Raw genomic sequence first — 72,089 nt, 5'->3', positions numbered from 1 at the left:
ATACAACAAAGTAAATACCTCAAACCCTATAAAAATATGTGCACTGATGTGAAAAAAATGTGCTTGAAAAAGAAAGAAAAAGAATAACTTCCAACCAGTCCTTTTAGATCAGTCCATGAATAGTAGACAATTGGTGCTTTATGGGGATCTCCGGCTGCTCTCAAAATGGATAAACCACATCCAAAGGAAATCTAAAAGAAAAAAGAGGAGAGATCGCACACCCCATAGCATAATAGAGTACATTTAATTGTAAAAAGGAAGGGAGGGGAAGGGGGGGGGAAGAAATACAATCACAAGATAAAAAACAATTCGAGCAATTTGTGATAATATCACCACCATCCGGCTTGTCTGCAACAGAAGTCCACAGATCGAGGCTCCCCCAGGGCTGTGGAACTGCTACCAGGAAACCGGAGATGTCACAACTGGAAAGGTTGATCTATTAGGTCCCAGAGATTGCCTCCAACACTTCAATGGCCGCAATACTGACTCGCGCTCAAGGCGGCCTCCTCGTGCGCATGCGTGGAGTCGTAATGACGTGATGACGCGTTGATGTTCCCTGATGCGTTTCGTCACCAGACGGCGACTTTCTCAAAGGCCATTGAAGTGTTGGAGGCAATCTCTGGGACCTAATAGATCAACCTTTCCAGTTGTGACATCTCCGGTTTCCTGGTAGCAGTTCCACAGCCCTGGGGGAGCCTCGATCTGTGGACTTCTGTTGCAGACAAGCCGGAGGGTGGTGATATTATCACAAATTGCTCGAATTGTTTTTTATCTTGTGATTGTATTTATTCCCCCCCCCCTTCCCCACCCTTCCTTTTTACAATTAAATGTACTCTATTATGCTATGGGGTGTGCGATCTCTCCTCTTTTTTATCATATATATATATGTGTGTGTGTGTGTGTGTGTGTGTATATATAAATATATAGGTGTGTGTGTATATACAGTGTTCGACAATCCTATACATTTACACGCCCGGGCCGGGTGGATTTAACCTCCGGGCGAATAAATATTGGCTCAAGCAGCACACATGTTTGTTTTTTTAAATTTCCCTGCTCGCGCTGAAATTTCCCTGCTCGCGCTGAAATTTCCCTGCTCGCGCTGAAATTTCCCTGCTCGCGCTGAAATTTCCCTGCTCGCGCTGAAATTTCCCTGCTCGTGCTGAAATTTCCCTGCTCGCGCTGAAAAAAATAAAAATAAAACTCCCCCTACCTGACTGCTGATTGGCGTGCGCTCCGAGGCTTTGTGGGCGCGCAGCCAGGCTCTATATGAGCCAGCCCCCAACGAGCGGCCATTCTTTTTTTTTTTTTTTCTTCCATGGAGGAGACAGTAAGTATAATCTGTGCCTTACCCCCTGTACCCGGCGCTCCCGCTGCCCGCAGTTATGGAGGTGGTAGTGGGGGTGTTCTCCTGTCCCCGGCGCTCCCCCGATCACAGTCCCTCCGGTTCCCGCTTCCCCCCGGTGGGCAGGAGATGGGAGCGGGGATGTCCCTCCGCTTCCCTCTGAACCCCCCCCATGTGCCCGGTGCTCCTGCTGCCTGCATGGAGGTGTAGTGGGGGGTTTCTTCCCCCCACCGCTGTCCCCGGCTGTCTGCTCGGGAGGAGGGGGGGAGCAGTGGTGATGCTGGTCACGGCCTTTCCTCTGTTACGACCCCCCCCTCATCTGTGTAGAGTGAGAGTGAGAGAGTGTGTGTGTGTGTATATGGGGGTGTGTGTGTGTATATGGGAGTGTGTGTGTGTATATGGGAGTGTGTGTGTGTGTATATGGGAGTGTGTGTGTGTATATGGGAGGGTGTGTGTGTGTATATGGGAGGGTGTGTGTGTGTGTATATGGGAGGGTGTGTGGGTGTGTGTGTGTGTGTATATGGGAGTGTGTGTGTATGTGGGAGTGTGTGTGTGTATATGGGAGTGTGTGTGTATATGGGAGTGTGTGTGTGTGTGTGTGCGTATATGGGAGTGTGTGTGTGTGTGTGTGTGTGTATATGGGAATGTGTGTGTATATGGGAATGTGTGTGTATATGGGAATGTGTGTGTGTGTGTGTGTGTGTGTGTGTGTGTGTGTGTGTGTATATATGGGTGTGTGTATATGGGTGTGTGTGTGTGTATATGGGTGTGTGTGTGTATATGGGTGTGTGTGTATATGGGTGTGTGTGTGTGTGGGTGTATGTGTGTGTGTGTGTGTGTATATGGGTGTGTGTGTGTGTGTGTATATGGGGGTGTGTGTGTGTGTATATATGTGTGTGTGTGTATATATATATATGTGTGTGTGTGTGTGTGTGTGTGTGTATATATGGGTGTGTATGTGTATATGGGGGGGTGTGTGTGTGTGTGTGTGTGTGTGTGTGTGTGTGTGTGTGTGTGTGTGTATATGGGTGTGTGTGTGTGTGTGTGTGTGTGTGTGTGTATATGTGTGTGTGTGTGTGTGTGTGACACCAGAGGTACCCACCAATCAGTCACCCTCCCCCCCCACCTAGTCAGTCAAAGTCACCCAGTCAGTCACCATCTCCCCACCCAGTTCTCCCCATCAGTCAGTCCCCCCCTATCTCCTCTCTCTCTCCTCTCTCTGTCTCTCCCCTCCCTATCTCTCTCCCCTCTCTGTCTCTCTCCCCTCCCTGTCTCTCTCCCCTCCCTGTCTCTCTCCTCTACACTCTCACTGTCTCTCTCCTCTACACTATCCCTGTCTCTCTCCTCTACATTCTCCCTGTCTCTCTCCTCTACACTCTCCCTGTCTCTCTCCTCTACACTTTCCCTGTCTCTCTCCTCTACACTCTCCCTGTCTCTCTCCTCTACACTTTCTCTGTCTCTCTCCCCTACACTCTCTCTGTCTCTCTCCCCTACACTCTCTCTGTTTCTCTCCCCTACACTCTCTCTGTCTCTCTCCCCTACACTCTCTCTGTCTCTCTCCCCTACACTCTCTCTGTCTCTCTCCCCTACACTCTCTCTGTCTCTCTCCCCTACACTCTCTCTGTCTCTCTCTCCCACACTCTCTCTGTCTCTCTCCCCCACACTCTCTCAGTCTCTCTCCCCCACACTCTCTCTGTCTCTCTCCCCCACACTCTGTCTGTCTCTCTCCCCCACACTCTGTCTGTCTCTCACTCTAGATCTGAATATCTTATTTACCCTGTATATCTTAACTGTCCTATACTACACCGAAATAACCTATACTGCTTTCTTCCAGATCTGACTCAAGCTTCACACAGGAAACATCGGAACCCCCTCTAACCCAGAAGACAGGTAGGGAACACCTCCCCTCCAATGTATAAGATTGCTGGAATGAAGGTACCTGGACATTGAGGGACTGCGGATCAGGTAAGATCCCAGGCGGGATTGCTGCTTTAGATATTGTGAAGCGGGGACGTCAAGACACTGGTTAAGGGGTTCAGGAAACTAGTCATTCACCTGTGGCTTTTATTTCTAGATCACACACAAACACACACACACCACACCACACCACACCACACCACACCACACCCACACACACACACACACACACATTGTAGTATAATGTAATACAATTAATACATTTATGTCAAAAATGAATGTTGTTCTGACTAGGAATTTATTAAATGTATTTTATTTATATATTTTATTTTAAAGTGGGGTTGGGGACGGGACTAGGGGTGGGATTGGGGGTGGGACTAGGTGGCGAGTAGATTTTTTGGTTGGGCGAGTAGATTTTTGGGTGATTTGTCGAACACTGTGTATATATATATTCTTGCACTTTGCCTTTTTTTCCACTATATTTATTAGGGCACTTCTGGTTTCTATCCAGTTGTAACTGTACTGTAGCTCATATATATAGCTACAGATATAATGTTGCAGCGACTACACTACACACACACACACACATATATATATATTGCTTCTTAAGATTAACCCTTTAGGCACTGCATACATGTCATCCCATGCTGTTGGCTACAGTGTTGTTTTATTTCCTCCTCTCTCTGCAGAGGAAGAAATAGATAACACACAGTATAACACTGGTAGTGTAGGACCTGCTGAGAGAAGACACAGTATAACACTGGTAGTGTAGGACCTGCTGAGAGAAGACACAGTATAACACTGGTAGTGTAGGACCTGCTGAGAGAAGACACAGTATAACACTGGTAGTGTAGGACCTGCTGAGAGAAGACACAGTATAACACTGGTAGTGTAGGACCTGCTTAGAGAAGACACAGTATAACACTGGTAGTGTAGGACCTGCTGAGAGAAGACACAGTATAACACTGGTAGTGTAGGACCTGCTGAGAGAAGACACAGTATAACACTGGTAGTGTAGGACCTGCTGAGAAAAGACGCAAAGAAAGCTCCCCGATCCCTGCTCCAAATCAGCTAAGCATTGCAACAAAGTGTCACCCACAAGCACCCCACTTGCTGTGTCCTGATTTTCCTTGTGTAATTCTGCTAACCTTCTCTTGTCTCCTAGTATCCTCAACCTCGGCTTTGTACATGGACTCACACCTTCTCTATTCCTCGACCTCGGCTACGCACATCGACTATTCTACATCTCCAACCCTAGACCATGGTGAATATCAACACTATTCTACTTCTCCTATCCAGAACCGGCTACACGACTACGGATCTGCACACGCAGTCTTGCGGTTTGATGTATTCTAAATCCCCACCTCAGCCTCGTGATTCTGTCCTTTATGGAGACCACCCGTTACAGTATGCTCAGCCCCACAAACATGGACCCCGCTGAGGTCAGTCGAGTTTTGAACCTGCACGCTAACATGTTTTAAAACAGAAAAATATCTGGAACAAAATACAAACATATGGAGCAACTCCAAGTGGTGGTTCAATCCACCACAGATCAGGAACAGCGTATCTTAGTTAATTCTGTTTCCCCAGCTGCCCCAGAACCTATTCCTATAACCGCAGTTTCAGAACAGTAACTTCCCACTCCTAATCGCTATGGTGGTGATCTTGGCTGTCGTGGGTTTCTTAACCACTTCTTTATACAATTTGAAATGACTCCATCTCGTTTTGTATCACGGCAATCTAAGGTGGTAGATATTGTATCTTTGTTGATCTATGACATTTTGGCGTGAGCTTCACCCATCTGGGAACAAGCCAGCGACTTACCACAATTCAGCATGGAGTTCTGCAGAGCATTCGACACATCCAAATGCAAGGTAACAGCTTCTTTCTCTCTTCTACATATATCCCAAGGTAGCCGTTCAGTGGCCCTGTACATGGTCACATTTTAGACGATAGCCACTGAGACCAGATGGAATGATGAGGCACTGGTAGCAGTATTCAGGCAAGGTCTTGTCAAAAATCTTAAATATGAACTCACCACGCTGGAACGTCCCACTGAGTTAGAAGAGCTCATTGCCTTATGTATTCGGATGGATCAGAGATTACAGGAGAGAAAACCTGAAAAAACTCAGCATAACCAAAGTATGCAGTCTCTTCATAATCATTCCGCAGCTCCCGTTACTTATCCGCCTCCGGGACCTGAAGAAGCCATGCAGCTCAGAAACAATAAGATTTCGGTCAGTGAGAAACAACGCAGACGCAATTCTGGACTCTGTATTGCGGAACCGCTGTACACCAGGTACTTGTCTGTCCAATAAATCGGGAAACGCAAAAACTCAGTGAGAACCGGGAGAATTACACTGGGAACATTATTTTCTTCTCTCCTTACAATGCCTACCAAGGTGTTAATACCCATCATATTAACCAGAGAAATCTTCAAAGCCAGTACATGGGCCTTTCTTGATTCCGGGTCAGGTGGGAACTTCATCGATCAAGGATTCACAGAAAAAAATAACATTCTTCGGGTACTTAGGAAATTTCCAGTAGGGTTAGAAGCTGTTGACGGCGGCCCTTACAGCCTGCGTTTATCTCTCATGAAACAGTTCTATTGTATTTACAGACGGGGAAAGATCACACTGAAATGGTCCAACTGGATGTCGTTCACTCACTTGCAGTCGACTTCATTCATGAACTGCCATGGCTCCAGTTAAATAATCCGCTTGTAGATTGGACAGAATCTCAACTCTTCCAATGGAGTCCTTACTGTTTAAAGAACTATTCTATTCCTTCCCAAAAGCTACCGGGATTTCAGTACCAGAACAGGTAAATACTAACTTACCCGAAATCTATTCAAAATTTCAGGATGTATTTGACAAGGTCCAGTCCGAGGAACTACTAAACCATCAGTCGTTCGACTGTCCCATTGATCTGCTTCCTGGTTCGGTGCCACCTCGAGGATGCTCCTACCTGCTTTCACCTCTGAAGAACAGGGCCATGAAAGAATACATCCAAGATAACTTGCAAAAGTGATTTATCCGTAAGTCGTCCTCTGCTGCAGGTGTGGGTTTTTTTCTTCGTAAAAAAGAAGGATGGATCATTTAGACCAGGGGTGCGGGAGATTTGTCTGGGGAGGCGCGGGCGGTTGCAGAGGTCCCACGCTCTTCCCCCGGGCATTTAAATTAAATTCCGGGGGATCGCATGAGCCCTCTGCAACAATAAAACTTACCGGGATTCAGACGCTGTGACGCGTCTCCATGGCAGGGTCATGTGACGTGACGTCACAGGCGTCAAATGATGTTGTGGGTCACGTGACCCCGGAGAGTCATTTGATGCAGCTGCCAAGTAGGAGGGGTGGCGCGTGTTCCGGAGCAGGCAGAGAGGAGGGCGCAGCAGGAAATGTTTGCGATCCTCTGACTTAGACCATACATCGACTACTGAAGACTTAAAAAGATTACGATAAAGAACCGGGGGCTTACATTTTTACTAAATTGGATTTACGAGGAGCTTACAATTTAGTCAGAATTCAGCAGGGAGATGAGTGGAAACAGCCTTTAACACCTGTGATGAACAATATGAATATCTCGTTATGCTGTTTGGAGTTTGTAATACCCCCACAGTGTTTCAGGACTTTGTGAATTAAGCGTTTCCCACTGGTGGGTTATATTTATTTGTATAAACATTGTATTTACACCCTAAACATCAGCCCCTCGCAGAGATTTCCTCAACAAATATGTCATTGTATACCTGGATGACATACTTATATTCTCCAAATCTGTACAGGAAAATTCTGGCTTTGTAATGCAAAGACTACGGGAGAATCAGTTATTCGCGAGATTGGAAAAATGTCAATTTCATCAGACCAGTACTTAATTTCTAGGATACAACAGCTCCGCTACTGAACTTGTTATGGATCCAGTCAAAATAAAAGCTGTTCTGGAATGGTCTTGCTCCATTAGTCTGAAATCTGTACAACAGTTTTTAGGGTTTGCTAATTATTACCGTAAATTCATTCAAAATTTCTCGGCCGTCTTAGCTCCTATTACAACATTGATGCAGAAAGGAGCTGATCCATCACAATGCTCTACAGAAACTATTCAGAATGGCTTAAAACGGCCTTTGTTTCAGGTCCCGTTCTGGTGCATTATGATCTTGGATTATTATTCACCCTTGTGGTGGATGCTTCGGATGTTGGGACAGGTGCAGTATTATCCCAAAGAAAGAATTCTAAAACCAAATTACAACCATGTGCTTTCTTCTCTATAAAAATTCTCATCAGCCAAACAAAACTACAACGTAGGCAACCAAGAACTTTTGGCCATCAAAATGGCATTAGAGGAGTGGAAATTTTTTCTTGATGGTACCGAAGACCCGGTTACCATCCTCCACAGACCACAAAAACCAATCTTGTCATTTAGGGTCACAACAAGCGCGGTCGTCATTATTTTTTTCTTGGTTTAATTTTGTTATTACTTATATACCAGGTTCCAAGAACGTGAAGGTGGACACCCTTTCTCGCCAATTCCTGGTAGAGGACATGGCCATAGACTGAGAGGAAACCATACTTCCTCCATCTCATATAATCTCCGCTGCAACGTTCGATTCCTTTAATGACATCTTGCAAGGTCAGTCAAATATTCCAGAAGGTCTCAAGGTTCCGGAGGGATACCTATTCACTGCACAAGCATATCGAAGGAAGGTACTGAATTGGGGTCACAGCTCTTAAGGCTCTGGACATCCAGGCATAAGAAGAACTATCAATCTTCTGGAACTTACTTTTTGGTGGCCAGGGATGCGAAAGGAGGTAACAAAATAGTCACAGCATGTTCAATATGTGCTCAAAATAAAATTCCTGGAATTGACCTACAGGGTTTTAGCAACCACTCCCGGCCATGGACTCACATATCTATAGATTTCATTGTGAAGATACCAGTATTCAAAGGTATGAACACTATCCTGGTGGTTGTGGATCGTTTTTCGAAACAAGCACATTTCCTTCCCCTTAAGGGATTACCTAATGCCATCAAATTGTCTGAGATATTCATTAAAGAAATACTTTGACTTCATGGAGTTTCCCAAGTTATTGTATCAGATCGGAGTTCAAAATGTATCTAAAAAGTCTAGCGGGCCTTTTGTCAGCAATTGGGAGTATCTCTTCACTTATCTTTCGCTTACCAACCCCAGCCGAATGGACAGATGGGCAGACGAATCAGTCACTGGAATAATTAATCCGATGTTTCATTTCAGACCCTCAGGACAACTGGACAGAGCTCTTGCCTTGGACTGAATTCTCACACTATAATCTGTGAAGCGAGTCAGCACAGGAGTCACCATTCATGGCTTTCACCCTTCACCACGACCCAGATCCGGAGTTCCAGCAGTGGATAGCAGGATTCAACAACTGCAGGAGTTATGGGAAAGAATTTGTGACAATCTCCAATGCAGAAAATACAGGCAGACCGGCATTGACGTGAAATACCAGCGTACAACCCAGGTGAAAAGGTATGGCTGTCCACAAAAAAGTATTAGATTAAAAGCACCCACGGTAAAACCGGCACCGAGATACATTGGTCCCTTTACCATCACAGAGAGGCTCAATCTGATGGTCTACCGGTGACATCTTCCAGCATCCATGAGGATACCATCAGTATTTCACACTTCTTCTCAAACCATTTGTACAGGATTCTTTGTCTCCTCCTACAGTGTCCCCTCTTGAACCTGTCCTAGCAGAAGGACAACAGGAATTTGAGGTTCAGAGTGGCCTGGATTCCAGGGTGACCAGAGAGAAGCTCCAGTATCTGGTCCACTGGAGGGGTTTCAGCCCTGAAGAGTGTTCCTGGATCTCCAGAGATCAACTACATGCCCCTAGATGGTTCCAGGCCTTCCACCGTAGATATCCCTCCAAACTTTCCTTGAAGCATCTGGAGGTCGCTTCTGAAGGGACGGGGGGAGGTACTGTGAGGATTGGGTTAAAGCCTCGCCTCTGTGAGGTGTCTCATGACCCCTGGTGATGCACCTCACACTGACAGGATCATGCACAGGTGCCATCCAATTGTTGTCAGGTGAAGGACTCAATCACTAGTTGACACTGACAGCAGGATAACTACTTCATCTATTTCACGTGCGCTGCTTACTCCACTCCATGACAATCGAGTGGGCTGATGGCAATCAGCATTTACAGCCATGTAACTCAGCGTGGATTGGATCTTTAATCAAGAGGCAATCATTACATTCAGCCTTGTGCCTTTCATCTGATTGGCTAACTGTCCTTAATATGCTCACCAATCCCTGCTCCAAATCGGCTGAGCATAGTAGTCCTTAACCTGCGACAAAGTGCTACCCACAAGCACCATGCTTGCCGTGTCCTGCTTTGCGCAATTCTTCTAACCTTGTCTCCTAGTTGTCACGCCTGTATGCCCGCAGACCTGGCTAGACCCCTGTACTGAGGTGGGAACGGTATGATACCACACACCCACAGCAGAGGGAGCAAGCCCGGAGTGTGGTATGGCATTGCTGGGCCTGTTGGAAGAGTTGTTAGTTATACTTGCAACGCTTGGGAATGTCCGTAGGAGTAGTCATGTCCATGTGCCAATGTCCAGGAGTCCAGAGGTTAGAATCGTCAGAGTATAAGCCAGGTCCTAGGAAGCCAGAGGTAAGCGAAGTAGTATGCGTAGCAGGGTTCAAGGGATACCAGAGAGCAGAGTAGTCCAGGACAAGCAGGGGTCAAAGCCAGGGAAATCCAAGATAACACAGGAGCAGGAAACAGGAACACAGAGGGAGCACAGCATAGGTCAGGTACACACAGGGAAACAGGAACTATGCAGAGCGAGGAAGAAGTGGACAGACAGGGGTTATAAAGGAGGGCATACCAATAGGAGAGAGGGGAGGAGTAGAGAGAGAAGTGGGAGACGACAGGGATAGGACAGGGTGAGAAGAGGAGGAGACAGAAGGGGCAGTCAGGGGAGTGGCCTGGAGGGCTTGGGAGGCGGAGACATGGGGAACAGGATAAGAAGAGCATGTGCGCACGCCCTCTGTGCGCTGGGTGTGCCCATGCACAGGCTGTAACACAGGGAGGGACCGCACGGAGCAAGGGAAAGACGCAGGAGGAGCATGAAGCCCAGGAAAGGGGAACGCGCGCGTGACCTGCGACCGCGAGACGGCATGCAGAGGCAGGGAGGAGAGAGCAGGTGGATCAGGAAGACCAGCGCAGGAGCGTGTGTGCGTGCCCATCGTGGGCTGAGGGAGCGCATGCACCGGTCGCGTCAACAGATGCGCGGAACGCCACGCCGCGGGCACCATGGAGGGTGGAGGCAACGGGATGGATGCCACCACGGGGGAAGGGAATGTGGGCACCGCGGGAGAGAGGGAGCGGGGAGGATCAGAGGAGGGACTCAGGGACCGCGTGGGTATGCGAGACCTGCGGGGAACGCGCTGCAGCAAGGGAAGAGAGGTGGAAGGCAAAGGAGAGGAGTGGGAAGGAGTAGAAGGGGCAACAGGAGATGGGAGAGAGGGACAAGGAGGGGAAGGAATCTCCTGAGTCGTCACACTAGTATCGTCGACCTCGGCTTGTACCTGGACTTTCACCTTCTCTTATCCACTGTCACGCCTGTATGCCCGCAGACCTGGCAAGACCCCAATACTGAGGTGGGAACAGTATTACCACACACCCACAGCAGTGGGGGCAAGCCTGGAGTGTGGTATGGCGTTGCTGGGCCTGTTTGGAAAATAGTTAATATACTTGCAATGTCTTGGTGGTATCGTGGGCTGAGGGAGCGCATGCACCGGTCGCGTCACCAGGTGCGTGGAACGCCACGTCGTGGGCACCATGGAGGGTGGAGGCAACGGGATGGATGCCACCACGGGGGAAGGTAATGCGGGCACCGCGGGAGAGAGGGAGCGGGGAGGATCAGAGGAGGGACTCAGGGACCGCGTGGGTATGCGAGACCTGCGGGGAACGCGCTGCAGCAAGGGAAGAGAGGTGGAAGGCAAAGGAGAGGAGTGGGAAGGAGTAGAAGGGGCAACAGGAGATGGGAGAGAGGGACAAGGAGGGGAAGGAATCTCCTGAGTCGTCACACTAGTATCGTCGACCTCGGCTTGTACCTGGACTTTCACCTTCTCTTATCCACTGTCACGCCTGTATGCCCGCAGACCTGGCAAGACCCCAATACTGAGGTGGGAACAGTATTACCACACACCCACAGCAGTGGGGGCAAGCCTGGAGTGTGGTATGGCGTTGCTGGGCCTGTTTGGAAAATAGTTAATATACTTGCAATGTTTTGGTGGTATAACGTCCAGGGATGCAGAAAGCAGAGTAGTCAAGTTCGTAAGCCAAGTCCAAGGGTTCCAGAGGTCAGCAGAGTAGTGTTCGTAGCAAGGTTCAAGGGTAACAGAGAGCAGGGTAGTCCAGGACGAGCAGGGGTCAAAACCAGGGGAATCCAAAGATAAGCAGGAGCAGGTACAGGCTGGAACACAGAGAGAGCAAAGCATAGGACTGCACTCACAGGGAAAACAGGAACTATGCAGAGCAATGATAGAGAGGACAGACAGGGATTATAAAGGAGGGAACACCAATGGGAGAGAGAGGAGGAGCAGAGAGAGAAGTGGGAGACAACAGGTATAGGTCAGGAGGAGAGGAGGAGGAGAGAGGGATCAGACAGAGAGATTGCTTGCAGGGCATGGGAGGAGGAGTCAAGAGATTGAAAGGCCTTAGAAGAGGAGCGTGTGCGCGCGCCCTCTGTAAACTGAGAGTGCGCGCGCACAGGCTGCGTCACGAGATGCGCGGAGTGCCGTGCCGCGGGCACACCAGCAGAAGGGAACAGAGGGGACCACCACCGGAGGTGAGGGAATGGAAGCGGGCCCAGAGGAGGCCTGGGAGTGGGGAGCGTCGCCGCAGGGGCTCGGGGATCGCGCGGGTGCGTGAGACCTGCGGGGCGCGCGCTGAGGCAAAGGGACGGCATCAGGGTTTGTCGGAGTGGGACAGGAGTGGGTAAGCGAAGGGAGGTTGGCAGGGGAAGGGACAGAGAGGGTGAAAGAAGGGGAAGGAATCCCCTGAACCGTCACATCCACAACCTCGGCTCCGTACCTGGACTCCCACCTTCTCTATACCTTGACATCGGCTATGCACATCGACTATTGTCATCTCCAACCCTAGACCATGGCGAGTATAAACACTATCCTACTTTTCCTATCCTGACCTGACTACATGACTACAGATCTGCACACCGGATGCAGTCTCGCGCCTGCGGGTTGGTGTATTCTAAATCCCCACCTCAGCCTCGCAGTTCTGTCCTGTTTGTGGCGAGCACCCATAACATCCAGGGTTGAAATGTTTTGGCCAAAGGATTGAACTGAATAAGCTGCAGAACAACCAATAGAGAAAAAACAGATAGCAATGAACTAAATAATTTGTCATATTGGATGTAGGATTGGGACTTCTTTGTCTACTGTTGTAAACTTCCAGTTACTATCCAGTAACATGTCTGGATGGCGCTATACATATAAAGATATTCGTACCTACATATGTGAAATATGCATTGTATATAAAGGCTTCATACATATGATGATTTGGTAAATGGTGCTTCACAAATGTGTGCTCTTATTTATAAGTACAATATATTTAGAGTATTTTCCCAATGTCCATAATGACCTATGAATAACAGGAATCACCCTAGGGAGATTTGGTGACCTAGTGGTGCCCACCTGGCTGCCACAGAGGTTGGTCCCTTGGTAAGATATTACCTACCCATAGGGTTGACAAATGAGATAGCAAACACTGAAAATGTTAAATACAGAGTGGCTGATGCCCTTTACCTGACAGTGAAATCCAGACAGGACAAACTCTCCCAGCATGCAATCCTCAATGGTATGTTGAAGGAAAGGAGCACAGCATCCGCATCAGTAGAGCAAAAATAGATAGGGCAATTCCACATTCAATAAAATTGTGTTTATCTTGATACCTTCATAAAGTCCTATTGGACGAAATGCGTTGGTGCGTTTCCTACGCTTCCACTGCTTAGATCAGGGGAATCCACTGTTTCACTGAGCCACTGATTGAACAACCTGTGTTGAAACAGGGATATCCATAAAAGCCGGCCTGTTGACGTCTCTTGAGGACTGTGTTTGGAGACCCCTGGCTTAGATAATTGTGCAATAAACACAATTTTATTGAATCTGGAGTTGCCCTATCTATTTTTGCTCTACTGATGCAGATGCTGTGCTCCTTTCCTTCAATATATTCATACATATGATGCATTATTAATTTTAAAATAAATTTTAATGCATTGATAAATACTCGTTTAATAAAATTTTAATTAAAACAGAATGTTTGTTTTAGTTATAACATGTGTTCGTAAATATAAAATATGCATGTACTATTATGTGTTTACTGTGAAAATTATACATTTTGTTAACCTATGTAATGCACCAAAAATACAAACTTTATAGTCAAAGGTGTCTAGGACAATTGGCCGTGGCCGTTTCACATAAATGGCATTTGGCTGTCAGGAGAGTTCACCGCCACAAGTAATCTAATCCCTAACACTAAAAAGCATATACCATAATACCCGTGATGGAACAGCCGTGACCAATGGTCCCTTTCCATGCCAAAGGCCACTTGTTCACAATAACAAATGTTGATCTTGTCCACAAGCATCTCTTAGACTGTGATTATACAGAAAAACGCAGGTGGCGTCACAAGGTGCGACACCGCGCGGCTCAAAAACAAAAGACATAAATCCAATTACAGTCGCGGTGTGCGGGCTGCCTGGAGCTGCAAGGCGGACGACTGCAGAGGATACAGAGGATTTTATTATTGGCCGGCGACGGCGCGTCACGTGAGCGGTTCAACCAATGAGGGCGAACCGCTCACAGCCACACCTCTAAGCCTCCTCTGCCCTCTCTCCCCAGTATAATCAAGATGCCGCTTGGCGGCATCGCAGGGTGACATCACAGAATAGCGCTGCCACCATGCAGCTCTTGGTATAATCGAGGCCTTAGGGTCAGCATCTACCCTGGAATAAATGATTTAAACAGGAGACATTGTGACAAGATTAAGCCTGGTTTTAAAGTGGCAAATCACAAATAAGAAAGTTATTTTTATATATACTTATCCAAATCAGGGTGGCCCGACAGAGGAAAACTACATAACAAGGGGTCCTAAGAATGTGGTATATCGGAAAGGTCCTCCGGTACTAAACCTTACAACAATGTTTTGGCCCACAACTCCCACATCTCACAAATGTATATCTTTGGAGGTTACCATCTCTGGGACCTACAGTATGGTTCTTGTAGTATTTTCTGATGATCAAATTTGAGCAAGAACTTATTGTCCATACTAATGTTATTATCGGAGTCAAGCTCTAGTTGTGTTATTAATGTGCCTACATCATAAAACTGATTTACTGATAATCACTTTAATGGAAAATATCACTTTGTCATTCTTTTATAGGCAAGGTATGCTCAACTTACCACAAAAAGACAAGAAGAACACAGTGTTTGTGTCTAACAAAATGGCTTATCGCTTATAGATGTAACGGTGTTTCCCCCACCCAATCGCAGATAGAGTCCATTACAGGGTGTATGGTGCATATACCTGCTGGCAACAGGAGGGCTGAGTTGTCCGCCGATGGTAGTGGGGATACAGGAACAGGCTTCTGGGGTTCATATTTACTTAGCAGTGCAGCGCCTCCATTTGCCGTAGGCTCCAGGAAGTGAAGGTGCTTTTCCACGGTAGAACTTATTACCTTTCCCCCCAGTAAGGTCACGCACCAGGCAGGAGGTATATTGCAAAACAGGAACAGGTTTATTACTACACTCTGCAGTAACAGTTACTCAGCAGTCTTCTGCCGGATACAGTCTGTCAGAATTCACTGGATGATGGTCCCTGGACCGCCACTACGGGCTAAGGGCACTTTCAGCCGTCCTAGCTCTTCCCCACCTCCCTAGCGGAGGCAGAGGTAAGGTACACACTCACTCTCCCCCAAGGGGAAGAGGAATAGAGTAGGCCCAATATGCAGCCTCTCCAATGTGTGACCTGCCTTCCTCAAGTGGGGGAAGGAACAACAGAAGGTGGGCAATGTCTACCCTTAAGTACAGCCAGAAGGCGGACACACCGTTGTCCCAGCTACAACAGGATGTACCACCCCATGCTGTCACTCAAGTGCAGTACCAATGGTGAGGCGGAAAACCCCATACCTACTACTGGCAACCTGATAGTACCAGGGTTTACTGCCAGCCCAAGGGCAGAATAGTTGTCAGGGATAACCCTGCTACATAGAGATAAAAGTTTCATGCAGGAAGAGATTTATTTAGCGTGCCTCAGACCAAAATGAAAAAAATAACAAGCATGGTAATGTTTCCACAACACAGACACAATACAGACACAATACAAACACTGATCTCTTGTTTTCATACTGTAGTTTGTAACCTTCATTCCACCCCAAAATCGAAATTGAACTAAATATATGATATAAAGAAATGGCCAACTACAATTCTCCCCCTAATTCTTTCCAATAAGTATCAAAATATACTGACCTTCTGTACAGCAAAAACAATTTTAGTTTAAAGATTGCCACTGTATACAGGAGGCGAATATGTCATTTCCTATAATCCCCTGCTTCTCACCCTCTCTTTTTATTGACATTCCATTACAAGTTCTTTTTTGCATTGTTATTCTTCCTGCATGTTACAGGATTATGTTTAACATTCACCCTGGAAGAATAATATATACTAGAGGCTAAAGAAAAACCTGAATATTGAGATCTGATTAATCCCCTCCCCCCCCCACTCATGCTGACTTCATGAGTGACGGGAGTGGAGGTGACACAGTAATCTGTGTGCAGCCAATACTGGTGCAGGCCCTGTGCCACCCCTTCTGAATCTTAGGAAGGAAGTGTCCAAATTGTAGCTTGAAGTTCAGCCCCTTAGGGGTGAGACCTTCAGTTTGACCTTCCCCTCCATGGGGTGAGGAGTTCCATTGGGTGAGATGATGACATCATCTCCTGCCCGATAGGAGTCCACTGCGACCTTGCTGGAGGAGGAACCCGGCGGAGCCCTGTTTTCCATGCCACGGGGTGAGGCACTTCCGGTGCAACTGGAAATGATGTCACTGCCGGTGCCAAGCATGGGCTTGCCTGGGACCCTCACAAGCTTGGCCCTTGCCGATAACATCACAAAGATGGCCACTGTATCGGATGCAGAACCTCCGTTTCTTCCCACTGCAGAGAGTGCCGGACTGTGCTCTTCTGCCCCTGTTCCACTACAGACCCCGACTCGCAGAAGGAGTCATCGTGGATCTTTTCACAAGATTCCTGTACTATCTCTAGAGTTCGTGGCCGACCTACCGGTACGTTCACTGGACTGGTCATGGAAAATACTAGGCCCAACTCACCAGCCCCAGTTGTCCCTGCCCGTCACCAGTACTGTCACCAGCCCCTCCACCTAGCCCAACACCATCTGCTGGGAGTAAGGGGAAAGCCAATCCTGTGCAATACCTACGGGGTCTTCCTGGGCCCATACCCTTAGTTCCTAACCCCAGTATCTCTGCCCCTGATGCTGTTACTTTTGTGCTTACCAAGTTTCCTTGTGAAAATTATCTCCGGGTATGTCCACGGACTTGAGGGACTGGGACTTTGAAGTGAAGGATGGGTGTCATCTGGTTCTGAGGGTGAAATACCTTATTCTAGCCGCATTCCTGTGAATAGGTCTCCCCGGTCTTTAAGTCAGTTAGGGAATCATCCCTATCCCAGAGATCTGCTACTTCTGATGTGTCCTCCCACTGGACGAGGTCCAGTAGTCAACATGAGTGCAGGGAACCCCTTAATTGGTGGGACCTAATGTTCATGGGTTATGCCCCTAGTCTAAATACAACGAGACTGCTACTGGTAAATGGTTCTATTGTGGATCACTGGTCAGCTGTCCCAGGAAGAAATAGCAGAGGCCCTTCGCAAAAGAATGGGTAAGATACATTTGGGAGTGAGAATCCCAAAGGGCCCCTCCATATTCTACCAGGAGGTTGAGCTCAGTGAACCTCAGTTCTGGGTATTACCTGGTCAGGGACATGGCCATAAATTTCAAAGGTTAAGTAGAGCTGACCGAGCTATTTTCCATAGATAGCGCCAATCTCATGGATACACCTTTCCGTATGTACGTGAATCCATAATGGACGAGATAGATCAACACGTCACGAGTGGTTGAAGTTAGCAGTCATCAAGAATCTTAAGACCAAAACGAGTGAGGACAGATTTATTAAGGATGACAGGGTATGTTCTGTAATGGAGGAATGGCTCGTGGCCACATGTATTTTCAAAGACAGAGCAGAGGTTAGACAGTGTCCTTGTCCTCCTAAGGTGTATTATATCTGGACCAAGTTGTTCGATGCGTGGGGGGTCAAGAAGCCCGACCCTAAACATTATACGTGACGGTTCCCTGTTTCTTCCCGTTGGAAGGATAGTTAAGTAATTATCACTGCTGTAATTCAGTGGATGATGTGGGAATTGTCTGTATAACTGTGCAAAGGTTATGTTATTCATCTGCGGTAACCTGTTATGTTTTGCAGGCTTCAGGTTACTGGATGGTGCCCAAATTGGATTCCAGTGGGGACATAGGATATTTCACCTAAAGGGAGAGTATAGCCATGGCTGGTCCAGCTATCTTTCTGCCCCTCCTGTCACGTAAGTCCCAGTAGATACAGGCAGTGACAGACTATCCTATGGGGTTTACCCACCCTCCTCATGCTGACTTAATGATTGGCAGGAGTGGAGGTGACGCAGGAATCTGTGCAGACCCTGTGCCACCCCTTCTGAATCTTAGGAAGGAAGTGTCCAAATTGTAGCTTGAAGTTCAGCCCCTTAGGGGTGAGACCTTCAGTTTGACCTTCCCCTCGTGGGGTGAGGAAGTACGACTCCAACTCCTCTTGGAGCTGGGGAGGGAAGCAAGATCCATGCAGAAGCACATGGCCTCAATTATTAACTGCTGGCCAAGCACCATCCAGGGGCCTGAAACCCTTCTCCACAAAAAGGCAACGCCGTTATACCATCATGCAGTGGCTGTTATAATGAAGACCTCATTTATATACTCCTCACTGAGTTGCGGTCTATTAGCCAGGGGTATTGGAGCAATAAGAACTGTCATGGTAGGGACTGTCTGCAGCTTCGCTGTAGCCTACTATGTCTGGAGTTTCTGTACCACTCTGAAGAGAACATAAGGATCACTGTATGCCTGTCCTGGTCCCCACCCCATCGCGGACTCTCAGCTCTCCTATACCCTCGCAGGTATGCACAGACCATGTCATCAGTAGTAGCAACAACATGTTTCCAGAGAGGGGGGAAACAGGGCTACACATGTAATAACATATGTCATACAGGGTCAGTTTAACCATTAGGCAAACTAGACAGCCGCCTAGTGTGCCAGAATTTGGGTGACGGACGATGTCTAGTTTGCTTAATGCAGTTTCCTAACTCGGTGGGGGATTTCCCCAAAAAGGGAGAGAGCAGGGCTGTTGCTAGGGGGCTCGTAAGTTTCCTCCATCCTGATTTTCTGATGTTCAGTAATACAGCCACTCAGGAGCAGCTGTCAGGAGCCTGGGGTGTGGCCAATCAAAGCAAGCAGCAGCATGGAACGGAGAGGTGTGTTCCCTATGGGTGTTTGTTCTGTCCTGGTGTGTGTACTGTATGTGTGTGTGTGTGTGTAAGTTAGTACCTGGAAATTACCCAGTACCCGGCATACCCAGCCTTATTTTAATTACCTAAAAATTCCTGGACCCGGCCCAGGGCGCTGCAACCCGGTGCCAGGTATAAGAGAGAGAGGGATTGTCAGTGGGGGAGAAAAAGAGGTTCAGTGGGGGAAAAGAGAGTGTGTTGTCAGTATGAGGAGAGTGTTAGTGGGGGCAGGGAGAGTGTCAGAGAGGGGGATAGTCCGTACAAATGTTTGAAAATTTTAAATATACCCGATAGATTTTATTCCGTTAGAAAAAAATTCAGAAAGTTAATTGGTTTGGGTGGGAGGGAGGCACTCAAAACTGAAGGTTCACCTAGGCCTAGGGTGCCAAATACCCTTGCACCAGCCATGATGTCAAAGAAGAATCAACCTCTACATCACCAAAAGCCATTTGCTGGGAATCAGCAGCATCAGGCTGATATTTTGTTCTGTCTTGATTCCTGTTGATTATTCATATTTGTGGGTTAGGACAGGGGCTTTTGTTTTTGTTTTTTGTACTTTGTCTTTCGTTTTTCCCCAGAAAGTCACGTGCTGTCCTGCTGTAAGCACAAAGACTGACTGTACTCATTTACACAAAAAATACTGCTTATTATACTGGATCTTGAAGGCTCTAGTAGATACAGTGTTTAGTTTTCAACCACCCATGAAGGTTAAAGAGATGTATTCAGTGAGGCTAGATATTGTTAAAGGTGATTGTAAAATGCTTTTGTGTGAAGCCAGGCTTTTAACTATTGTATCTCTTGCAAAGGGACATGGCACCATGTTACCCAACGCCAAGCTTTTCAGCTCTTGCTTTCTTTGTGGTTGTTGTCACATTTGGACTCTTGCCCTCCGCTCCCATTTTTAAAGTGCTACTGTATATCTTATCCTCAGACAAACAAAAGTAAAGTAAAGTAGAAGTGGTTGTCCCGGGAGACCAGGACTCTACCACAGGATCGGGCAACAGACACGACACCGAAGTCAAATAAAAGGATATTTATTCTGGCGGGAGCCAGCAGACCCAACACAATATTACAACAGAGCTATACTCACAATCCTGGATCCCTACAGGGGGAATCCTAGTTGGACTAGGTTCCCGGCCTCACTGCAATGACTTCCCTCGTACAACTTCAACTCCTGTGGGCGTCGGAGTCTGAAGGTATCGCTGGATGCAAGTCACAAAGCAGCACTTTCAAATCTCCCGCGACAGAAGAGCACACAGGCTCTTTCAGGTCGCTCCAGCACAACCGCAGAGAGCCCCGCTTAGCTAATTCACCCGCTAGAGCAACGAACCACACCGGTGCTGAAATCGATTGCAACTCTTATAGGTTACCCATCTCCATAGACAAACATGGAGAACGAGCCAGCGACCAATCACAACACAGATGTTTCCAAATTAGTTTCAAGCACTTGATCACTTTGGATCAGTCTCGGGTTTTAAAATCAACCAATCTGTCACTTGCTCTCAATATCAATTTGGCTAAAGATATGGCCAAACTCCTCAGCCTCAATTGTGACTTCTGCTGGCAAACCTGCTCCCTTCCTTACCTCATAATTAATACCCCTTTTTTAATATACTGTATAAAGCTAAATATTTAAAATTAATTTGGACTTAAAAAGGACCTGGAAGCTTGGAATAAATACTGCATATCGTGGATCGGCAGATTATATTGGTTAAAATTAACCTTCTCCCCCGTATCATGTACCTTTTCAGGACTCTTCCTATTATGATACCAAGAAAATATTAGGGTGGTGGGACAGACGTCCCATGATCAATACAGTGGTTCTCTGCCGGCCTTCAGAGCTGGGCGGGTTAGCCCTTCCCAATCTATTGAAATATTACCAGACCTCCCAGCTGGGTCAACTTATTTTGTGGAACTCCAAACTTGGATCCCAAGGGTGGGTTGAAGTAAAAAATGTTGAATGTTTACTGGCCCAGATCAACTTGCTCCTCTGGCTAAACAAATTCAAATAGGCCATTGGGGATTCTGTGCTCAAGCACGCTCTATCCCTTTGGGGTTTCCTCAAATTCAAATATAACCTCTCAACCATGAATTCTGGTATGATTCCGCTCTTTAGCAATCCTGATTTGGAGCCAGGAGAAGCGAGCTTGGCTTTCCTGACTTGGAAATCGGTTGGCAACACCTTTATCAGAAATATGTTAGCTATAGCAAAATTATGCAATTCAAGGCAAAAGAGCAAAAAGATGCCCTCTTCTGAACTTTTTAGGGATATCCAGTTTAAGCATGTTGTTATGTCAGTCCCCTCAAACACGATCCCCTTGACAATTACTTCCTTTGAGTCACTGTTCAATTCCCATTATCTGGATAAAGGTCTAATGTTCATGGAATATTGCATGTTATTGTGTGTTGACTGACAACAATTTGCTTATACTGTACGTTGGAAATGGGAGCAGGAACTAGGACAGTGTCTGGATGATGAGGATTGGGCTGATATCTGAAAGGCCGCAGCCAGGGGTTGATCTGCACAGTTATTAAGGAGAATGCCTAGAAATGATTATTCCATCGGTACCTAACTCTGATCCGATTGCATGCCATTGATAGTTCCCACTCGTCTGCGTGTTTCAGAGGATGGGGCAAAGACGTGTCCTTCTCCCACGTTAGGTGGGTCTGTCCACGGCTTCTACCTTTTATGGAGGCAAATGTTCTAATTTATAAACAGTATACTGGGCACCTCTCCCATCCCAAACCCTTGGGTCGCTCTGTTGGGAAGGCCTGCGCCTGATCTCTCCAAATATTCCTTTCAATTGGTATCTCACATGCTCTGTGCCACTAGGTATGGTATAGCGGCCTTCTGGAAGAAACAATCTATCTCAGACCAAAATATTATTAAAACGCAGGATCTGGCATGTGTTGGTTATGAAACACACAACAGTGTTCTTTCAAGAGAAATGTTATACGTTCACCCTGGTTTGAAAGAGATACATAGTTTGTCTCTGAGGGTCATCAGGGTGGGGGTACTGCCCTTTTTTATATATTCCCTCTGTAAGGGCACAACTGTGGTTTTTATTGACCATAAATATATTTTTGTGACATACTTCACCATGGCAATTTGCGCTTCTGTTTTGTTTTATAGATAACATCCGAGGCGGTGGAGATTCTTTTTGAAGCTGCATCTTCCTTGCAGTTTTTTGGTTTTTATACAGTATACGCTATACTTTTTTATAAATTTATTTTGACATTTTTTCTTTCTCATTTTTAATATATATGTATCTTTCCGTTTGTATTCTTTCATTCCCCCTTTCTCCTCCCCCCTACCCCTCCCCCTTATCACTTCTCCTTTCTAAGTAACCTAGCACTCGAAGACTATATGTGGACTTTATTAGCACTTTATGCTTTAGGATTTTATACATTGTGTTTGGTAGGTTACTACACGCACTGGATTGCTCTTAGATACACTTCATTGTACAGTATAGAGCTTAGTTAATTTGTATTATAATTTAATTCACTCTTGTTTACACTAGACTTACAGTACACTAATTGTTTATCACTTGAGCTGAAATTTGATTAGAAGCATATTTCATACAGTATATGCACCAATAGAGCGCTCAATTTTCACAACCCCTTTTTCATATACACACAAGCTGAGCAAATACAAAAACAGCTCTGAAATCAGGTAAACATATTGGGTAATAGTAACAAATACATTGTATATACAAATTCCTATCCAAAACAGCCATTTATATTTCAAATGTCACAAATTTCCTTCAAATAGAAGTTCTTTGATGAGATCTGGATGAAGCGAAGGGTTTGTACAGGTTCTTTCCAGCAATCTGTACTCAGGGCAGGAATTCCCTAGTTTCTCTTGCAAGCTGCTGCATGAACTATTGACTTTTTTTGTCTGCACTTTAACCGCCCAGAATTGTATGCGAGCATCGCATTGAATAACATAGCACCATGGCTGGCCAGACCTGCCTCATACTTCTTTTTGCTTTACCTGTCGTTCTTCTTCAACAAGACGAAAAGGGTAAGAAAAGTGTCAATCTAATTTCCAGCAGTGGTATGTGTGTCTATGTAGTTTTTTGTGTGTTTGTGGCGGAGCTGGAGTATTAAGCGAATGGGTAAAACAGGCTGTCTCAAATTTACACTCACAAATGTTGCTATATTACTGTCGGGCTGCTTTTTGTTTCAGAAATTGCTTATTCACACAAGGTTAAATTGCTTTCAAAGTGCATTTGATTTAGGATTCATGTGACCAGTGCAGGGTGGCTTATTACAGGTACCATTAAGAACATTTAGACATTAAAAAGAAGTTTCATTTTCTGACACCATATATGGAAACATACATTTTTACCAGGCAATAGCTGATCACAATCGCAATCAAAAAATGAATGTTATTATAAGCAAATGAAGCCGGCGTTTATCAAAATGTTACCATAGATTTGCTCCAGTGTAAATCATTTTGATCTTATTGTTTCATTGTGGGTAATATAGCCAGAGATTGCCTAAAGCTTTGTGTTCTTTTTAAGTTACTTGAACTCATGGTCCAGTTCACATTTCACAGCAATTAACATCCCAAATCAGTGATAAGGTTATGCGCTCTTTCTGCCCCATGAGTAGCATTAATATAATGCATTGGTTCTGTTTCTTACTAAGAAGATCATTCTAATACAGAAAACGTGGTGAACACACGGTAACAAGCTCCACTGAATTGCCATAATCTACCGATCATTACAAACCTGCATGTGGCTTTTTGCTATGTGCTGTCTCCAGTCTTTAACCCCTTTCTGCCTGAGGACTTGCCATACATGGATATGCACGCTCACTTTGCGCCCTCACTTTGCACACTCACTTTCTTTTGGATGTCTGACTTTCCGACACAAGAAGACTGTGTGTGTTTTCCAAATGAAGGTAATTTAGCTGAGGGTTAGAGGTGTGCTAAATTTTCGCTGACGCCTGCAATGTACAGTAGGAGAAATTTACCAGTATTTATTTTTTTACCAAAGAAACTATTTTGCCAATTTTTTTCGCCTAACATTAAACGTCAATTTGCAGGTCACGTGACCCAAAACTCGGGTGACCAGTTATATACTGTGATTTTCTCAAAATTCAAGGAAAAAGTACTGAAAAGACAAGCACACTTGAAGTCACTGGCACATCTTTGCATAGGAGCTATAAGCTATTCTTGGGAGGGAGGTTAATGGTAGACTATCGGCATCTGGGGAGTCGTGTGTTTTATGCGTACGAGATTGAACATGAGAACACTAATAATTCCCCGCTTTGATTTGCAGTGTTTTTAAAGCCTGAGAACGCGCACAACGTTTTGTGGCGGATCAAGCGCGCAAACTCACCGTTTGAAGAATTCAAGAAAGGAAACCTAGAAAGGGAATGTGTTGAGGAACGCTGCTCGTACGAAGAAGCTCGGGAGGTCTTTGAGAATGAAGACGATACTGTAAGAAAGGATAAACGTAACAAGTAATACAGGTTTTTTTTAGCATTTCGTCAGTTGTAAGAGAACTGTGAACCGATTTTCTTAAAAAAAACCTACAGAGGTAGCCAACATTATTTCACATATGGTCATGCGAAAAGGCTCTAAATTGTGCAATTTGGCAACTCATGGTCGCATTATATTGAATTGCAAACGGTTCGATAATGCGTTAAAATTCGCACCAGCGGAAATCGGTTCTCGTGCAATAACATTGGCTGCAACTGTAGCTTATGTACCATGTAAATTCATCTTACAACAGATCAAAATGTTTCTGGTATGTTTGGTCAGATTTACCCCTTCATTGCGAAAGGGGCCTGCTACACGACTGTGACTCCGTGTGAGTATCTCGGGAATCTGAATACACTTTGTTGGCGTTGTCCTCTAAGTTTGGTCAATTGTAGTCAGCTGGGACGTACAGACCCAGTAATTTTGTTGAACTGTGTCTATATCCGAGTGTATGTATGAAGCAGTGTGTCTACGCTGTAGCATGTGCGTCTCAATAAATGCGCATTTTCTTTGTGTAATTTGTGCTATATATATGAAGAGTATTGATACTGTTGTACAATGTGGCACATTGCCCTGACGATTCATATTGTTGCACTATAATTGTGAGAAAAACACTTTCCTTCTCCACTTTTTTCCATTCAATATGTGCATCATACAATCTACACACTGACAAGTAATTAGCTAAGTTGCCGATCGATCCGTTCTCCTGTTATCAATCGGCGAAGATTCGGCTCAGGGGTTACCTAAATGGCTGTGAGTGCAGCAGAAAAGGACCCAAGATGCAAAGTTCTGTGGGGAAGATTATGTGCCCAGGCAGTCACTAGGTACAATTGGTTCACTGCTATAAAGAGGGCAGGCCTCAAAAAGCAGTCCTGGAGCTTGTTTCGGAAGAGGAAAGGGATGTGACTTTGTAAATGGTTGCTACAGAAACACAAAATACTGTTTACATTATGATACATTAAAAATATCTTTAATTTTTTTTTTTTAAATGCTACAAGTATTTTCTTATAGTACAGTACATAACTGATTTATTAAAAAAAAAACACATAGTATATTGCTGGAACTGCAGCTTTAAGGTGACGGAGGAAAACAACACCTTACCCAAAAGTAACTCAATCCACACATTTCTTCATAGATACCATTTGCCTACCTGTGCCAATGTGCAAATGTATCTCATTACTAAGCTCCTCCACTTCCTCAATAATTCCCTACTATTGTTACGGACCACGCAGACATACAGAAGAATTATACATAGATACTGCCTGTCGCTGATATATTGCAGCATGATTTGCACACAACAAACACTTTGTGATTGTAGCCCTGTGTAGTTTTGGGGTTACATGCCTTTCTCCTCCTGTGCAATAATCCCTGATAAGGGCAGGTTGCCAGGAGTAATCATGGGGTTTGCCCTCACACGCCTGTGTTGTGTAGTATCTGGTGAAGGTAGTGTCATCAGGCTCTGTGTCCAATTACAGTGACACAGGGGTGGTGCCTATTGGAGCTATTTAGTGCATAACACTTCCTGTATTTAGTAGTGTGCCTCACCACCTATGAGTGAGGTGAGTCTGTCAAGCAAACTGTCAGGGCTCTGGCAGGATTTGTGGCCCTCCCTCAGGGGAGTGGTGTGGAAGACTATTCCTCTTACTCCATCAGGGAGTAAGGGAAGAGCTAGACCTGCTTTCAGTGCCCTTGCCTGGGAGTGTACGGTCAGGGACTTCCTTTGGGTTGGCAACCTATAATGAGCGGCTGAAGACCAGGCTGCAATGATGGGCAGTCTGCCATTGTCTGACAAAATAAAGTATGCTGTTGCCAAAGAACCCTTCTTGTCTGAGAGTGGAGTCATTCAGGGAGAAGACGCACATAGAGGTTCTCTTTCAGAGACTCTTCCCTACTATGCTGGGGTCTGGAAGAGATGGAGGCGCTGTACCATGAGTGAGTATAACTCAGCACTACCTCATAAGCCAGTCCTGATGCCATCCCCCACACCATCGCGGAAGACTCAGGGATTCTGTAAGCCAGCAGGTGCACCACACTACACTTCATGTAACAGGGGTCAGTGTCCACAGAAGGGGGTCAATATGAGATGGGCCCGGGCAAACACTGTTACATTTGGAGGCGCTGCTGAGATCAACAGGACAGGCTTTCAGCTAGGCGAACTGATATAGAGACATGTATGCTTCCAGGAAAGTGCTGCGGAGAGGAGGGAGCCTAGGGGTAGTCAGGGGTAGGATGTCTACTCGCAAAGCACACCCTAGATGCCCCTGTATGGTGTGAGATAGATCTGGAGACAGGGCTATTGCTGTGTGGTCACCTTGAGGCGGGTAGTCATTTGATGCCTAAGGTGTTAGCCTGTTAACATGGTCAGGAACTTCTGGTAGGGTCAGCGTTATGTGTAACCGACGATAGGTGACGGGTTAAGTACAGTAGGGCAGATCCTAAGTACTTCTGGCCAGTAACCAGACTATACACCGCAGAGCACTTACACTGGACTGATACCGTGTGCAGCATACACAAGAGAGAGTTTAGCCTAGCCTGAGGTAGTGCATTACAACTGAGGCATATACACTTGAGATACATATAGATGTGCACGCTGTCATACTTTGTTGCATCAGCATGGCGGCTGCCCAGCTGAGAAGTACCATGTGTGCAGTAAGAAAGGAAATGAAAATGGCGGCTATGTGTGATGGTGGTCCCATGCAGTGCGGAGAGCCCAAAATGGCAGTTCACGTTAGAAATGAGAAGCGCAAGTGCTGTGTGGACAGCGGAGGAATTGTGTGTGGAGACGCCAATAATGAGTAGGCTGTGGAATGGAGTGAAAGCCATGGCTGCGCCCTTTTTGTCCCGTCTGAATTCCCTGGGTGCATCAAAGGAGGAGATCAGTGAGGATATTGTGATTGTGTATGAGATGGCAAATTAAGTACCTGATTGCCAGTCGGTGATTACTACGCAAGTCAAAGCTACTGTGAGTATGGATTGCAGAGTGATCCAAAATGGCGGCTCCCGCCAACCTGGGAGACCGCGTGGGCTGTGGGCATAGAAGAAATTTGCAGGGACTTGGCCGGGAAGTGGCGCGAAAGCCGTGGCCACTTCCCCCTGTACTGTGCTAGGCTCAGAGCCGATTCTGAGTCCTGACGTGCAGCTGAGTGACCCTCCTCCAAACTCCAGAGGGAGGGGTCACTGCCCGAGCCAATCAGAGCAAACTACATTGAGTGAAGGAGGAACCGGATGTGAACTTCCTCTCCTTCAGTTGCGCAAAGCTGGCGAGCAAGAGAGACTGTTGTGTTGTGTGTCTCCCTTACCAAGCGCATCTATTGACAATAGTATGGCGGACTTTAACATTCACCCCTACCAACTTCCAGGAGGCTTCCTGGTAGTGAAGACGGGTGGACGAGAAGTTCTCCGGTGTCTATGCATGCAGTGTAGACTACCGGGAGGCGAAGCCATTACGACGGCGAGATGCCCACAATGCGGAATCCACTGCTTGTGGGCCGTGGAGCCATTTGTACCGGGGCACACAGAGGCGGGAGGAGCTACAGCCATGCTGACGGCTGTAGAACCGCCAAAGATTAAAGAAGAGAAGGCTGATCCCGGAGAGTGGGGATTGCTATTAATGGTGGCACCTGAGAAGGATGGTGTGGAGGCCTGCAACCGCAGCGAGAACTTGGAACCTCGCTGTCAGTCACCTGCGGAGGTACCCTTACCTTCATCCCCATCATCATCATCGGACGACGAGAATGGAAGTGGTGCATCGGTGGTGATGCGCCTACCAGCGGACCACTACAGCGGTGCTGCGGAAGAAGAAGAGCGGCTTACCAGTGACCTGGGCCTGCTGCACATTGACATTCCTCGGCAGCAAGCGCTGGTGCGGCCGGAACTGCGGACGAGTCCCACGGCTGTGGCGACTCCCGGTGCGGCGGAGGGACATCCGGAGACGGGACCGGAGGAAGAGGAATCCATTGTAAGCCAGCGGAGTGGTTAGGAACCTCATTACTCCCCACAGGCTCCAATGGAGGCGGCCGTAGGGAAGGCCCCGACCAAGGCCCAAGCGAGAAGCGTCGCTGGACATCCGGTGCCTGACGTAGAGGTAGAAGACAAAGTTCAGGGATGGGACGACCCCACCCAAGATGGCGCCACCTCGCGAGAGGATGATGACGTCACTTCTGGTATCTCCAGCAGAACCGACCGGAAGTGTCCAACAGCAGCATCCAACAGCACTAGTCTGTCCAGGGCACAGATGGACAGATACATGCAGACTCTGCTGGGCCACGGGAAGAATACAGTGGGTGAGTCGGCCAAACCCAAAGCGATGACTGGTCGTGGCATCGCTAAATTACTACTTCATTTGCCGAAAAGTAAGGACACTTCCCCATTCCCATTGCCCAGTACCAAGGCCAATGCCCCTGCCTCTGTCATGCCTCCTGCGGGGTCACGTTCTAGCCAGGGTGGGGCAGTGGAGTCCCAAGATACATCGGAGGAACTGCCTGTGTCCACCAGAGATTGGGGGGACTATGTTACCTCAGATGAGGGATCGGGGAGGGAGGTGATGCCCTATGTAAAACCGCCCAAAGTGAATCCCACCATTTATACCCACATAGTTTGAGGGAGGCCAAAGCATTATGGGGCCTCTACCCATTCTAGTGCTACGTCTGGGGTCTCGTCCGGTGGGGACACAGAAGGGCATGAGACCGCTCTGGTTGTGAGAAATCAATTACGGGAGCATAGTACCAAGTGGTGGCTGGTATATGAAGGCTATTCAGGTTTCCAGGACCGCACTAGATGTATCCTCATGCGGGGAGAAGTGGTTGATCATTGGTGGGATGTGGGGGTGTACTCGGCTGAGGAAGCCCAAGAGGAGCTCGTGAGAAGGTGGGATGAGATCCAAAAAGGGATAGTCATGCCAAAAGGGTCCTCTATACTATATGACATCATTGCACCTGTAGAGCCTTTGTCCTGGGTACTTCCAGGTAAAGCAGGGAACAAGAAGTTGGTCAGGATAAGCAGGGTCGAGAGAGCTATAGTAGCTAGATACAAGCAATCACATGGGTTTGAGTATGTATCGGAACACATATGTATGTATGTATCGGAACACCGGTATGTTCCGGAACACATAATGCAGGAGATTGATGATAATCGGTTAAGGGAGGCGGTAGAGGATTACTTAAGGTCAAAATCCAGTCACTCTGCTTACCGCACAGAACAGAGGGTGTACTATTTGATGCGCATTTGGAGTGTAGTCCGGAACACTTATAAGCATAAGCGGGAGTACCGACCAGAGAGCGGGCCGCCCAGATCTTATTTTATCACTATTGTAGATCACAACGGGCGAGAGGTGAAGAAACCTGATCCCAGGCACTATTATTAAAGTTAGATTCTCCATTGGGAGTAATCCTAGGATGTGGGATGAGGCTCTGTATACCGTAATGCACTTATGATGTATTATGTATTTGTAATTGTATTTTTGTATTGATGTATAACTGTTGTATTGTTATGTTTTGCAGGTTGTTCATTTGAAGGAAGGCCCAGAAAATTTAGGACCAAGTGGGGACCATTGGATCCACCAGAGGGAGGGTGTAGCCCTGTGTAGTTTTGGGGTTACATGCCTTTCTCCTCCTGTGTAATAATCCCTGTTAAGGGCAGGTTTGCCAGGAGTAATCATGGGGTTTGCCCTCACACTCCTGTGTTGTGCAGTATCTGGTGAAGGTAGTGTCATCAGGCTCTGTGTCCAATTACAGTGACACAGGGTGGTGCCTATTGGAGCTATTTAGTGCACAACACTTCCTGTATTTAGTAGTGTGCCTCACCACCTATGAGTGAGGTGATTCTGTCAAGCAAACTGTCAGGGCTCTGGTACTGTTTGTGGCCCTCCCTCAGGGGAGTGGTGTGGAAGACTATTTATCTTACTCCATCAGGGAGTAAGGGAAGAGCTAGACCTGCTTTCAGTACCCTTGCCTGGGAGTGTACGGTCAGAGACTTCCTTTGGGTTGGCAACCTATAATGAGCGGCTGAAGACCAGGCTGCAATGATGGGCAGTCTGCCATTGTCTGACGAAATAAAGTATGCTGTTGCCAAAGAACCCTTCTTGCCTGAGAGTGGAGTCATTCAGGGAGAAGACTCACATAGAGGTTCTCTTTCAGAGACTCCTCCCTACTTCGCTCGGGGTCTGGAAGAGATGGAGGCGCTGTACCATGAGTGAGTGTAACTCAGCCCTACATCATAAGCCAGTCCTGATGCTATCCCACACCATCGCGGGAGACTCAGGGATTCTGTAAGCCAGCAGGTGCACCACACTACACTTCATGTAACAGGGGTCAGTGTCCACAGAAGGGGGTCAATATGAGATGGGCCCGGGCAAATACCGTTACATGATAATATTTAGGGCACAGTAAATGGACCCCATCATTGCAGCTATCATCTGTAGACATTTTCAACAGTTAAGTATTAAGCAGGAATGGAAAGTGACGCAAAGACACCAAACGTGAAACAAATACAAACTGGCACCTTAATAAAGTCCAATAAATGCACTTAAAAGATAATTTAAAAAACCTTATATTAGAAGTCCAATCTGGAACATCTGGGTCCACTTGAATAGTCCATGGAGATGTTTCCTTAGAACATGTGGAATCAAAAACAAGACACAAACATAGTGTACTGTATACTGCTACATAAATAACATAACAGCAAACAACTGAGACAAGACTAACACACCAACAAACCATAAACAATCAAAACACTGCTGGAATGATCAATTAAGCTAATTTATTATAAAAAGACAATGTCAGTCTAAAAACTAAGATGTGTCACGCTGCTGATCCGGTTTAACAAAAATCAGAATCCTACTCACAACAGTTAGGAGTTTAAAAGGCACATCCAAACATTGGCAGGTGACTCCTAGTGGCTCCTCCGCAGCAGGTTAAGGCCAGGTCCATAGTGCCTTCGCCTGTGCTGAGGCGCGCGCGGCCATGATGTCACTCGCTTGAAGCGGGTGCGTTTTTTGGCCATGGTACGCGCGCCATCCGTGGGCGTGTCTAGGGGCGCGCCAGGGACGTCACGGAGCTGTCTCGCTTTCATTGTGCGAACCGCTCACGCAAACTGTCTGTTGTGCTGAGAAATCAGTTTAACTGATTGCTCACGCAACGCTCACTACCCGTGCTTCTGCGGGGACGCGCCCGCACGCCGCATGTATGCGGTCATTGCCTTAAGGCAGGGGCCGCAAACTTTTTTCCCTGCGCCCCCCTGCCGGCGGTCCCCTCACTCCCGCGCCCCCCCCCTAGCCCCCACTTACCTGTGCTCTGGCGTCACAATGTCACGTTGCCATAGCAACGTGACATCACATGACCTTGCGGCATCATTTTGACGCCGCATTGCCATGGCGACGTAGGAAGGAAGCCGCCGGAGCCTAGGTAAGTAAGGTTTATAGAGGCCCTGCAGCTCCCCCGGCACTTAATTTAAGTGCCTTCGGGAAGCCCCCCCGCCGGCAGTCTCACGCATCCCCAGTTTGCGCACCGCTGCCTAAAGGCAGTCTGTTCGTTCAGCGTACGGATGCCTCCGCTCGATCTGCGGTACCATGCCCCCAGCCTAATGTATGTGTAGGCGATCCGGTGCGGTCTGTGTGCTCCGTGTACCGAGCTCAGGTGCAGGAGCAGACATCAGGGGAGAAATCCATTCAGAGCTGCTAGGAATATATCCTAAACCATTTATATATCTCCCCAAGAGAGTCTTTTGTTTTTTGCATAGTATACATGCACATTAAGTTACCACCAATATATGAGTGACTTATAGGTGGTTAAATATATTATTAAATGCTCCTATCTATAGCCACTATATATGCCATCAGTGTATTATACAGGTAATTATTTATAAGTTTAGATACACTGATATAGTGTATTGTTCCATTATTGTTGTACTGCTATGCGTGTTTTTATGTTGTATTTATGTTTTTATGTTGTGCTTATGATATGACTAGCTGATATACCCGGCGTTGCCCGGGCGTGGAAGGGCAGGGGGCATGGAGTGGAAGGGCGGGGGGGCAAAGGGCAGGGAGGGGGGGGGGCAAAGGGCTGGGAGGGGGGGGCAAAGGGCAGGGAGGGGGGGCAAAGGGCAGGGAGGGGGGGGCAAAGGGCAGGGAGGGGGGGCAAAGGACAGGGAGGGGGGGCAAAGGGCAGGGAGGGGGGCAAAGGGCAGGGAGGGGGGGGCAAAGGGCAGGGAGGGGGGGCAAAGGGCAGGGAGGGGGGGGCAAAGGGCAGGGAGGGGGGGCAAAGGGCAGGGGAGGGAGGGCAGGGGGGCAAGGGGAGGGAGGGCAGGGGGGCAAAGGGCAGGGGGAAGGAGGGCAGGGGGGGCAAAGGGCAGGGGGCAAAGGGCAGGGTGAGTCTTGGACGCGTAAAATAATCCATTCCCCTGCGTTTACTCACCTTGCACACAGCCGCGCTCCTGTTCCTACGGGTACCGGCCGCCGTCCTCCTCCACCTCGGGCTCCTCAGCGGAGAGGCTGAGACGCTCCAGGGAGGAGGTACTGTGCCTTTCGCAGGGAGAGGCGGAGACAGCCAGAGGAGCGCCCTGTGTGAGGGGAGAGACGCACAGTGCGTGCTCTGTGTGTGTGTGTGTGGGGGGGGGGGGGGGTGGGTGAGCGAGAGCGCCGGGTGAGGGAGTGGCCTATGTGTGGTGAGAGCCGTGGGGAGGTGAGTCCCCCGCTGTGTCCCCGGTGCTCGCTCCGCTCCCCCACTGACCGTAGCGGCGCTGGGGGGGGGGGGGTGAAAGCGCGGGAAACAGGGAGACACGGGGAGTGGAGGAGGTGCGCGCGGGTCACGATGACTTGGATTTCAGGCTGATGTTCGGGGAGGAAGAGGCGGAGCCTCCGGGACCGGCGGGTAAGAGACCGGGAGATGTGCTGCTAACACTGTGAGCCCCACCCCCGGGTTATACATGCTGCTAATGTATGTAACACCCCCCCCCCTACCGTGTGTGTGTTGTGTGTCCTTTGGCCCGTCACTCCGCCTCAGGCCAATGAGAGGTGTGCGGGGGCGGGCGGGCCAAGGGACCAATGAGATTTCCCCTAGGGACAGAGGCCATGCAGACATCCAGACAGGCATACAGTGCTTTCACAAATATAGTATAAGATTGTTATTGTTTGATTTGAACTTACTGAGATTTGTGTTAGTACTGTCCGATTGGCCAATTCAGAACCGATCACAGCCTTTGAACAAGTAAAAGTTGGACATGTTCTAACGCTCCATATACCCCTGAGGAAGTGACGCAATCACGAAACGAGTAGGGTCAGAGGTCATAGCTGATCAAGAGAGACGCGTCTGCAGCTCTTCAGATACTGTGAGAACAACCTGGCAGCTTTGAATGGATTTCTCCCCTGATGTCTGCTCTTGCACTTGAGCTCGGTACATGTAGCACACAGACCGCACTGGATCGCCTACACAGACGTTACCCTGCTGCGGAGGAGCCACTAGGAGTCACCTGCCAATGTTTGGATGTGCCTTTTTGGACTAATTGTTGCGAGTAGGATTCTGTTTTTTGTTAAACCGGATCAGCAGTGCGACACAACTTAGTTTTTAGACTGACATTGTCTTTTTTATAATAAATTAGCTTAATTGATCTTTCCAGCAGTGTTTTGATTGTTTATGGTTTGTTGGTGTGTTAGTCTTGTCTCAGTTGTTTGTTGTTATGTTATTTATGTAGCAGTATACAGTACACTATGATTGTCCCTTGTTTTTGATTCCACATGTTCTGAGGAAACCTCTCCATGGACTATTCAAGTGGACCCAGATGTTCCAGATTTGGACTTCTATTATACGTTTTTTTTATTACCTTTTAAGTGCATTTATTGGACTTCATTGAGGCGCCGGTTTGTATTTGTTTCATGTCTGTCTCCCTGATCTTGTTCGGTCAGTGTGTTATCAGGCAGCCCTGCTTATATGTATAAGTACTCTTACACTGTTTGATTAGATTTAGTCATTTGTGGTCATCACACATATTGTTTATAACCCCTAGCGCTTCCAGCACTTTTCTTTTTGTTGTATTACAAAGACACCAAAAACAGGGTTTGAGAGCGCATAACCTTCAGTTTCAAAGGGCATCAAAGAGAAATACATCTATTTTTAAATTGAGCACCTTGGATTGCTGAGATTGCAGTCTGCACAGATTAATAGTACAGTCTGCACAGAAAGATGTGTCTTCATGTCTTGTATGGTTCCACCACACATATACAGTAAGTGTGAGATAGAACATTAGTCGACTCAACACAACATGTTACATGCCATGTTTTAGTAAGTATGACAGGGTGACCTTTGTAATCTTGTTATCAATGCAATGTTTAGCATACAGTATTAGTGGTTTGTCATAAAGGATCATATGTATGTTATTTAGGTTACTTTCCCTTATGTGGTGACCTGTCCCTTACACAAGTTATTTGCATTCAATAAGCCTCTGGAACGTGTGCAGGTATCTTTAAGGTGACAACCGTTCTTCCTAAAAGGGACCATCCCCTATAGCTCACATACATACATACAACTTGGATTCTGTCAAAAATATGTATTCAACATTATATTACATGCTTTGCTGTTTTTATGTTCCATGAGAAATGTGATCATCTTCTTTTCAACTATTGAATTGTAATTCTTCATATCACCAATTCATGATTGCTCTCCACTGCTAACTGTTGGGGTAACGATGAAATCATAGTTTTGTTGCAAACAGTAAAACAACAATAAATGAGGGGATGTCACTTCACCTGTGAAATAAGGGTTCCATAAATAGTCACAAAATATATTGAATAATGATCAGAAATCCTCCTCCAAATCCTTCAGTTCAACTGTTAAAACCACTTTCTGACTAAAAAAAAAGACATCAATTACCAACTAACATAAATGTCGGCTCTAGGTGATAAAGAGGCACGTAGCTTCACAAAGTGTACCTGTCAAAAGACTCCAGTTCTCCTGTGTGACACTGTTCCAGTCCTGTGTTTTTTTTTTTTTGTCATTTACTTTTCCATTGGTTGCTATGTTATATTCGTAGAAGATATAAAGAAAGACGATCCTGGATCTCTATCACACATGTGACTTGGAATTGGTTGGGAGATGTGACCATGTAATTGACCACCTAAAAAATAAATGTTACAGTTCTGATGACCTGATGACATCATCATTGCATCACTGTGAAAAGAACAAACAGCAGAACGGAGAGAGAAAGGTAGAGCATGTCCTACTTGGCACAGTGACATCACACAAAAGTCATACGTTAAACGAAGAGGATCAGGTTATTTAAATACTCATATTACTTTCCTTGCTCCATTGAAGCATATCATAAAATCAACGAGGTCCTGTATATAACTGCACCTACCGTATCAGTGGGTAGAGCGTGAGCAATCTAGTGTAGCCAGGTGTTGCAAGTTCCCCAGAGCAATGCACAATGCCTGTACTGCCTGTGGTGAATATGCCCCTTCAGTATACCTGTATATGGCAATTTTATAATGACTAAAATGTATTTTAATTGTCTAATTGTTTTTGCACTTCTTTCAACAGAGAAAATTTTGGAGCAAGTATGTTGGTAAGAAATGTCACTTTTTAAACATAATTACAATTTAATGTTTCAGATGAGTACAAGCAATCTGCTGCATGCAGACTATCTATTGTACTCTAGTTTGGTAGTATTCTAGTCCTATGGGGGTAACTATGCATATTATTTGTATGCATGTTTACATGCTATGAGCCATATAATGCCGAGATCAATATTTCACAGACAATCTTTACCCTACTTAATCATACATTACACTACTACACAAAATATTAAGTTACTCAAAATGTTACTAATTCCACTTCACATAAGCGCTACAGTTACATGATTTGTATAAGTTATTTGCATTTTCTAGAGTTTGTGTCTGTTATTTTTATGTGGTGTGAATAACAAGAAAACATATTAAAAAAAGATAGAGTGTTCCATCTAGACCAGGCCTGCACCACTCCAGTCCTCGAGGGCAGCAAACAGGCCAGGATTTCAGGATATCCCTATTTCAGCACAGCTGGCTCAATTAGTGGCTCAGTCTGACTGAGCCACTATTTGAGCCAGCTATGCTGAAGTAGGGATATCCTGAAAACCTGGCCTGTTTGCGGCCCTCGAGGACTGGAGTTGTGCAGGTCTGATCTAGACATTAAGCACACCTGAGTGCAGGAACTATTTAGACTCGTACGGTACCTTAGAATCGCAGAATTCCAGGCTCTTACCACGCTAGCTGAAGTTTATTTGTCTTTGTAGATGGAGACCAGTGTGAGTCCAATCCTTGTCATTATGGTGGATCTTGTAAAGATGGGATTGGTGAATACACATGTCTTTGCCTGATTGGTTTTGAGGGCAAAAACTGTGAAATAGGTAAGTTATTTAGAATATTCTGACCGAGAGTTTTATGCAATCGCTATCTCATATTGCTTCTCTCCCCTTCTGTGTTTTATACCACCAGACCCATAATTATACAAACTTTGGTAGAACTATACAGCAAAATACATTATTTTGTCCTGGGTTTTCTATGTGGTAACTACTGGAACTCTAGCTCTATAAAATGTAGAAGCACTTGTGGTTTTCCTCAAGTAACCTATCCATGTTAATGGTTTTAGGAGAACATCTCCTTATCTGATTAGTCATTTAAAAAAAAAAACAAATTAGACAATTTGTAAATGTAAGGAAGGTTTTAATAATGTTTATCTAAACATAGTCTTCTTTGTGAAAATAATTCCACAAACATATCTCTTGTAGTGTTGATTTGAAGCCCCTAAAAACCACATTAGTTTTCCAACTCTCCAATGTGTTGTTTATAGTTTGATGGCAAAGCTGCACATCATACTTAAAAATTGACCAGTCATCCTTAAACAGTTTGGTACAACGAGCTTCTCTTAGGCAGTAAAATCTTATGAGTATATGCATGTTTTCCAGTATACTGATTGACATAGTGCAGATATATTTTGTATTTGTTACTATAAAGCCCTAAGGTCGACTTCATCATTAGATCTCTGCACCCATTCTGCATCTCTCTATCATTCATCTTCAGCTCAGTTACATACAGTAGTATTCTGAGACACAGCACTCTAGTTGTCCGGTTCTATTCAGTATTTGAATTTAAATATTATATACGTTTTGTTATTTAGTGATGACATTTTATTGCAGGGCTGCATGAGTAGTTTTACAACAACAAATAGAACAACCTCATTCTTATGCCCTAGGCACATGGGGATAAAAGGACTTGATCAAGGACATTATAAGGTCACAATGGGATGTAAACTGCGCTTATCTGCTTCAAAGTGAATTTACTTTTAGTCCACTGCTTATCATTTTTAGTAATTTTATTCCAATTAAGATGTACAATTTGATTATTTAATATTTTATGCAGTGTTTACCATATTGAAAATTAAGACAGACGTTTAATTTGGGGATAAGATGAGCAAAAAACATAATGCAATTTGTCTTTCGATGGTCCATGTAATGTTTATCTCTTGCAGTTACACCAAAACTCTGCAGCTTAAACAATGGGGACTGTGATCAGTTTTGCAAAGTGTCAGAAAAGAATGTGGCCTGTTCATGTACCACAGGATATGTGCTGGGAGAGGATGGGAAATCCTGCATTCCAACTGGTGAGAAAAACGTGACGTTTAAGCGACGGTTACCTCAAATCTATGTTGGTGATCGTTGGACATTCCTGTTTAGAATGTGGGATGTTACTATTAAAATAACTGTCATGTTCTTTTCAAAAGGATATGGAAATTATTTTAAACATAATATCGCACATTTTGTTTTATAGCATAAATAACTACATTGCTTTAAAAATAAATCTAATTTAAAATGGTATCTAAAGGTCTTTAAACCCATGTCCAAGTGGATTGTGGTCGGCTGCACATGAGTGCACTGCACCTACTTTTTCGTGGCACCTTAGAATCTGCTCCTAGTTATATGGTAAGAAACAGATACATGTTAAACTTGATTTGACCGCTACAAGCATGCAAATGTGCATATGTTAGAAAGATATATATTGTTATTTATGTATTTTAAAGCTAATTTAGAATGGCCATAAAAAATTTGAATCAAGACTTTTAGAAAATAAATGGAAGTTTTGTTGTTTTTATAATTAAACGTTTCTAGTGCTCCATACCACCTGATATCATGTTTGTTCAACCATTGATTTGGAGAACAGGTTTGACAAATAAGGACTTGGGCTATTGAGATACAATTTATTTGCTTCGTGTCATGTACTGTGACCATAAATCTCTCAAGTCTGAGAATAGTTCAGAGCTATTTATTTAGAAAAATGTTTTACCAGGAAGTAATACATTGAAAGTTAAATCTCGTTTTCAAGTATGTCCTGGGCACAGAGCTATAACAATACAAGGTTACATTAAGTGAACAGGGTTATACAGTCAATTCATAGATATTTCATGGACAGCTTCAGTTAGAAAATTGGGTTCAGGGGATAAAGGGCTGGTAGGTTTCAGATTGAAATAGAGAAGCTTTAACATCACCAAACATCAGCGAATGGCAGCGACCAGCTCATACCCTTTAGCTATTCTTCGACTGCGCCAAAGGCTGTCCGCCTTTCTGGCGACACAGATGTACACTGAACGAGTTCAGATTGAATGCAGCTGTGGATTCAAATGTCTTCCTGGCTCATTAACATTCCAGTGGGTTTAGTTGACGTTCTACATAGTACAAGCAAAAGCAAATGTTAACCCTTAGTATGCTGGTTCTATGCAGAGAGGAGCAGCTATTGGGGAACCCCATCAGGTGTCTGATTTTGGGGCGACGCAGATGTACACTGAAGGGGTTCAGATTGAATGTGCAAATAAGAGACACTTTTGTGCATAATATAAGATCCTCTGTCATCTGTTCTACATTATACATAGAATTGTTGTGTTGACTGTGTACCTCACCCTAAAGAATTTTGTATATCTGACTGTTTTACCAGTATAGTTTTAATAAAGTGGGCTTAAAATGTCACAACATTATATTGCTTTCTCTAAATCTGAACAGGTCAGTTTCCCTGTGGACGAATACATATGTCAAGATACAAGAGGTCAGCAACCATGAAACAGGGAGATCAAGCAAACAAAACAAATGCTCTTTCAAATAATAACAGTGCTGTAAACCACACTGACACCGCACCAAATAATAACATCATGGTCAACAGCACCAGTGATGACGACGATGAATATTTGGGTCTTGATACCAGAATTGTGGGTGGAAGAGACTGTAAACTTGGTGAATGCCCCTGGCAGGTAAAAGCAATAGTTTTATGTCCATTGTTGTTTCTTTTAAGTCCAATTTTTTTATATCTAATGCATTACATTGCCTTCAAGCTCCTTGAGCCGCTTATATACAACTACTTGACTTAGGGTTGCCACATTTAAGTTTTTATAATACGGGATGCCAAAATCCAGTATGAAAGTGTGATCTTATAATGAGTGATGAATGATTTGCAAATGCTTTGTGCTGAATGGCATCTCCCACTTGACCGCTATATTCTTTGGTTTTTATAATCTCTGCTCTTGGCAGGCGGGGAAAGACAAGCACTGAACTAACAAGTAGAGGTAGGAGAAAAAGTAATGCCTATAGGGGTGGGTGTCATGGTATTATGAGGCTGTGGCCAGGCTGGTGCTCAAGCGCCATGACGTCATGTGCTCTGCTCGGTCGGGCAATTTCTGGCCAGCTAGTTGTGTGCGTGGGGGGTGGGTGAAGTCGGGGGCATGGCCATGACATCACGGAGCTGGTTCACCCTCATTGGGTGAACAGCTCACTTGACGCATCAGTGAGCAGCCAAATCAAATTTGTCTGTCTCGCCAAGCAGCAAGCACACATGCACACACGTGCACACACCCTCTCCTTGGACAAGGGCATTCAGAGTTATTGCGCCGAGCATGAGCGCACGTGCACGTTCGTTCCACCCTGGCCGCAGCCTTAGACAACCAGACGGTGTCCTAACTTTATTATTTTAATAATTTAGTAAGGTGACATCTATCGAAAAAGGTATCTATTACACTGAAGTATAAATCTATTCTGCTTTTATGACTGATTTAGTTACAGTCATATTAAGTTGAGGTATTTCACGTCAAGGTACTAAAATATGGGACACTTATAGTATGCGTCCCAACAGACCTTTTTGGGGCAACGGGACATGTCAGTGAAATAAGAGACAATCCGGTATAAACAAGACTTCTGGCAACCCTAGGTTGACTTGCTTTTTCTCCTCCAACTCCCTGCCTGACTCTTTGCAATATGGGTTCTGTTCTCTACACTCCACCGAGACAGCACCAACAGAAGTGGTCAACGACATACTCAAATCTAAAGGTCACTTCTCCTTACTAATTATACTGGATGTCTTTGCTGCCTTTGAGACTGTTGATCACCCCCTTCTCCTGCACATTCTCCACTTCATTGACCTCCTGGTTCACGTACTACCTATCCAACCTACCCACCCGCTCCTTCAGTGTTTCCTTCTCTGGTGTCTCCTCATCCTCACTCCCTCTTTCTGTTGGGGTCCCACAAAGCTCTGTCCTTGCCCCTCTGCTATTCTCACTCTACACTACTTCTCTCGGTGAACTAATACATCCTTTTGGCTTTCAGTGTCATCTTTATGCCGATGATACCCAAATTTACCTCTCCTCCCCCGACCTCTTCCCCTCTCTCATCCCTTAACGCCAACTGGGTCTCTGCAATCTCATCCTTGATGTCCCACCATTATCTGAAGCTTGTCCAAAACAGAATACAGAATAAATCCCCCTTTTACGGCCACCCCTACACCCAAACTTTCCATTATTGTCAATAATACCACAATCTCATTAATACCCCAAGTCCACTGCCCTGGGGATTATCTTTGACTCTGCCCTCTCCTTCCTCATATTCACTCCCTTACGAAGTCCTGCTGTGTCCACCTCAGGAATAATCACTAGGATATGCCCTTTTTACACTCATGACGCAACTAAAATCCTAATTCTCTCCCTCATCCTGTCCCGTCTTGACTACTGCAACTTTCTCCAAGCTGGCATTCCCCTTGTCCACCTGTCTCAAATCCATCCAAAATAATGCTGCCAGACTCATCTACCTCACTCACCGCTCCACTTCTGATGGACATATGCAACTCCCTACACTGGCTTCCCATATCTTAGAGCAGGGTTTCCCAAACTTTTTTTTCCGTGACCCGGTTATTTTTGAACTTCTCCTTCATGACCCACTAAAAATTTTATCGCCTATACTGGCCTATAGGGCCTGCACAGACACACACACAGCCACTGATACACACACAAACAAAGCCACTGACAGACACGCAGCCACTGACACGCAGCCACTGACACACACACTGACACACACGCAGCCACACAGATACACACGCACACTGATACACACACACACACTGATACAGATACACACACACACACTCGCTCTCCCCTATACCCACACACACTCGCTCTCCCCTATACCCACACAGACACAAACAGTGAATTACAGGCAACGACGGATGTGAGTGACTGGAGAGGGGGCCAGGGGCACTTGGGTGGGAGGGAGGGGGACCAGGGGCTCTTGGGTGGGTGGGAGGGGGACCAGGGGCTCTTGGGTGGGTGGGAGGGGGACCAGGGGCTCTTGGGTGGGTGGGAGGGGGACCAGGGGCACTTGGGTGGGTGGGAGGGGGACCAGGGGCACTTGGGTGGGTGGGAGGGGGACCAGGGGCACTTGGGTGGGTGGGAGGGGGACATGGGGCACTTGGGTGGGTGGGAGGGGGACATGGGGCACTTGGGTGGGTGGGAGGGGGACATGGGGCACTTGGGTGGGTGGGAGGGGGACCAGGGGCACTTGGGTGGGTGGGAGGGGGACCAGGGGCTCTTGGGTGGGTGGGAGGGGGACATGGGGCTATTGGGTGGGTGGGATGGGGACATGGGGCTCTTGGGTGGGTGGGAGGGGGACCAGGGGCACTTGGGTGGGTGGGAGGGGGACCAGGGGCACTTGGGTGGGTGGGAGGGGGACCAGGGGCACTTGGGTGGGTGGGAGGGGGACATGGGGCACTTGGGTGGGTGGGAGGGGGACATGGGGCACTTGGGTGGGTGGGAGGGGGACATGGGGCACTTGGGTGGGTGGGAGGGGGACCAGGGGCACTTGGGTGGGTGGGAGGGGGACCAGGGGCTCTTGGGTGGGTGGGAGGGGGACATGGGGCTCTTGGGTGGGTGGGATGGGGACCAGGGGCTCTTGGGTGGGTGGGAGGGGGACCAGGGGCTCTTGGGTGGGTGGGAGGGGGACCAGGGGCACTTGGGTGGGTGGGAGGGGTTGACCAGGGGCACTTGGGTGGGTGGGAGGGGGACCAGGGGCACTTGGGTGGGTGGGAGGGGGACCAGGGGCACTTGGGTGGGTGGGAGGGGGACCAGGGGCACTTGGGTGGGTGGGAGTGACTGGGTGGGGTGACTTACCTTGCCGCCGGATGCTTTCCCCTGCTGCCCCCGATATCCCCTGCTGCCCGGGACGGGAGGTGGGCTCGGGGGGACGGGAGGTGGGCTCGGGAGGGGGTGCCACGGGAGGTGAGCTCGGGAAGCTGGCTGCGGGGGGAAGCTGGCTGCGGGGGGAAGCACGCCGCAGTAGGAGCTTGAACTTCCCCCTACGTCCCACGTAACGTGCGGGCCGCAGAGGAGCTGGTACTTCCTCCTCCGTCCCACGTTGGGAGCGGGGGGGGGAGGAAGGGAGCAGGCCTTGCTTGCCCTGCGCAAGCGCGCGGGACCGCAGGGGGAAATCGCCGGCATTTTTTTTTAATTGAGCAGGGGGGACGGGAGACACCGCGCGGCCAGCCTCGCTGCGACCCGGCAATTTTGGTGCCGTGGCCCGGTGCCGGGTCGCGACCCACCGTTTGGGAAACGCTGTCTTAGAGAATAAAATTGAAAACCCTAGTTCTGACTTAAAAAGCTATCAACAATACTGCCCCTCTTACATCTCAGCCCTCAAATATATCCCTAAACACCCCCTATGTTTTGCCCATGACACTTTCCTCTTGCCTTATTACCCCCTCTCACTCCCACCTCTAAGATTTCTCCCATGTTGCCCCCTCTCTCTCTCTGACTCCATCCAACAATGAGCAGCCACTTTACCTTTTGTTTCAACATTGCCTCTTATTCCCTCCAGATTGTAAGATCTCACAAGCAGGACCCTCATTACCCTCTGTATCTGTTTGTACATGTCTGTCCTTATTTGGTGTGTAATTCTGTTTATGTAATATACATAACTCTGTACCCCATTATACCACGCTGCGGAATATGTTGGTACTTTACAAATAAACATTAATAATTACCTAGTAGCTAAACAGTGCAAATTATTTTGTAGGTACAGTATAAAGTATCTGATTATTTATGGCAAATGGCAGCCTCCCCCCAAGAAGCCTACATGGGTTTAATGCATAAACTATAATACAAGCATGTCCTTTTTTTTTTTTAATAAAAGAAAAAAGGTTTATTTTTTTTCTTTAAAAAAAATAATCGTTTTCTTCTACGTCCTCTGAGACAGCCAAATACTAATGGGATAGCTCTTCCTCCACACCGCTTGTAGGACAAGCACTTCCTGTAACCACTATATGAGGGGGCGTTATCCACCTTAGGCCAGTTATTCTTGTTCTACCTCAGCTGAAGAAAGGACGTCAGTTTTATTTTTTTAATGTATACTTCTTCTGAGGGCTGTGTTCAAGCCGCCCTGAATGGAGTAGGTGGTGATTTCCCCTACAATTTTCCCAGCTAACCTCAAGAACAGGCACTTTCGTGCCACACTGGTAAAGCTATTGCCAGTCGCATACAGCTCTGTTTCAGCACTGCTAGGTATTTTCCCCATGAGGCCGCGGGAGCCCCTTCTTTGTGGAGCGGAGGTGCTGGGACGTCATGCTGTAGCTCTTCGGCGCTGGCAGATGACGTCATGACGGAGAGCACAGATTTTTTTGGCGCCAATCACTGCCAGGCAGGAAGTTGGTTCTGGACGCACGGTATTTAAAAAGCCTGCTTTTTCCTGCTTATTTATTCCCTTATTCTTAGCAGCCTGTCGGTTTCTAATACAGTTTCAGAGAACAGAGCAGCCTCAGTGAGGGGCTCAGATTGTTAAGCCCAGGAAAGAGTTTCTTGGGCTATATTACAGTTTGCCTTGTAAATCTGCTAAGAAGCAACTATTTGGCACCTGCTCATTTACAACTACACTTCATTGTAATGAGCTTCCCCTGGAAAAGATCTAAACCCTGTGGGGGAGGTTGAAACACCTGACAGCTATTTAAAAAGCATGCATTTTCCTGCTTATTTGTTCCCTTATTGATAGAAAGCTAGCAGCTTGTCTGTTCTTTCTGCAGTTTCAGGGGACCAGAAAAAAAGAGCAGCTTCAGCAAAATGTTCAAGTTGTCAAACCTAGAAAAAACGTTTCTAAGGCAAAATATTGTGCAGGGTGCGATGCCAAACTTTCTTCTACCTACCTCCAAAAGATTTAGCACAGAGGGCATTAAGAAGCTGTCATTTACTGGAGGAAAACGTCACTCCTGCAGTCTGTTGATGAAGCACAGTCTCAGGGATCTTTAAAAAGGCCCAAATAACAGACTTTATTGGATTTGCAGCCTGACCATTTCATTGATTAATATTCAGAACAGGCAAGTGTCTCAGAAATTGGGGGTTCCACGTCGGAGAAGGAAGAGATTCAAGTGGATGTGGGTTCCTTTAAGATAGACACTATAGATAAGCTCATAAAGAATATGAAATTGATGGTGAATATTGAGGATACCAGAGAAAAACTGAGGGCCAGGACTTTTTTTGGCTCTAAAAATCAGTCAAAACTTTTTAAAGATGGAATGGTCATCACTGGATAAAAGATCAGCAATGACTATAAATTCATGAAAAGGTACCCCTTCAGTAAAGAGGACTGCAGTACCTGAGTAATACCGCCAAAAGTGGACACAGCTGTCACCAAGATGGTAAGAAATACAATGATCCCCCTAGAGAATAGATCTTCCTTTAAGGATTCTATGGATCGAAGAATGGAGGGTGTTTTATGCAAACAATACTCTATTGGAATGACGCTGAAACCAGCAACAGCAATGGCCTGTATATCAAGAACAGTCAGAATTTAGATATCCAATCTGAAAGATAGGATTGAAGCAGGAACATCAAGACAGAAACTCTTAAAAGGGTTTTCAAATCTTAGAGATTCAATGGACTTTTTGTGTGATGATTCCATGGACGTCATCAGGCTAGCAGCTACATTCTCAGCATATTGTATAGCTGTGAGAAGAGTGCAATGGCTTAAAATATGGCCAGCAGACACCTTGTCCAAGAATAGACTAGTGTCTTTACCTTATGAGGGTGCTTTTCTCTTCAGAGAACCACTGGATAATAGAAACCAAGATGGCTTCTATTATTCACTAGGCCTCCAAGACAAGATTTTCTGGATGCAAGGTCTTATAGACCAGGAAGAACTTATTATCGAAATTGGAATTCATGGCAACAGCAAACTTGGGGCTGGAGCCGCTCTGGTCAACCAGCTTCATGGGGAACATCAAGTAGCAAGACCCCTGAAGGGGACTGGGCCCAGACCCAGAATACAATGCCGGTTGGGAGCAGACTGGCGGAATTTCTGTATCTCTGGTTCCAAACAAAAACAGACTCTTGGGATCAGAAGATTACAGCCCAGGTGTATTCCTTGGAGTTCCTGGAAATGCCAGTAGTTCACGTCAAGAAATAAGTGCTTTCAAGTGATCCAGAGAAGAACCTGGCATTAAAACAAGTGGTTCACAATACAGTATGTTAGCCAATATGGCAATTCAACCAGTTCCGCTTCTTAGACAGGCAAGGGATTTAATTCAATCATTTTTCTAGTACTGAAAGCAAAGAGGATTCAGAGCAATTCTGAATCTAAAAGACATGAATGCCTTTTTCAACATCCGGCACTTCAAGATAGAGTCCTTGAAGGCAGTCATAACAGTGATGGAAAGCGGAGCATTTCTAGCTTCTGTAACAATGCTCATTTCTAAACAAGAAGAGACCCGTAAGGCTGAGGTAGGATAGATCATGACCTGAACCAAGAGATAGAGGCCTGACTCAAGAGTCGAATAGTCAGGGTCCCAGGCAATGGTCGAGGCAGAGGTGCAAGGTCAAGGTCACAGACTGGAAACAAGGCAGGGTGGAGGTCCACAGGAACCCAACATGAACTATGCTCTGGCAACATCCTGGATGCCAGTAACTAAGATGGCCCTTGTAGCCGCAGTGTGACCAGAAGTCAGTAAAGTACTGCCAGGAAACAAGATGAATATTGTGGCTTCAGTGTGGGTGCTGACAGTGCCAAAGGCATCCTTTTATGATGCTATCTCCATATTCCAATAAAACAATTGCACCATCGGTTCCTAAACTTCTACCTAAATGGCCATAACTACCAATTTATGGCTCATCCCTTTGGACTGGCCACAGCACCCAGAACCTTCACAATGTCACGGAGGTAACTGCAGCATTATTGAGAAAAAAAGGAGTTTTTGTAGTCCCATACTTCGATGACTGGAAAATCAAAGTCCTGTCAGAGCAAGTTGCCAGGGATTATGTGCACATAGTTCACAACATCTTAGTAAACCACGGGTGGATCGTCAACCTAAAGAAAAACAGATTTGCATCAGTTCAGATCCGCCAATGTTTAGGTGTCATATTCGACACAAGGAAAAATCTAGTATCACTCCCAAGGTCCACAAAATTACGAAGGAGGTCCAATTGTTCAGAATCCTCACAAGACCATCAAGGGCTCAATTCATGCACATAGTAGGTCTTTCTCAGTCACAGGCATAGTGCCTTTGTTAATTTTTCACCTCAGACCATTTCAAATAAATGTTCTCAGTTGTGGGGGACACCTAAATCTAACTCCAGAATTAAAGCTACCATTGTTACAAAGCACAAAGCCCAGCCTACAATGGTGGATCATAGTCAGCAACTTGTGCAAGGGGCAATACTTTTATACCTCTAGTCTGGAGAGCATTAAACACCGACACAAGCCTCTCAGGTTGGGGCACAGTTTGTCACAATCAGGTGATCCAAGGACTTTGGTCCCATCAAGAAAGATGTCTGCCACTCAATGTATTGGAATTTCGAGTGATATTTTACACCATTCATGGTCTCATTGATGGGTTCCCTGTTAGGGATCCTATCCAACAACTTCACTGCAGTAACATATATACATCTACAAGGGGAACAAGGGGTCCAAGAGTTCTTTCATAGGCCTCCAGAATCCTACACTGGACAGAGAAAGAGATTTCATGTTTCTCCGCAGCCTTAATTTCAGGAGTCAGAAATTACGAGGCCAACTTTCTGAGCAGGCATTCCATTCAGCCAGAAGAATGGGAACTAGACCAGAAATGTTTCTATTACTTAGTTCAACAATGGGGTCAACCACATGGCATCAGCTCTCAACAAGAAAGTACAGACCTATGTGTCAAGATGGCATGACCCAAAAGTCATAGGCAGGGATGCTTTCTCGATCACTTGGGATTTCCCTCCTGTTACATTTTCCCCCCATTCCCTCTGCTTCAGGAGTAATGAACAAAATCAAAAGAGATAGGGATCAAATTCTCCTAATAGCCACGTATTGGCCCAGAAGGACATTGTATGCGGACTTAAAGAACTTGTCAGTACAGGAGCCGTGGGTTCTTCCAACAGTCCGCATTGTTGACGGGGTCCTCTTTGCTTCCCCAATTTTTAATTGCTCAAATTTATGGTTGTGAACTTGAACGGATGTCATTAAGGGCACAGGGTTTCTCCAAATAAGTTATATCGACACTTTTGCATTCCAAAAAGTTAGTGACTTCTAGAATCTATTATGACATATGGAGGACATTTATATTATTTATTTATTTATTTATTTATTTATAAAATATTTTACCAGGAAGTAATACATTGAGAGTTACCTCTCGTTTTCAAGTATGTCCTGGGCACAGAGTAAAACAAAATAATACATGGTTACAAATACAGTTACATAAATGAACAAGGTATACATTATATACAAGACATTGCATGCACAGTTAAAGAAAATATATATTATGAGCGTATGAAACAGTTACAGACCAGATTAAAGTGTGAGACAGCCTTAGATTTGAAAGAACTTAAGCTGGTGGTGGATATGAGAGTCTCTGGTAGGTTGTTCCAGTTTTGGGGTGCACGGAAGGAGAAGGAGGAACGTCCGGATACTTTGTTGAGTCTTGGGACCATGAATAGTCTTTTGGAGTCTGATCTCAGGTGGTAGGTGCTGCATGTGGTAGGGGTGAGGAGCTTGTTCAGGTAGCTGGGTAGCTTGCCCAGAAAGTATTTGAGGGTGAGACAGGAAAGGTGAACTTTGCGCCTAGACTCTAGTGATGACCAATCTAGTTCTTTGAGCATTTCGCAGTGATGTGTGTTGTAGTTGCATTGGAGAACAAAACGACAAATTGAATTGTAGAGGGTGTCAAGTTTGCTAAGGTGGGTTTGGGGAGCCGAGCCATATACTATGTCTCCATAGTCAATAATTGGCATTAGCATCTGCTGTGCAATACGCTTTCTGACCAGGAGACTTAGGGAGGATTTGTTCCTGTAAAGTACCCCTAGTTTGGCATAGGTCTTGGTTGTCAGGGTATCAATGTGCATCCCGAATGTTAAGTGGGAGTCAAACCATAAGCCCAGGTATTTAAAATATGTTTGTGTAAATTACAAAAGATAGACCCCTTGCAGCTAGAAGTCCCTAATATACTGGACTTCCTTCAGCAAGGATTACAGAAGGGGTTAAAACCCACATCTATTAAGGTCCAAGTATCTGCATTAGGTGCATTTTATTATAAGCAGATTGCCTTGGATCCTATGGTCTCTCGATTTATTAAAGCAGTGTCTAAAATTAGGCCTACTTTTATGATCCCTGTTCCTTCTTTGCATCTGAACCTGGTGCTACAGCAACTCGCTTCTTCTTCCTTGTTTGGATCAATGCTCAAGCTCCCTATGAGATTACTCATAATCAAAGTAGTTTTCCTAACAGCTATTACTACAGCACGTAGGGTTGGTGAGCTCCAGGCTTGATCATGTAGCCAACCATTTTTTCAGATACATCAGGATAAGATATTTTTAAGCACTGTCCCACAGTGTCAAACCAAAGTAGTATCAGACTTTGTTATCAATCAAGATATTGTAGTCCCTTCATTTCATCAAACCCCTATTTAAGACAAAGAACGTCAGTGGCACAATCTAGATGTAATTAGGGTTCTAACAATATATGTGCAGAGAACAGTATTAGGAAAACCTCTAGGTTGTTTGTCCTTCATGATAAATCCAGAAAGGCTCAGGCAGCCTCCGTAGCTTCCATATCTAGATGGGTTAAGGTAGCAGCTATATTTGAAGCATATAGAAAAGCCTGAGAAAGTCTTCCTGTGGGGTTAAAGTCCCACTCTACTAGGGCTGTCACAACTTAATGGGAATTATGTAAAGCATACATAAATCCAAAGGGGGGGGGGTTTAAGCCCCCAGTGGAGCAAGAAACCCAGGGCTGCACTCACGAGAGAGGGTAGGAGGGACCACACAATATGTCACGGGCCAATAGCCCTGAGCTACGCAACGCAAAACAAAAAAGGTTTATTTATATAGAAGGGAAAGGAGCATCAGGGGGTGTGGGGTAAATGGGTAAAGAGAAGTGCGTTAAAACATGAGGTGGGTAGGTGACCAGGGCAAAGCAAGGTCCCATATATCAGGTATACTGAAGGTATATATGTATTCCCAGTATATATGACACTGGGGGTACTAGCTGATATGAGACTTGGATGGCCAGAGGAGCAGAGTATGTACACTTATAGCAGCTAGCAATCAGGTAAGGTACATGTGGGTAAATCTAACACTAATGATATATATCTTAGCTGTTAGTGTCCCAGGCTGACATCAGAGAGACACCTGGTGGGTGTCCACACATCTGTACTCAAAAATTGCCACTGTAATAAATCGGGCGCATATAAATTCACAGTTGGACCCCTACAATAGGGAATCATAGGTATAAATAGCCTCCCGCAAGAGTGCTGTGTACTCCAGGCTAAATACTGTTGTGAATCAGGCACATATAAATACACAGTCCCCTGTGGTGAGAGACCGTGCGCATGAACAGCCTCCCGCAAAAAAGCTATATATTGCTGTATCACGTCACACAAGGCTATATAACATGCATGAAAGGTGTGTAGGTCAAAAGACAAGGCTAATACAACCCGTTCCGCCGCGTGGCTGATGATAGATTCGGTACAGCAAACTCTCCTGGCCACATCCTGGTCGCCCCCACCTACGTCAAGGAATGAGGTCATCTAAAACCGACGGGCCGTTTCACATAGGAACCTATGCTTCGTCAGGGCTGGTCTGGTCATATTTATACCTATGATTCCCTATTGTAGGGGTCCAACTGTGAATTTATATGCGCCCGATTTATTACAGTGGCAATTTTTGAGTACAGATGTGTGGACACCCACCAGGTGTCTCTCTGATGTCAGCCTGGGACACTAACAGCTAAGATATATATCATTAGTGTTAGATTTACCCACATGTACCTTACCTGATTGCTAGCTGCTATAAGTGTACATACTCTGCTCCTCTGGCCATCCAAGTCTCATATCAGCTAGTACCCCCAGTGTCATATATACTGGGAATACATATATACCTTCAGTATACCTGATATATGGGACCTTGCTTTGCCCTGGTCACCTACCCACCTCATGTTTTAACGCACTTCTCTTTACCCATTTACCCCACACCCCCTGATGCTCCTTTCCCTTGTATATAAATAAACCTTTTTTGTTTTGCGTTGCATAGCACAGGGCTATTGGCCCGGGACATATTGTGTGGTCCCTCCTACCCTCTCTCGTGAGTGCAGCCCTGGGTTTCTTGCTCCACTGGATTTATGTATCCATTAGTTTTTACCCTATGCACCATGAGCTATAATATACCATACATTGAATAGTCGGAGAGCGATAAGCATTTGTGTGTTTGTTAATTATGTAAAGCAGCCTGGTCTTCTTTACACACATTTGCTAAGCATTAGCGTCTGGATGTTCAATCATCAGCGAAATGTGGTAGAAGGTGCTTCAAGCAGTTGTTCCAACTGTGGAAAGACGTGCTCCCTCCCAACAGTCTAAGGAATGCTCTGGTACATCCCATTAGTAATGGCAGCCTTAGAGGATGTAGAAGAGAAGAGGAAATGCACTTTCCGATATTTCTGTTTCTTGGTCCTCTGTGACAGCACACTTCCCTCCTTTGAGTCTTCTTATATTTGCAATATTAATATGTTTTGTGCTTCCTTTTTAAGATCTCTGACTAACTGACCTAAGGTAGATAACACCCCTTTATATAGTGGTCACAGGAACTGCTTGTCCTACCAGCTGTGAGGAGGAGGAGCTATCCCATTAGTGTTCGGCTGCCATAGAGGACTTGAAGAAACAGAAATATCGGAACGTAAAGTTCCTCTTTCCTTAAGGGGTAATTCTATATCTGCCAAAGCGGCTGTCTGGGCTGTATTTAGCCAAAAAGCTCCATAGACTTCAATCTGGATTTTTGACAGCCCAAATGTCTGCTTGGGGTATATAGAATGTACCCCATGTATCTCTAGTGTCTGAGATTATCATGGCTCATGTAACGGTGTTTCTGACCTGGCTGACCCACCCAATCTCACATTGGCCCCTGTGGTCTAACCAGTCCCCATTACATGGTCGTGTCTGGTGGTGCACCTGTTGGCAGCAGGACTCCTGAGTCTCCCGCATGATGTTGTGTGGGGAATGCCAACCCAGACAGGCAGCTGAGGTAGTGTGCTAGAGTCCTACCTACATACAGTGCAGCGCCTCCACCTCATCAGGATCTCGGCGTCCGCCAGGAGATGGTTCTGATGAGGAACTCCTCTGTGGTGCCTTCCTCTGCTGAGTAATTCCAGACTCACACATGAGGGTGTTGGTGAATAGGGGCATCTTTATTTATGCTTCAGGCAACTGCCCCTCACAGCAGTCGTACTAGTCTCTCATCTCTCTGCTGCACTCCATCTGGAAGGTTCCTCCTCCTAATGGAGTTGCTTTCCACCTCTCCCCTCAGGGAGATTCACCAGCTTGTCTCTCCTGAGCTGCACAGACTCACAACTCTTGCATCACACACTGCAACACTGTTGCAGACCTCCACATGACTCTCCTCAACAGAGTCAGAACACCAACTGAACTGCTAACTTTAGGCAGTGCTGTGTCTTATATCACCTCCAGAAAACAGACACCCTCTGTGTCACTAATCGTGGACACAAAGCATGTTGTCACTTCCTTTGGGACATATGACACCTCACCAGGGTTTGAGGGCAAACCTCCATGATTGTTACTGGCAACCCTGCATACTTACCCGGATTACTGCCAGTATGAAGGAGATATGTACACCAATTTTACACATGGCTACATTCAGATCAGACTTCACTGGATTCTGGAGAGAGATCTATTTTGACCTCCCAGACACTTAATATTTGAACATATATCTCCTGAAAAGAAATATTGGATTAAAAAAAAACATACATACAGTACTTAAAGGGCAAGAAGATATATTTTCAATATAAAGTAAATATGCGAAACAAAATGGGATGAGCACAGACTGCTTCTTTAAAGAAGGATACAGATGATGTCACACCAGGAAACAATTACAATGTATATTCTCTGTAACTTTCTTTTGAGTAATTTTTTTGTATTAAAAATGTTGACAAGTTCTCCTACTGTCTCTCTATAGGCTCTTTTGGTGAATGAGGAAAATGAAGGATTCTGTGGGGGAACCATTCTGACCCACGAATTTATACTCACTGCAGCTCACTGCATGAACCAGTCCAAATACTTCAAAGTTGTTGTTGGTAAGTAATTTTGGTTTGTCAAAACGTAACACTTTAATGAATGTTTATCCACATAGCATTTTTACATTTGATCTAACACATTGGCCTTAATAAGAATGTTGGCATTGGACAACATAAGCTGCCACCTAAGTATTTTCGGCCATAACTCTTCTAAATATCAGTGCTGAAAACTTATGTGGGAAAGGGGTAACATAAGTATTGCTTTTTATTTGTATGTGTGTATGTGTGTGTATGTGTGTATGTGTGTGTATGTGTGTATGTGTGTGTATGTGTGTATGTGTGTGTATGTGTGTATGTGTGTGTATGTGTGTATGTGTGTGTATGTGTGTATGTGTGTGTATGTGTGTATGTATGTATGTATGTATGTATGTACATCCATCCATCATATATACATATATACATATATATATATATATATATATATATATATATATATATATATATATATATATATATATATATATATATATATATATATATATATATATATACCACACTTATTAAGGTTATGGTGGGTAAACAAAGTGACAAAAACCCTCCACAGTAAAGCATAAAGCAACTGTAAATATTCCTGTACATTCATTTGCATGTCTTAGACAGGTCTGCAACCCTGTCTTTCACCATTATCACCCAGCACACAGCACTTCCACTGCAGCAAGGGATTCTGGGAAATGACATGCAAATGAGCACTCAGTGCCACCTTTTATCTCAAGCTCACATTACATGAGCAACCCTTAGCCAATGCATGCTGCTTTAGACACAGCTTTTAAGCAAGGACTTGGGAGATGCAAAGCCAGTAAATGTGAGCTTGAGATAAAAGGTGGCACTGTGCGCTCATTTGCATGTCATTTCCCAGAATCCCTTGCTGCAGTGGAAGTGCTGTGTGCTGGGCGATAATGGTGAATGACAGGGTTGCAGACCTGTCTAAGACATGCAAATGAATATACAGGAATATTTACAGTGGCTTTATATATATATATATATACACACACACTTTTTTTCAACCAGAGAATACATGGCTGTATTCAGCAATATTGTGAATGACCAGGCATATGTTTTGATAGCGATTGTCTCTCAGTAATGGACATTCTCTTAAGTCAATATGCCTCTAAAAAATACAGCAGAAGGGATGGTTGAAGGTAAATATGTGGTAAACTTTACAAAATGCAGTGTTACATTTAAAAAATATTTTTTTTCCCCCTAAATTCGAATTCAGGGCTAAACATTTCTCAGAAATCAGAAATCCCACATTTCCACTGTCGATTTGCGGTTACGCCCAAAAGTCACAGCTCGCTCAGAATTCGCAAAGTGATTCCCCAAAGAATTTCAATTTCACTTAGTACCCAGAGCCTGAAGCCTGGGCTTTTGGAAGACACCGGCAGAGTCCTATTTTAGTGGAGTACCCATTGACTTGTATCCCTCCACAAACATGTGGAAATATCCCTATGAACACAAAAAAACAAATGACAGACAGGCGCACTAAGGGACAAGATAACTTTAATATTAAAAATGAACATGTATACAATAAGGATGGGGCAAGTAGCAACCAAACCCTATCAAGTGAGACAAATTTAAAATGAAATAAACAATTTAACGAATATTAAACAAATGTTAGAATAGCTGGCTAAGCACCAGCAAGGGCGGAGGAGTAGGGCAGGTCAGTACCAATTCACATTAGTACTATAGAAGGGATCTGGAGCCGATCTCAGTACATACCCAGCTGACCAGAGGGAAGTGAAGGGAAGAGACCTGCACAGCCTCCGACTGCCAACTCCACAGGAACAGTCACACATGACCTCTACGCGTTTCGCACGCAGTGCTTCGTCAGGAGGTCCATTAGATTATAGGGGGTCCATTAGATTATAGGGGGTGTGTGGAGTCCCCCAGACTGACGGCAGCAAGAGGGACTATATTCAGTGACATCCCTAGCGCGGAGTGACATTCCTGCTTATCCCTATGAACACACCTGACAAATAACCTAATTTGCATATGCAAAGTATATTACCATTATTTAAATAAATACTCTCGGTATCTCAGGTGTATTCACAGGCATTTTCCCACCTGTTGTATAGAGGAGTGCTTAGGGAGGTATCTAAGTCAATGGGAACTCTCTCAACCCTTTGACATAAAACTAAAAGGTGTACATGTACAATCTAAGTTTCATATTCAATATGCTGTGAAGATGCTTTCCAGGGATTTTCAATTCCATTCACTTCAGGGGAGTTCATTTCTTCTCAAGCATTAGGAAACTGCTTCACAGTATATTAATAATAATAATAATAATAGCATGTTCTTGTATAGCGCTGCTAGCTTTACGTAGCGGGTTACAGAGACATTTTGCAGGCACAGGTCCCTGCCTGTGGAGCTTACAATCTATGTTTTTGGTGCCTGAGGCACAGGGAGATAAAGTGACTTGCCCAAGGTCACAAGGAGCAGGTTCCCCTGCTTCAAACTCTCAATGCCAGTCAGTGTCTTTACTCACTGAGCCACTCCTCCTTGAATAAGCGCCTAACTGCTTACCTGAGGTCAGTAGGAAAATCAATTGATATATAGCCACAACGACCAATCTCGCCCATGTACACATTTATCTGTATGATCCACCAACATAGGAGATTTTAGCATAAATGCAATGTCTAGGAATGTGTTTCCACTAACGTTTATGTAGATAAACCATTTTTAGAAGAGCATAATTACACTATTGAGGCATGGCCAAACCATTTTGGGAAGATAAGTTGATATGTACCTTAGGCTCATACTTGTACTGCCTACTGAAAATAATATCATTATTTGTTATATCATTCAACAGGTGAGCTGAATACGCGAAAGAAGGAAGGCTCTGAATCCACACACCGTGTGGAAAGAATAATTATTCACCCTAAATTTGTTAAGTTAACCTATGATTTTGATATAGCAATAATCAAGCTAAAAGAGGCAATTAACTTCACCCAGAACATTATCTCTGCATGCATTCCTGACCCTGACTTTGCCGATGAAGTGTTGATGATGCAAGAGGCGGGTATAGTTAGCGGTTTTGGACGTATCCATGAACGGGGCATTCAGGCCACGACGCTGCAGGTTCTCCAAGTCCCATACATTGAAAGACATCGTTGTATTGAGTCCAGCAACTTTGCCATTACGCCGAACATGTTCTGCGCTGGCTTTGACATAGACGTGAAGGATGCTTGTCAGGGAGACAGTGGAGGTCCACATGTCACCCAATTCAAAGACACCTACTTTGTGACTGGAGTAGTCAGCTGGGGAGAAGGATGTGCACAGAAAGGCAAATTTGGAGTTTATACAAAAGTGTCCAAGTTACATAAATGGCTCAAAACAGCAATGAGGAAAAACCAATCCTAATTGCATGAAAACGTTTGTTTTTTTAATAAGAGCATACAACTTTCTATCAGTATATTTCATTAATTTTACTTTGCATGTGAGTATAAGAGACAATTCTCTTAGCAATGAGTCAACATTGAGAAAACTATTCGTTATATTATTTGATAGGCTTTGCATTTAGAGTTCTCTAAAGCGCTCTCCGTACACTAAAAGTAAACTACTTACTGTATGTGAAGCTCCATGGTTATATAGCTTCCTTACAGTATGTCTCGGTGCCGGTTAATACTTGCATAGAAATAAATATAAATTGCACTGTGTTAATGAAAGACAATGAGAAAACACACAGGCAACACTGTTTTTTAAATTGAACATAGAGGCATAAAGAACAAATGAACTGCTTAGAATTTGATCCAATACGCGCATCAAAAGTGTAACCAAAAACATAACATCGGTGAATAAAGTTAGATGCATTTATTGTTTTTAATGAAGATGATCATTGGCTGCCCATTTACCACTTTAGATCAATCTATTCAATGCTTAGAAATAGAAATAAACAGAATACTTTGGTAGCCACAAAACACATCAGCCATTTATGAGCCAGCATTATTAAGAATAATTTCAGCTTATTTTTTATTACAATGTGAATCACATTTTTTTTCAAATTGTAAACTACACACATACTGTATTATCTTTTAATTATATATATATATATATATATATATATATATATATATATACATATATACATATATATATATATATATATATATATATACACACACACACACAAAGATATTAACCAGCGCTCAGTAAAAAGGAACTCATACTGTATGAAAAAAGTATAAGCTCAAACAATTAGTAAAATTTTATATATATATATATATATATATATATATATATATATACTTTTTCAACAATTAAAAGCCCTTAGAAAATGCATGCACGTGGAAGATGAAAAGATTGCCCAAATAAGAATGTGTCAAATGTTTTCTTAATGTAGTTGTAATCATACAGGTGACAATAACACAGGAAGTCCCACTCTCATGGGTAAAATCAATTCCGCACTGCACAACACATTACCAGGGAGATTAAGTGAAGCATCACATGAACATCACTGGTTCATTTGTGATCAAACTGATTATGTATGTGGCAATCAGGCAGCATATCTGTGCAGGTGCACTGCTCCTGCTTTGCTGCGTTTAACATTAAAGTAAATGTTTTCTGGTTTTTTTTCTAGATATGTAGTGTTAAAAATGCTCTTGCTTAAATCGAGCACCACTGATTAATACTGTATGCTTATCAACCATGTCATTTTAAATCCGCTATATTTAGGGAGCCTGAAAAATGTTTAATTTGCACTTCTAAAAGTTCCCTAAAATGAATACGGCATGTTATTAAAATAAAGCTCTTCTTCAAAATATGTTGTGCAGTGTTTGTATTTTTATTATATACTGGCTAGGAAAAGGGGACATGGTTGTTTTATTTCTGTGTGTGTCAAATTCTCACTCACGTTACAGCAGTTATAGCAAGTTATACCTGTGAAACTAATACTGTAGCTGAGCAGTAGATATCCGGGGGAGTGGGGGGTGGGGTTGTGGGGGCAGGGGGTTTATCTTCAGAGGAAGGATCAAAGAAGTGGCACATTCCAAGTATTGCAAAAATATATATATGTAACCCCATTTTCACAGTGTCTAAGGGAACTTCGTGTGCTGCCGTTACCTGTGGCTTACAGAAGGCCTGAGCCTCCGCAGCTGGGAGCCTGGGGTGAGCTCTCATTCTCAGTGCAGCGCCTCCACCTGAGAGGGATCCCAGCGCAGTGGGATAACCCCTTTCAGGACCACTTACAGTGAAATGATACACACACCAGTATACAATACAAAAATAACAACACAGGGTGTCCCTGTGCGTGGCACCAATACCTCTGTGTCCTCCCCCAATGAGTCAGTCCCACCCACGTGTAGGGAGTAGCGCTACCCCTGTGGACCGTTGGTGCATTTTACCTCCCTGGGCTCTCCTGTACCCAGGCCGCTGGATGAGCACAAAGGATCCCTTTGATCCCACAACGTATGCTGAATCCTCTTTCTCTGGCTCGAAGACGTCCGCCTCTTGAGTGATCTCCCATTAAGGTGTCCCTTAATGTCTAGAGTTGCCTGTGGTCTGATCCCAGACCGCAGGCCGCAGCTCACCGCGAGGCGTCTCTTCGCTGGTGCTACACTATAAGGCTAAAGTGTAGCATCCCTATCTGGGGTCTTCCCTATAGCAGCCACAATCTAAAAGGGGACATAGGACCTAGCTGGGACCTAAGGGACAAATCTAGTCCTAGTCCAGGGGAGCACTGCTCCCAGGACACTACCTCAACGGTTCTCCCCTTCTTCCAACTAAAAGTAACTAACTGCCAGGAACTCCAGCAACTGTGTAACGGAGTGCTCACCACAAACAAGGCGTGACCGCGAGGCCGAGGTGGGGATTTGATACAACACCAACCCACAGCCGCGTGGGCACGTCTGGAGTGTAGATTAGTCGAGGTAGCCGGGACGGGGTAGGAGAGGTCTGGATGGTCAGTGATACTTGCCGAGGTTGGTGTTCGAGAGTAGCGGATGGTAGGTGGTACTTAGCCGTGGTCTGGATTGGAGAGGAGCGGATCATCGTGGTACTTTGCCGAGGTCAGTATAGGAGAGGAGCTGGTCGTTGAGGTACTTTGCCGAGGTCGGGATGGAGTGGATGGATGGAGTCGTTGGTAGCCGGGGTCAGGGTCACAGAAGAGCGGAGTCCGGAAGAGTAGCAAAGGTTTGGAGCAAGAAACAAGTAGAAAGGCAAGACTGTGGAGGCAAGATAGCAGCGAACACTTCGTACATAGGAAGGTTTATGCTCAGCCGATGAGCCAGTGGGCCAGCTGAGCATATAAGGAGAACAGGAACAATGAGAACAAGGCAGGACGGAGCGCATCAGGAGGCGAGGCCGTGATAGGCCGACGGGATGCAGGAGGCAGGTGTGGGGAGGATCCCAGAGGCAGAGAGGTGATGTGGCTCGTGCACGTGCTGACCGTGAGCCACATCTGCGCGCTGCGTACAGATGACGTTGCTGCTTGGGCGGAGTCTGGATGCGGGACCCGAGGGAACAGTATTAATGTCTGCGCAGGATGCGTGCATGCCCCTAGCCTTGAGGCTACTCCCAGGACCAGGAAGATGATCGTCAGAAGTGACGGAAGGAGCGAGGGGCCCGATCACGGTTGAGGTGGGTACTGAGTGCGCCGCTTTTGGCGCAATCGCGGATCCTGACAAACTGCCAGCAACTGCCTGTAACTGTCTGTAACTCCCAACCTGTGTCAACATTCTACCTGCATGTCACTCAGGCTCCTGGGACATGTAGTCCCTTGCAGAGCCTCTCCTAAGATGGCCGCCACAATTCTGGGGACTGCGCATGCGCAAAGACTCCACTGCGCACGCGCGAACCTAAAATGGCCACTTGCAATTGCGCATCCGTGAACTACAAGGTGGCGGTCCCCGCTTATATATAGCAAATGGAAATATCACTTGTGAGCACATTTACATGTCTTAGACAGGTCTGCAACCCTGCTTTTCACCATTATCGCCTCGCATACAGTGCTCCCACTGGCAAATGCAAATGAGCACACAGTGCCACCTTTTGCTTCAAATCCATCTTTGGAGTTTCAGCACTGCCTTGGTTAAGATTCATTGCCCGTAAACTACTGTAGGTGTCTTCTCTTGGTACTGTATATAGATGTGATTTGTAACTTGTATGAGTGACTGGTGGGCAATATCTGAGGAAGCGGTTATGTCCCGAGACCTATACCCTATCTCTACCGAAGATGTGAAAAAAAACTTTGAGCAGTTCCTGAGTTCCTCTTCGATATCCATACCCTCATTAATCTCAGAAATTAAGGTATAATATATATTGAACTTGGGACTTGTATAAAATAGAACTCACTCTCTCCCTACCTCCCTCTTTTTCTCTCTGTCAGTCTCTCTCTTCTCCACCCTCTCTCTCCATCTCTCCCTCAGTCTCACCCCCCTCCCCACCCCCCCAAATGTATATTTCAGTGTTTGGATGGAGTTAACGTCACCTTTAGGGAAAACTGACTAAACATGAGTCATGTTATTTCAAGCTATAGACCATGCTAATTTAACATGCTGTTAAACCTATGCTAATGAGATAACTGACCACCATTGTCAACATTGTATAAAGTGTGGTGTGCGGTCCCCCTGCCTGGGGACCTAAATAAATGGCTGTTGTATGACAAAAGTTCCTGGCACCCATTATTCTACTACCTTGCTACCTCATCGCCCAGCCATCTGAATCCAGCCCCTGAGACAATGTAACCCATGCAGAGTAGCAAAACATAACACACTGATGTAATCTTCCTAGAAGCCTGGCAGGGTGGGTTAAAAAATAATATACATATGAAGATCCTTCAAGCAACAGAGGATCAAGGGCTTTGGGTAAGCCGAGGATCTGTCCTTGGCAGGTCATGGAGGGTCTTGTTCAGCTGGTCCTAGCTGATTTGGAGGGTGGCTCCTCCTTCCCTAATTTGAAGCTCACCCCCTCCCACTTTTAAATGGTTAAAGACTCCATTTCACCTTCCACACTCATGGGAACTTGCATGCAGTTTGATTGCGACAAATCTAATACAGAGTGCTTTTCCTGGTATTATACAGGTTAATAAGAGCTTCAATCAGACTTAGAACTATGCAACTAATTTTGACAGATTTATTATAAATCATTCTTCCTGGTAATGACCAGGTTATTAAGAATTTATATTAGTGTTAGGACCCTTGAGACGTGGTCTACCTTGGAGGGGCTCAAGGGCTTACAACACTTTGGCCAAAGAGTTAAATTAAAAGACCATTTTATTCAAAATATATCTATATATATATTGTGACAAACGGCTTACTCTGGGGCTCCGTCGTTTGTCCGGGACTGTTTAGAACACGGTCTTTTAGGGTAGGTTAAATGATGAGGCGTCACGTACTGTTCCTTTAAACAGGCTATGCCTGGTTTATTCAGTCCCAGGCACTGAGACTGCCACAGTGCATACAACAGAAAACAGATCAAAACAAAAGCTGCTCACCTGAGCGATAACTTAACTTAGATATCCCTGACTCAGGGTTGGAAGTGGCTTTTCCACTCCCAACAACAAAACAAGGTACTTTTGCAGTCTTATACAAATGAACAGAAAGATTGAACCTGTTTGGGGAAGAGGCTTCTCCCCTCTGTAGATCAGCAGCCTTCCAGCCTCCTGGCTCTTGTGGAGAGACCAGAGCAAACAGGAAAACAGTCTTACATACCTGATTCCTAATTAGCATGACAGGTGACAGAAATCAGGCAGCAGACAAACTCTGGTCTGGATCTCTCATCCCTCAGTTCCAGCGCTTGCCAAACTGTGGGATGGAGTGTATGTATTATAAGGCTGCACTCCCAGGCCAAACAGGATAGAAACTGTTTAGTATCCTGGGAGCCCTATATACGGAATTTATTACCATCCCCTGGTTTCTGTCACATATCCTCCCCCCCAGCTCAGACCTCGAGGGATGAGCGACCATGGATATTAGGGAGTGCATCCTTGACAACCCGTCAGCATTGCCATGTTTGTGCCCTGACCTGTGTTCCACAGAAAATTTAAAGGGTTGTAGGCTTAGGAACCACCTGGTCACTCTAGCATTCTTTTCCCTGTTTTGACACATCCAGGTAAGGGGTGCATGATCTGTGACCAACCGGAATTTTCTCCCCAACAGGTAGTATTTGAGCGTCTCTACAGCCCACTTTATTGCGAGACACTCTTTCTCTACTATGGAGTAATTTTTCTCCTGGGGATTTAGTTTCCTACTTAAATAAAGGATGGGGTGCTCCTCACCTTGAGACTCCTGGGAGAGTACCGCCCCCAGCCCTACCTCAGATGCGTCGGTTTGGACTACGAACTCTTTGGAGAAGTCAGGTGTGACCAACACTGGTTGGGCACAGAGAGCTTCTTTCAGGCTTCTAAAGGCTTGTTCGGTTTCGGGGGACCACTTTACCATTAGCGGTCCTCTTGCTTTTGTGAGGTCAGTTAGTGGGGTTGCCTTAGTTGCAAAATTGGGAATAAACCTTCTATAGTACCCAATTAACCCCAAAAAGGTCCTTACTTGTTTTTTTGTAACTGGCCTTGGCCAATTTTGTATCGCCTCCACTTTGAGTGTTTGGGGTTTGAGTAAACCTCTGCCAATAGAATATCCCAGATACTTGGCCTCCTCCAGACCAATAGTGCATTTAGCGGGGTTAGCAGTTAGTCCAGCAGACCGGACTGCGTCATGCACAGCTTGGACCTTTGGAAGGTGGGATTGCCAATCCTCACTATGGATTACCACATCATCCAGGTAGGCGGCAGCATACCGAGCATGTGGTTTTAAAATTTTATCCATCATTCTTTGGAATGTGGCGGGAGCTCCATGTAAGCCAAAAGGCAGCACCTTATACTGAAAGAGGCCGTCTGGGGTTGAGAAGGCTGTCTTTTCTTTTGCCCTTTCTGTGAGGGGAACCTGCCAGTACCCTTTTGTTAGGTCTAGGGTTGTGAGATATCGGGCTTTGCCCAGTCTCTCTACAAGTTCATCTACCCTGGGCATAGGATAAGTATCAAATTTTGACACCGCGTTTAGTTTCCGGTAGTCATTACAAAACCTTGTTGTACCATCTGGCTTTGGGACTAAGACTATAGGGCTGTTCCACCCACTTTGGGATTCCTCAATTACACCTAGTTTTAGCATTTTTTTAACCTCTAAACTTATAGCCTTTCTTTTGGCCTCCGGGATTCGGTACGGTTTAAGGTTAACTCGGACCCCCGGTTCAGAGACTAGGTCATGTTCAATTACGCTAGTTCTACCTGGCTGTATAGAGAAGATTTCTTTGTTTCTTTTCACTAAATTCTGAACCTCTCGTTTCTGATGAACAGACAGGGTTTCAGCTATGCTAACCTCTGGGTCAGTTTCTTGATTCTCTGACGGACCTGGGGGTACTAGGGTTAACAAGACTTCTCTATCTTTCCAGGGCTTGAGTAGGTTTATATGGTAAATTTGCTCAGGTTTCCTCCTACCTGGCTGTCTTACCTTATAATTTACTTCTCCCACTCTTTTCAAGACCTCATATGGCCCATGCCATTTAGCAAGGAATTTACTCTCCATGGTGGGAACCAGAACTAGTACCCTATCACCTGGAAAAAAAATTCTGACCCTAGCACCCTTATTATACGTATTCCTCTGTGCTTCTTGAGCTTTCTCCATGTGTTCCCTCACTATGGGTAGGACTGCAGCAATGCGGTCCTGCATCTGGGCAACATGCTCTATTACACTTCTGTAAGGGGTAACCTCATGTTCCCAAGTCTCTTTGGCTATATCCAATAAGCCCCTTGGGTGTCGGCCATATAATAGTTCAAACGGGGAGAAGCCTGTGGATGATTGGGGAACTTCCCTAATGGCAAATAAAAGGTACGGTAACAAACAATCCCAGTTTTTCCCATCTTTATCAACCGCCCGCCGTAACATGCTCTTTAAGGTTTTATTGAACCTTTCCACTAAACCATCTGTTTGTGGATGATAGACTGAGGTTCTGAGATGCTTGATTTTTAGGAGTTTACATAGCTCTTTTGTTACTTGGGACATAAACGGTGTTCCCTGGTCAGATAGAATCTCTTTAGGAATTCCGACCCGGGAAAACAGAACTACTAACTCTTTTGCTATGTTTTTAGCAGAGGTGCTACGTAGGGGAACTGCCTCCGGATATCGGGTGGCATAATCCAATATTAGAACTCCTGAAGAAACCGAATAGGTGAAATGCGTAGAGTGACGCTTTCAACATTGACCGGAACCCCTGGAAGTAGATGACATCACTTCCGGTGCAGTCGGAACGCAACTCGCGACACGCACGCCACAGAGGGGGAGAATCAGAGCCATCACCTATCCGGCTGCTGAGATCCACTGTGAGAGGCACTTTCAGCATTGGCCGGAACCCCTGGAAGCAGATGACATCACTTCCGGTGCCGGTGGAACGCTACCCGTGACACGCACGCCACAGAGGAGGGGAACCATTGCTACTACCTGTCCGGCTGCTGAGATCCACTACGTGTGGTCTAAATGCTTTTAACCCTTTGAAACCATGTGAGTGTAACATTTTCCACTTACCTTTTAAAAATCCTTTTGTATACAGTCTGCACTATGTCCAGTCTTCTTATTTAAGGTCTTTTGGAGTCTACATGGGGGCTGATACTGAACTCCTGACCGCTGTGTGACATCCACATTACCCAAAGATACCTTTATGTGCCCTTAATCCTCTCACGCTTGTGAGTATTATTATATTAGAACAGCCTCATTCATAACTATCACATACAATATTGCACTATCAATATATTCTTTTACCTTCACATATCCTTGCGCTTCCTGGAGAATCACCGCCAGTATAATCCAATATTACCAATATATGCTGATGTCCCCTAGCAGACTTTATTAAGGGTCCTACTAGATCCATAGCAATCCGGTCAAATGGTACCTCTATTATGGGAAGGGGTACCAATGGGCTGCGGTACGCCTTGAACGGGGCGGTGATCTGACATTCTGGGCATGAGGAACAATAATTCGTCATTTCTGCCAGAACCCCAGGCCAATAGAAGCTTCGGAGAACCTTTTCTTTTGTCTTTTCCACCCCTAGGTGTCCCCCCAATGGATGACTATGTGCGAGGTGTAATACTACGTTACGGAATGTCCGTGGTACCAACAATTGTTTAGTTGTAACTGATTTCCTTTTATCAACCCGATATACTAGGTCGTTCTCTACCTCGAAGTAGGGGTAATCAAGTGACCTATCTTGTTGGCCAGGAGTACTATTCTGGTCCCGTATATTTCCCCTTGCTACCGCTAATGTGGGGTCCTCCCACTGGGCCTTCTTAAAACTCCCAGGACTGACCTCTAGGTCAGCGAGGGTCTTATCCGGTTCTGGGGTGGTAAGTGTCTGCTCAACATCTTGATTTGGGGTATTCCCTACCAAAGTAGTGATGGGGAAGGGAATTTTACAGCACTCCTCCTTTTCCCCCTTCTTATTTGGGCCCTCGTCAACCTCCATTTCTGAAAAAGGGAAAGGATTTGTTTCTTCTAATACTTCGTTATGGTCCGCTATTGAACTCTGGGCGCTATTCTGAGCGGGGGACCACATTTTTAGAAAATGGGGAAAGTCGGTCCCTATTAACACATCATGTGCCAGTTTGGGTACAATACCCACCTTGAAATCTAAAGAACCAAACTCTGTTTCAAAAAAAACATCAACAGTGGAATATTCATGATTATCCCCATGTATACAACAAATTGCCACTCTTTGTGAACTGTTTCCCTGTTTCTTCTTAATGGGCAAGAGGTATTCGGACACTAGTGTGACCATGCTCCCAGAGTCAAGAAGTGCCCGAACCCTCCTACCATTAACCTTTACAAATGCCCACAAATGGTTATTCAAGGGGTCCTCTGGGCTAGGGCCCATACATTGGGACAACAGCGCATAAGGTTCCACGCTGTTGCATTGCATGGGCTCATCATTTAGTGGGCAGATTTTTGCTGTGTGGCCCCTCTCATGACAATTTACACATTTAGGTACATAGTCTGTGTCCCACTTAGAGCCTTTTCCCGGCTCCCCATGTTGGCTATTGCCCTTAGTGTGCGAACCACTGTTGCTGGTGCTGCGTGAAGGTGGTCGCCGCTCTTCAGCGCCCCTTAACCCCGGTACCCTTTTACCGTCTCTGGAAGAGTCCTGGAACCTTGGGTAGTGGGGTTGCTCCACGACTGTGGGTTGCGGGTTCTCTTCTGCTGCATTGTACCTTTCTACGAGGGCCACAAGCTCATCCACATTGTGGGGGTCACTCCGACTGACCCAACGGCGTAAGGCAGAGGGAAGTTTTCTCAAGAACTGGTCCATGACCAACCGTTCCACGATGTGGCTGGCTGAGTTGATCTCGGGTTGTAGCCACTTCCGGGCGAGGTGGATGAGGTCATACATCTGGCTTCGGGTGGCTTTATCCATCGTGAAGGACCATGCGTGAAACCTTTGGGCGCGAACAGCCGTGGTTACGCCGAGGCGGGCGAGGATCTCGAACTTCAATTTTGCATAGACGTTAGCTTCGGCTGGCTCTAGATCAAAGTAAGCCTTCTGGGGTTCGCCGCTTAGGAAGGGTGCGATTAGACCAGCCCACTCAGCTTCTGGCCATCCCTCTCTCTGTGCCGTGCGTTCAAACGTGAGAAGATAGGCTTCCACATCATCCGAGGGTCCCATCTTCTGAAGGTAGTGGCTTGCCCTGGTCATTTTCGGGACTGGGGCTGCCTCTGCCAGTGGAAGGTTACTGATAGTCCCCCTCAGGATCTCGAGTTCCTGCTGTAAGCCCTGGGCGAACCGTTGTTGCTCCTCTCTCAGCAAGCGGTTTGTCTCTTGCTGGTTTGCATTCGCCTGTTGCTGATTTGCATTAGTCTCTTGCTGGTTTATTGACAGCCGTTGCTGGTTTGCATTAGTCTCTTGCTGGGCTATTAACAGCTGTTGCTGGGTTTCATTCGCCTGTTGCAGGGCTGCATTAATCTTTTGCTGGGCTTCATTCGCGTCTTTCTGGACAGCGACATTGCGTACCAGCGCACTCACCACGTCTTCCATCTTGTTTGGAGAGAAACCCCCCCCCTTTTTTTTTTTTTTTTTTTAAAGTTCTTTAACCCGCAGACCTTTTAGTGTTCTGCCCGCATTCTCCACCATATGTGACAAACGGCTTACTCTGGGGCTCCGTCGTTTGTCCGGGACTGTTTAGAACACGGTCTTTTAGGGTAGGTTAAATGATGAGGCGTCACGTACTGTTCCTTTAAACAGGCTATGCCTGGTTTATTCAGTCCCAGGCACTGAGACTGCCACAGTGCATACAACAGAAAACAGATCAAAACAAAAGCTGCTCACCTGAGCGATAACTTAACTTAGATATCCCTGACTCAGGGTTGGAAGTGGCTTTTCCACTCCCAACAACAAAACAAGGTACTTTTGCAGTCTTATACAAATGAACAGAAAGATTGAACCTGTTTGGGGAAGAGGCTTCTCCCCTCTGTAGTTCAGCAGCCTTCCAGCCTCCTGGCTCTTGTGGAGAGACCAGAGCAAACAGGAAAACAGTCTTACATACCTGATTCCTAATTAGCATGACAGGTGACAGAAATCAGGCAGCAGACAAACTCTGGTCTGGATCTCTCATCCCTCAGTTCCAGCGCTTGCCAAACTGTGGGATGGAGTGTATGTATTATAAGGCTGCACTCCCAGGCCAAACAGGATAGAAACTGTTTAGTATCCTGGGAGCCCTATATACGGAATTTATTACCATCCCCTGGTTTCTGTCACAATATATATATATATTTAGGCACTGTATTGTGTATTCGTGTCATAGGATGTAGCACTGGGCTCTGTCAGTGTTTCATGTTCTGTCTCAGGTTTTAAATATATATAGCCATGCTCAGTAGCACTCCTCTTTGACACTTATACGCATATATATGTTGTGGTTATTTTGGGGGTTCAATATGAGCCTATACGGGTCCTGTATGTTTTGCAATTCTTGTTCAGCTGGTCCTAGCTGATTTGGAGGGTGGCTCCTCCTTCCCTAGTTTGAACCTCACCCCCTCCCACTTTTAAATGGTTAAAAGCTTACTCCATCTCACCTTCCACACTCATGGGAACTTGCAGGCAGTTTGATTGCTGCAAATCTAATACAGAGTGCTTTTCCTGGTATTATACAGGGGTATAAGAGCTTCAATCGGACTTAGAACTTTGCAACTAATTTTGACAGATTTATTATAAATCATTCTTCCTGGTAATGTACAGGTTATTAAGAATTTATATTAGTGTTAGGACCCTTGAGACGTGGTCTGCCTTGGAGGGGCTCAGGGGCTTACAACACTTTGGCCAAAGAGTTAAACTAAAAGACCATTTTATTCAAAAGATACTTTTATTTATATATATATATATATATATATATATATATATTGTGACAAACGGCTTGCTCCGGGGATCCGCCGTCTGTCCGGGACTGCTAGAACACGGTCTTTTAGGGTAGGTTAAATGACGAGGCGTAACGTGCTGTTCCTTTAAACAGGCTACTGCCTGGTTTATTCAGTCCCAGGCACTGAGACTACCACACTGAATACAAAAGAAAACACAAGCAAAACAAAACCCTGCTCATCTGAGCAATAACTTAACTGAGGTTCACCCTGACTGGGGTTGGGGCGGCATGCCCGCTTCCAACAAACAAAAATAAGGAACTTTGCAATTTGAGAAAAAAACAGAATGATTTAACCTGTTTGGGGAGAGGCTTTTCCCCTCTCTGCTTCCAGCAGCCTTCCTGCCTCCAGTCTCTTGGGAGAGGGAAGAGGATCCAGGAAATCAGCCTTAAATACCTGATTTCTATCTAGCAGGACAGGTGACAGAAATCAGGCAGCAGGCAAACTCTGGTCTGGATCCCTCATCCCTCAGTTCCAGCACTTGCCAAACTGTGGGATGGAGTGCATGCATTCTGAGGCTGCACTTTCCAGCCTAAACAGGATAGAAGCTGTTCAGTATCCTGGGAGCCCTATATATGGAATTTATTACCACACCCCGGCTTCTGTCACAATATATATATATATTATGCACCTTATGCACCTTAACCCTGGCTGTGTTCTAAGCTGTGACCATGCAGCAAGCTTAAGCCTATAGGGAACCATGTTAAAAATGGTTTTTGGAGCAAAAAGTGGCACTGTGTGCTCATTTGCATGTCATTTCCCTGAATCCCATTGCTGCAGTGGAAGTGCTGTGTGCTGGGTGATAATGGGGAAAGGCGGGGTTGCAGGTGTTAGGGTGGTGTTAGCGTTGGTTCTAATCAGCAGCTCAGTCACTGGAAGCTATATATAAACTATAAAAATACTAAGTATGCAAATTGAAACAATCAAACAAAAAATAGTAACAGTTGCTGCCTGAATGTTAAGCTATACACAATAGCACATATATAGGGGGAAAGGGAAGAACATTGGCGCAAAACTGCTAACTAAACAATAAAATTGAGCATAAATGGACTGAGGATATATTGGGAATTGCTGGTTGCTCTGAAATGAAGAGAGAACAAAATATAGTGTAGTACGTTTTAGTAAAAGTATATGCGCAAAAGTAGACCGCTACTTACAAAGTAGCAGATGTTAACAAGCATGTAGGATATAATAATCCTCTCCGTCCTGCTGCCTGGAGTTACAATGTGTCTGTCCTCCACGTGGAACGCCGAAATCCTCCGGCTGCAGCCATTCTCCTGGGCTTCCTGGTTGTTCCTCCGATCTCGCGAGACTGGCCCGCTGACGTCACTCAACCGAGATTTCGGCCGCAACTCGAGTATACTGTCCAGGGGTAATCAGGAGATTCTGCTGGATGAATAGGGGAGCTAAGAGTTTGTCTTAGAGCCTCCACCCTACGCGTTTCGTCCTGGAACTAGGACTTCATCTGGGGAATAAGTGTGTCTGACTAGCTGTCGCTTAAATAGCCTATTCTGATCCCTCATAGGTTAATTATACAACCAATGTTTAAGCATATAGCAGGTGAACACACTTAGTTCTAATATCCATATACAAATAGTGAAACCCACCGTTGTATAAATAATTAAATATAATTACATACAATTTTAATAACACATGATCATAAAATCTTTATATTGAAAAGCATACAAATAAAATATAAAAAAATATATATATATATATATATACTCTAAATGAACCTATAATATATGGAGGTATAGCTCAAAAGTAATTTGAATAATCCTAAAACATGCTAAATATATAGAGAATAGTTGTTGTTTGGTAACAGATTAATGTAATGAACGAGAGACATATTATCTCCGTATGGGTATGGGTGGTATGAGTACCTTATATCATATTAATTAACATGAATTTAAGAAAATTGATCACTTTATGTGATATATATTGTTAATAAATACATATGGTGAAGATATATACAAATATTTGATAGATTGTAAAGATATCTTATTGGCACATAAGGCATACCTGCAGGTTAGGTTTATGTGTTTTTAACTAATTATGGACTTATTTTATAAACTGATTTTATTAAACACAGATATTAGCAAAGAAAAGCACCTAAGTCTATGTCTGTATTTAAACCAAGTGGAACCAATGTTTTCATTGTATGGATCCACTTGTTTTCCAGTTTGGAGATGGCATTAACATTATCCCCTCCCCTCCAATTTTTGGCTAATTTATCTATGCCAATACATTTTATACCTGCTGGATTGTCATTGTGCTCCTCACAAAAATGCCTTGATAAAGTATGCTGCAAAAAAACTTTTTGTATGTTGGTAAAGTGTTCTGAAAAGCGTAACTTTAGTTTCCTTGTTGTTCGCCCTATATATTGTTTTTTACATGGGCATTGAATGAAGTATATAATATTTGATGAATCACAATTTATAAAATGCTTAATTTCGTATGTTTTTCCTGTATGAGTTGAAGAAAAATCACCATTTTTTTTGGCATTATGCAAATCTAGTTTGCACATTTTACATTTTAGACATTTAAAGAAACCCTTGGGTTCCAAAAAATTGCCAGTACTGTAATTGTATTTTGATTTGAGGCTTTTAAGCAACGTGGAGCTATAGATTTTTTTTAGAGTATCTGCTTTTGTGAATAATACTCTAGGGACCGGAGGTAAATGTGATTGTAAAATGGGATCCTTTAGAACTAATGGCCAATGTTTTTTAATTACTTTTTTGATTAATGGAGCTAATGGGTTGTACTGTGTGATAAATGGTGTATTTATAAATGTTTCAACTTTGTCAGCATTCTGGATTTTATTATATTTCAATAATTCTTTTCTGTCAACTGTACTCATTTTAGTATATGCTTGATCCAAAATAGTTTTTTTATATTTTTTGGTTTCAAACTTCTCAAGCATGGTTTTGGCTTGTTTTTCATATACGCTATTATTGGTACAATTGCGTTTAATTCTATGCAACTCTCCTTGAGGAATATTCTCAAGACAAACTTTTAAATGATTACTGTCTGCCTCAATATAATTGAGGCAGCTAACTGGTTTATGGTAGGTTTTAGTACAAATGCTACCATTTTCAATGTAAATGAGTAAGTCAAGAAACTCAATTTCACCAGTGCTGAATTTTGAAGTGAAGTGTAAATTAAAAGTGTTTTGATTGATATAATCTAAGAATAATAATAGTGTATCTTTATCACCCTTCCAAATAAAAAATATATCATAACATCTGCTACTTTGTAAGAAGCGATCTACTTTTGCGCATATACTTTTACTAAAACGTACTTCACTATATTTTGTTCTCTCTTCATTTCATTTCAGAGGAACCAGCAATTCCCAATATATCCTCAGTCCGTTTATGCTCAATTTTATTGTTTAGTTAGCAGTTTTGCGCATATATATACAGTGGTTGACAAATCACCAAAAAACCTACTCG

General features: G+C 45.1%; 1 protein-coding gene across 1 annotated transcript; it reads left to right on the top strand.

Annotated features, from left to right (window-relative positions):
* The first annotated feature begins 22,619 nt into the window (after window positions 1-22,619).
* F10 (coagulation factor X) lies at window positions 22,620-58,019 on the top strand. Its single transcript, XM_075590655.1, has 8 exons — window positions 22,620-22,936; window positions 24,201-24,361; window positions 35,929-35,953; window positions 36,659-36,772; window positions 37,894-38,025; window positions 39,416-39,660; window positions 53,146-53,263; window positions 56,070-58,019. The coding sequence occupies exons 1-8, from the start codon at window positions 22,867-22,869 to the stop codon at window positions 56,618-56,620; spliced, it is 1,416 nt and encodes a 471-aa protein (XP_075446770.1). The 5' UTR covers window positions 22,620-22,866; the 3' UTR covers window positions 56,621-58,019.
* The last annotated feature ends 14,070 nt before the right edge of the window (window positions 58,020-72,089 follow it).

This window comes from Ascaphus truei, chromosome 3 (genome assembly GCF_040206685.1).
Source record: "Ascaphus truei isolate aAscTru1 chromosome 3, aAscTru1.hap1, whole genome shotgun sequence".
Taxonomy (NCBI): domain Eukaryota; kingdom Metazoa; phylum Chordata; class Amphibia; order Anura; family Ascaphidae; genus Ascaphus; species Ascaphus truei.
The sequence above is the reverse complement of the archived record's forward strand: the minus strand, read 5'-3'. Positions and strand labels throughout refer to the sequence as shown.

What these genes read in the sequence shown, in the direction of transcription:
- F10 (XM_075590655.1), top strand. Translation starts at nt 22,867, where the DNA reads ATGGCTGGCCAGACCTGCCTCATACTTCTTTTTGCTTTACCTGTCGTT. An exon ending in GAAATCCTGCATTCCAACTG is followed by an intron (nt 38,026 to 39,415) that starts GTGAGAAAAACG and finishes AAATCTGAACAG; the next exon opens with GTCAGTTTCCCTGTGGACGA. An exon ending in TTGGTGAATGCCCCTGGCAG is followed by an intron (nt 39,661 to 53,145) that starts GTAAAAGCAATA and finishes GTCTCTCTATAG; the next exon opens with GCTCTTTTGGTGAATGAGGA.